Genomic DNA, 63,557 nt, shown 5'->3' with positions numbered 1-63,557 from the left:
ATAATGTTGAAATGTTTAAAACTAGCATTGTGTGATGACCATCGTCTGCACATCAAAGTTTAGAGTACTTGCACACTGATTTCAGACCTATAAAGAGCATCTTTGTGCTTCCTCCTACTCATCTCATTCTTCAGTTGCTCTCGCATTACATCATCAATCCCATTATGAAGTTAAAAGTTTCGAATTTAGTTCAAATCAAAATGAAGAACTTTTTGAAGATAACGCTCTGAAGATCGGCTGCTAAAAACAAAAATCATCACTAGAGATATGATATTATGAGATATGAAAATGTTAAGATTAAAGAAATGCTTTTTTTTTTAAGTTACTATATGTAATTATAACTCACAGCCGCCAGAGGGAGCTGTTATCATATCAACTAAACTGGAAAATCACACTAACCACCTTTTTGTGAGCTAGGCCTAGAAACATGAATGCATTTAACAATATATAACAAGTGTGAATTACATTTCTTTTTAGTGCAACATTTATTTATTACTTTTTAATGCAAGGTAAATAGCAATTTTTAACAAGTTAAATGCAACTATTTTGTTCATGAAAATACATCTCGTTTGTGAAGTGAATGGTGTCAAACCATTTTGATTATAATAATCTTTAATTGTGAAAAACAAGAGAGGAATAAAAAGCACCATTTTTAAAACGCATAGGTCCGGTTTCACAGACAAGGCTTAGATTAAGCCAGGATTAGGCCTTAGTTCAATTAAGACATTTAAGTTGATCTTATAAACGTGCCTTAGAAAAACATAACTGATGTGCATCATGAGACAAAACAATGGTACTGATATATTTTAAGATATATCAGTGCAAGTTGCTTTGTTAAAACAGCTCAAACATCCATTTTAGGCTGAGACTAGGCTATAAACTGAACTAAACTTTTACTGACATTTAATAATAATAATAAAAAAAACTTTAACATGATGGTTCATGTGGAGCCGTGCACGTTTCCTGTTTAAAACTCACTATACGCATTTGAAAAAATTTACTAAAATCCCAGTGTGAAAGGGCTTCGAATAATGGCAAGCGCATTATCCATCAAACAGTGATGACATATTCGTCCCTTTCATACGCGCTCTCTCTGCAAAATAAGGGCATATAAAAGGATTTCGATTTTCGGCATGCCATTTAGCTGCTTTGAAAGGGAAGATCAGTGGGACGCCATGACTGCTAATTAACATTTCCTCCTGTAGATGCGGGAGAGATGGGATGTGTCTCGTCCCACTCGACACTGACAGTCATCGTATAGTAAAGGTGACGGAGAGCTCGTCGGGAAATCTCTGCTTGGCTTGCCCTCATTTAAGAGGGTTTATTAAAAATGACATAACGTCTGCATTCGTGATGAAGCTTACGGCTTGTCTTTTGTGCTTCCTGTGGAACGTTATTTTGTAACGTGCTAAATGCATAAGTGTGATGTAATGTTATACGGCTGAAAAGCCCACCTCACTAAAGTCATGCACAGAGGACGCCCGTCACCAACACTGTTAATGTGTGCACCTGTTCGGTCATTATTCCAAACCAATGCCATATTAATTACAGCTGAGATTTCACTATACGTCTCTTATGAGATCTGTGCATCCACTAAAAGTGCTGGAGATGTAGTATGGAAGGATATGGCATGAGAGAGAGAGAAAGTGGTGTCTGCTAGCGCTCTCCTTCAGGACGCCTGCCAGCTCACACAGTCAACTGTTGAAGGATCAAAGCTGCAGAAAATCAGCAGTGTCAAGATACACACACATGTGACATCAAACCAGAGCATGGAGAGCAGCAGAGACCTTCAGAAAGGTGATCTTCACACAATATAGCTTTCTGAACAAACACCTGCACGTACAAAGTGAACGCTGATGACTGTAATTTGCAGAGATCATCTTAATTATGTTCCATTTCAATTATGTGTCTAAGTAACATGTACACAGTCAAATTAGATCAATGCACCTTTATTGGTTTTAGTGATTTAAATGAGTTTTAATAGAGACATGATGTTTTTTGTTCTTTTATATGTTCAAAAATATGCATTGCGAACACAGAATACCTTTCTGTCCTTATATAATGAAGAAAAAAGCCTCATTAAAAGGAATTAAATTGATAATACAAATTTACGATATATTAGAACCTATAATAATCTCATATTATTATTGTTTTGAAAAACAATCTGCTGCACTGCTTATAATACGACCGATAAAGTCATTAAACAAAAAAAACAAAACAGGAAATTATGTCATAGTGAAGACCCCTGCATGTTAAATTTGATCTTAGATGGAATAAGTATATTTAACAAAATATGTAATATAGTAAGCATATTCGACAAATTCTTTTACGTTCCTAAAGGGAAATTTGACTAGGCATCTCTGATTGAGTTTATAAACTGGAAGGAAGCCTGGCTGTTAGAGGTATTGCATTCCCAATAAGACTAAAGATGTTCATTTTAAGATCTTACATAAAATATATCATGTGAATGATACGGTGGCAAAATGTATGGATGTTGACAGTTCTTGCTCATTTTGTGGGAATAAGGATGAAACACTGATCCATTTATTTTTCCAACGTGAAAAAACCTTTGGAATAGTTTCTCTCTTCATATAGGGAAGCACTTTTTATTCATAAGAAATGTTATTTAACTCACAGCCTACGTCTTCACATTTTTTAATTGAAATTGACACATTTCTCAAATCTCTTAGGTTGATTAAAAACAAGAAAAGTGACATTCTTGAAATATTATGATTTTTCTGGGGAATGGCACTGATGCATAATGCATGTGTTTAAATGTTATCTTTCTTTTTTTCTTTCTTTCTCTTATTTTAGCCTATTTGTAAAACCTTACATGAAGATTTGATGTAATTTTCATAAAAATAAAAAATAAAAATAAAAAATAAAAAAGGCTCTTAAAATATATATCAGATGAATTGACCTTTTTATGACAAGGCTAGGTTAGTTCAGATCCTAAAATGTCATGGTGCGACTCTTCAAAAACAAAATTATATTAAAATTACAATCTACATTGAAAAAATATATTTAAAAACTTTTTTGTAAAGTAATAATTGTTACACAACATGACGTTTGGTCATTAATTGAACTTCATGAAAGCGACATAAAAGCTTATTAAAGCCAAAACCAGCATGAATAAAAAGAGTTTATGTTTTGTGAAAATCTTTCCTTTTCTTTCTCAAACTCATTGATCCTGTCCTTTTTGGATAAACTACATGGCCAGTCCTGACCGCATGAGGTCTTTCATAAAGCAACAAAATATCCCGAGGGAATGCTAATGGAATTTCTATCATAATTTGGAACCAAATCTTAAATGGGATAAAACAAGAATCCTCAAAGAATCAAATATGATCCTACTGGATAAATTGAAATTCCTAGTGTTCCATTTAATTTTTCAGAATGTCACTATGCAGTGGGAATGTGGTTTGATCCCATTAGCTTCCAAATGATGACAGACGTCAATAGCGTTCCTTCAGGGCTCTTGATAAGGGTTAGTGGTGTGTATCTCTGGAAGGAAGGTGTTGACTGCTAAACTCTGTTGCTCCTGCAGGGGGAAACAGGTCGAAGCACGATTTGTCTCACCGTGTTTTCTGTCCACCGACCGGTGATCTGGCAAGGTGATATATGCCACAGGTGGCTGGAGGGAGGCTGGACGCCAAATGATCAATAGGACACCTACATTCGGACGGGTGGTGCTCTTGATAGTCACCTCTTCCCCCCAGCGTGAGACCCCGAGAGATGATATGCAGATCATTGCCTGTAAATAAGAGATAGTAAAGCTTCAGACACGCGCACGCGCACACAACAAGACGCGCGTTCGTTTCCCCCGCGCTCTTAATTTAGTAAACTTGGCAGTCGTTTTTAATCTCCCGGCAAATTGAAGCGGTAGGGGATCGTGGCAAGTGTTGGATGCATGTTATTAATTCCTCGCTATTTCTGTCTAGCGCAATTAGTCACTGTTTGCCGCTGAAAATGTCCCATTAATTATCCACGGCCTGTATGTGGAGCTGCTCGTGGCTACAGCGACTGTCTGCAGATTTAGGGAGAGGTCCGCGTTCACACACACTCACCTCTGGAAATGAATGACGGGTCTGAAACGTCTCTTTAATTGCTTTTAAAACGCGTAATCTTTGCCTCGGTTTGAAAGAACGGCGTGAGCCTTCTCGGTTTGTCTTCTGTTGTCATCACAGATTGTCTACGGGCACCCGAGGGCGCGAGAGTCGAGGCGCACTGCTGTTCCAATACACAATAAAACCCTTTTATAGTAGGCCTACACATGACGTCAGATTAAACGTGTGCAGAGACCAGGACTGTCACATGGGCTGTAGATTATCTATATTGTTTACAAGCACCTAGTTGGAAACTTAATTTGTGACATTTATCCTCAAAAATGGTGAAGAGTTTTGATTCATCATGGTTTTACTGATTAAACAACACAATTACCATTTTAAAACAATTATATTGTGGATCATGGCTTTTACTTCAACTAAATTAATTTTTTTAAAGCAATTTAATTAGATAAATTAAAAGAAGTTTCTTTGGTCAACTTGTGTTAAATTGTATCTTTTTCCTAGGCAATAATGTTGGAAATTTTCAACCTTATCTCTTGAGGAAATTGTTGGGGCTTTCGTATGAATTTGTATGATATAATTCATATGTTGTTGTTTTGTTTTTTATTTTTTAAAGTATAACCCCTAAACCTGAGTGGGGCGTAAGCAGATTGTATGAAAACGTAGAAATGAGATTGTACAAATTCATATGAATTGGCGAAACGTAAAATAGTTATGAATTGCCATATAGGGAGTTTTCTTGGAATAGTCTTTGGAAAAGACTGCGGTAAACAAAACTTCACTTTAAAGGTACACTGTGTAAGTTTTGGCCATCTAGCGGTTAAAAAACAAAACTTAATGCATTTTGCAGAAGAACATTGTTTTGGTTGTGCTTTGGTTCTTTCTCACAAACTCCAGCGCAGCGCTACGTTAACCTTAGTGAAATGCCCCTTCAGAACAGATAATGCTTTACAACTCTGTTAGAGAGCTACATATGGCAATTAATCTGTTCAATAAAATGCCTTACTCACCTTTTGAGAAAACAGCATCTCCGCATAGCTTTACCACATTTCAAATCCCTCAGTTCTCGCCATCTCTGAAAAGCCAAGCTAATGTTGATTCTTGTTTTATTACGAGCTCTGTTGCGTTCTCTTTTTGCCAGCAGATTTCCTCTGTTCTGTGTGTTTTTTTTGTAACGGGTGATTCCCCAAAGCACCCAGAGCAATTTTTCTCTATTTACAGATATGACGAGAGACTCGTATGCAGTCTTTTCCCAACGAAAAACATCCCAACAGGTCTAAAATATAAACTGTAACGATGAGGCAAGGACGAAGCAGAGAGAGAATCCACATGCAAGCACTACTTTAATGAAACAAACAGGTAATCCAGGGCAAACAACAGAACTCAGGACAGGAACAAGAAACAGCTACAGCAAACAAGCTACAGCGACCGACAAACAACAACTGAAGCACAGAGGTTTAAATACAAAGGCAAACAAGCTAAACAAGATAACAAGGGGGCGTGGCTAATAAGAAACACCTGGGGATACTAATCAACATAACGGGGAACTGCTAACATGGTACAAGACGGGAACACAGACATGAATCATGACAAAACACTAATAATAGGCTAATCATAGTGAATCAGTGCCAGACAAAAACGTTTCTGAAGAAAGAATGATGATGTATTGACTTAAATTATGAACAAAAAAGTTACACAATGTACCTTTAAAAATGAGCCAGTGAAGTATTACACGGAGTAAAGAGTGTGACAAACCCTATTCTCCTCCATACATATTTGTGACCCTGGACCACAAAACCAGTCACATGGGTCAATTTTTTGAAATTGAGATGTATGCATCATCTGAAAGCTGAGTAAATAAGCTTTGTATTGATGTATGGTGTGTTAGGATATGACAATATTTGTCTGAGATACAACTATGTGAACATCTGGAATCTGAGGGTGCAAAAAAATCAAAACATTGAGAAGTTGTGCATTTATGTTCGCGATTGTGCTGCATTCACTCACAAAAATAAATGTTTTATATATTTACAGTAGGAAATTTACAAAATGTCTTCATGGAACATGATCTTTACTTAATATCCTATTGATTTTTGGCATAAAAGAAAAATCGATAATTTTAACCCATATAATTGGCTATTGCCACAAATATACCAGTGCGACTTGTGACTGGTTTTGTGATTCAGGGTCACAATTATTAAATATAATTCAAATGTAATACACCTAACTGCGGAATGCTGTGAAAAATATAATTTTTATTAAACAGCCCCTGATGTCTTTAATAATATATTGACCAAGCCCGTTCTCCTTTTTTATAACGCAACAATATCATTTCAAAGTAGGACGAATTGCTTCTACTAACCCACATCGCACATTTCCATCTATTTATACGGTTTCTTGTCTTCATGGCCAATGATAAAACAAGAGTAGTGTATTTATAGGGCTAGGGCTAATACACAAACACATCACAGGCACTGAGCCCCTCTTCTTCCCCCTCTCTAATTTGCAGCTCTATGGCAGCAGTGGCACTCTCAGCTCCACAAGAGGACAAATGACTTTAATTACAGAGTAATTGCAGAGCGTTGTGTTAATTAAATCTTGATCAGTTTAAGTAACTGGATTGCTCCCACATGGAGCCCATGCTGTGATGTGCTGTCTCACTCTCCCTCGTGCACATCTTCAGTCTCACACACACACCCTCCTCACACCTGGCACTATCCGCTACGCTAAAACCTATTCTTTCTTGAACCACTTCATTTAGCTCCATCCTTTGGTTGAAATTTGTCATAACTCAATTAGCTGATGCATTAGGTAACAATAACTGTTTTGTGCAGCATTTATTAATCCAGGTTAATGTTCATTCTATACCGTTCAAAAGTTTGGGATCGTAAGATTTTTCAATGCTTTTGAAAAAAGTCTCTTATGCTCACCAACACTGCATTTATTTGATTCAAAACAGTAATATTGTGAAATATTATTACAATTTCAGTCACTCCAGTCTTCAGTGTCACACGATCCTTCAGAAATCATGCTAATATGCTGGTGCTCAGGTAATTTTTTTGTATTATTATAACTGCTGAAAACATATGTTGCTAAAATTGTTTGGCGACGTTGCAAAAGAAAAGCATTCATTTTAAAAAGAAATCTTTAGTAACATCATGAAAGTCTTTACTGTCACTTTTGATCATGTGCAAAAAAAAAAACTGCACTGACCTTAAATGGTATATTGTACATTTATTGTTTGTACATAATACAGTCTTCAAATGTAGTAGTATATGTATAAATTAACAGTAACCTAGATGCCGTAAAAGTATTGTTCACTGTAAATTCATACCTAAAGCATTAACTTACAATAATTGTACCTTTTTGTAAAGTGTTGCCTACCAAATTTGACTTTTTAGTTAAAAGAACAACAACTCTAAATTGAATGTGTTCTTAAAAATGTTTCTTGCTTTATACCAAAACTCTCTCAGTTACATTTTCTTAACCCACCCCCTTTATTAAGGTTTATTAAGGGTTTGTTTGGCTGCAGGTAATTTGCGAAAATGCCATAACAAACATGATAGAAGCAGAATCAAGAGAGTGGCATCTACTGCAATTTTAGATACATGCATTATCTGTAGGTTCCTGTTGCTTTGGCCAAATTGAATCCTCTTATTTTAATTGGCCGCCATTAGGTGTTCTGCTCAAGGCAATTCCAAGCAGCCCTTGCTTTTGTTGTGCCTCATACTCCTGGCCCCGCTAAAGAACATTAATCACAATTGTCCTAATCTTTGGGATTTTAATTGGAGTGCTTTGTAAACCACAAGGAGGTAAACAGAAGACAAAGGTGGCCTAAATAGTCGGTTGATGTGCACAAGAATTGCCTTTTTGTTTTGTGTTGGCTTTTAAGAAACCGAGATCCCAATGAACTGTATATCATTACATGCTTGTCTCAGAGATTGTAAAAAGCTTGTCTGATAGAGCTGTATAATAATAAAATATAGGGTGCACTTGTAATACATAGTGCATGAGAGACATTGCATTTACCACTGCAATTAATCTGTTGCAGACCGAATCCTTTCATTGCTGTGCATATTTGTGTAGCTAACACAGAGGATCATGGGATTTTTCTCTACAGATTTTAAAGGGCTTTATTGAAAATCCACTTGTTTGCTAGGCTCTTGGGTTTAGATTAAAACAGACTGTCAGTGTACAGTAAGTAAGCAGATAGGTAAGCAACAGGCTGGAGCCGAAACATATTGCAATGAGTGGCGGATTTATCTGCGATTTAGGAACTCTAATCCAGTTTTCACTGATGCATTGAGCGATTGAATTCATGTGCAGATGTCGATATGTGTGATGTTGCTCTTAACATCCTGTGATTTTCTGGTGTCTTCTCTTCACTGGCTGTAGTCAGCAGACATTTCACACACACAAAAAGGGGTATGTATAGTAAATACCTGGCATTTGTAAAGTGTTTTGAGGTAATCAAATAAAGATAAATTCTCATCAAATGTTTTTTTTCTTTTTTTCTGACTAAGTCTAAAAAATTATTCATACTTGCATTGAAATGATAAAACAAACCCCTGAACTTTCAGAACGGCAGATTTACCAGTTACAGATTGATGAAGAATTAAGACGCACCAAGAATTACCCAGATTAACCTGTCAAAGAAAAAAAAATTAAGCCTTCTCCTTTAACATTTCAACCCAGATGAATAATTCTCACATTCTTTGCATTTAAATTGAATGAATGCTGCACTCAAACAGACTCTTAGTGTAGAAATACACCTAGCACTGCAGATAGTAGCCTATGTGGTTACTTTCTGTTTATGTAGCATCAACGCTCGTCCTCGTAAATCACCTTTATTTGTGATCACCTTTATTTTATTATCAAAAATTGAGTGTAAACTGTATAGAGTGTAACAGTCATGTTCCATTCATTTTCTCCATAAGGAAACTTGTACACCCCTTAAAGACAGCCGTACTGTGATCTATGGGGTTTTTAATCGACGGTATAGCCGCCAACCCAAATTATTTCAACTTATTTTTTTAAATAATCGTTTAACAGCAGAATTCTTGGTGAAAAACTACATTACCCATCATGCTATACAGATAATTTCACCAATCAGAGTCGAGAAAAGCAAAACAGGCCAAAGGAGCTCTTTAACTCCGCCTACTCCCATAAACATAATGGAGTCTTATGTATATGTGTGCGTGTATATATGCGTATATATATATATATATATATATATATATATATATATATATACATATATACAGTGAGGAAAATAAGTATTTGAACACCCTGCTATTTTGCAAGTTCTCCCACTTAGAAATCATGGAGGGGTCTGAAATTGTCATCGTAGGTGCATGTCCACTGTGAGAGACATAATCTAAAAAAAAAATCCAGAAATCACAATGTATGATTTTTTAACTATTTATTTGTATGATACAGCTGCAAATAAGTATTTGAACACCTGAGAAAATCAATGTTAATATTTGGTACAGTAGCCTTTGTTTGCAATTACAGAGGTCAAACGTTTCCTGTAGTTTTTCACCAGGTTTGCACACAGGCCCAGACCCAGCCTCGACCCATCTTCAATGCTCTAACTGAGGGAAGGAGGTTGTTCCCCAAAATCTCACAATACATGGCCCCGGTCATCCTCTCCTTAATACAGTGCAGTCGCCCTGTCCCATGTGCAGAAAAACACCCCCAAAGCATGATGCTACCACCCCCATGCTTCACAGTAGGGATGGTGTTCTTGGGATGGTACTCATCATTCTTCTTCCTCCAAACACGTTTAGTGGAATTATGACCAAAAAGTTCTATTTTGGTCTCATCTGACCACATGGCTTTCTCCCATGACTCCTCTGGATCATCCAAATGGTCATTGGCAAACTTAAGACGGGCCTTGACATGTGCTGGTTTAAGCAGGGGAACCTTCCGTGCCATGCATGATTTCAAACCATGACGTCTTAGTGTATTACCAACAGTAACCTTGGAAACGGTGGTCCCAGCTCTTTTCAGGTCATTGACCAGCTCCTCCGTGTAGTTCTGGGCTGATTTCTCACCTTTCTTAGGATCATTGAGACCCCACGAGGTGAGATCTTGCATGGAGCCCCAGTCCGAGGGAGATTGACAGTCATGTTTAGCTTCTTCCATTTTCTAATGATTGCTCCAACAGTGGACCTTTTTTCACCAAGCTGCTTGGCAATTTCCCCGTAGCCCTTTCCAGCCTTGTGGAGGTGTACAATTTTGTTTCTAGTGTCTTTGGACAGCTCTTTGGTCAGTAGTTAGTAGTTGGATTCTTACTGATTGTATGGGGTGGACAGGTGTCTTTATGCAGCTAACGACCTCAAACAGGTGCATCTAATTTAGGATAATAAATGGAGTGGAGGTGGACATTTTAAAGGCAGACTAACAGGTCTTTGAGGGATCAGAATTCTAGCTGATAGACAGGTGTTCAAATACTTTTTTGCAGCTGTATCATACAAATAAATAGTTAAAAAATCATACATTGTGATTTCTGGATTTTTTTTTTAGATTATGTCTCTCACAGTGGACATGCACCTACGATGACAATTTCAGACCCCTCCATGATTTCCAAGTGGGAGAACTTGCAAAATAGCAGGGTGTTCAAATACTTATTTTTCTCACTGTATATATATATATATATATATACATATATACATATATATATACATATATATACATATATATACATATATATATATATATATGCATATTTTGCAGTAAACTTGAAATATATTGTTTATATATATAATCAACATTATGTAAATGAGTTTTAGTGTTATGTAGTGTCTTGTACCATTGTACTTTTGTGCGATTTTCCAAAACTTTTTTGTAATGTTATGATTCACCTAGCTGGTTGGTTTGGCTAATGGTTTATAACACTTTAACAAAGACTTTTTTTAAATCCCTATGGGAAAAATGAATGGAAAAAACACTACTCTGTTTCCTAAGTGTTATGTTTTATATTGGTATTAAATTTAAAGTAAAATAGCTGGGTTATGTATTATTTAGGAACTATAATTATGATATAGGATTATAATACAGTATTTGCATCATTTTCATAACATATTGTCCTATAGAAGCGATTTTACATTTTTCTAAAGAGCAATTAATATATTTTGCTTTGGGGAAAGAGGTTTGTGGATGTGTGTTATAAAAAGGAAGACAGACAGCGTGTGTGTGTGTGTGTCAGGTAGGTGGTTGAAACAGTGATTAGACAGTAGGGACAGTAGTAAAGGGTGGAGGGGAGCGTGGAGGATTATGAACTCGGAGGTGCTGACACATCTCTACCTCTCAGAGCTCTCAATTTAGTCAAGGATCAGACTCAGTTTAGATAGTGGAGGATTAATGATCAGTCTAGCATGACATTTTTATGAGGGTAACCCTTCCACTCTTCAGGCACAGAAGGGTCTCGTATTACATCCACATCTCGCAACTGCCACCAGAAAGAATTTTACTAAAACTACAAGACAAATAATTTCAGCACTGAAGCCTGATTGAATGAGTCACACTCAGGAAAATAAACGAAACACAATAATTAAAGGTCGTTAAAAGTGTGCACAAGGATTTTAGTAAGGGCAAATGTCTTTTCATTTGACACAAATAAATTAAAATAAGGCTGAGGAATGAATGTTTATGATCCTAGTCTAATTTAAAGTCCCCCTGTAGTTAAAATCAAGCTTTTAATGATGTTTATATGTCTATGTGGTGATATTTAATATGCTTTAAGACAAACCATGTGCATATTCACAAGTCAACACCATTGCTAAGTAATTTCTCCTAAAACTGCTGTGAAAAAAGATGGTTTGAAATTGCTGGTGTTTCTGATGTCACAAACTACCTTGTAACCAATCACGTCACGAGGTGGGCGGGCTTTAGCATATCATTAACAAGAGAAGCTATGTTATCCTGGTATATTTTTCAGTTGATATGAAAAATCGGGTATATTTAACAATATAGCGGGTGAATTATGTATATGATGTATATTACGATGTTATGATATATGCCTTTTGTCCATTGACGTTCTTAATTGTTCAAAGCATTTGATGCTGATGCAGCTGTCTGACTCTTAGATACGAACTTGAACATGGTTTGTGTAACATTAGCAACACATTATTAGCCGTTTGATAACGTAGTCAAGAAAAAGACTAATCATATTAATTACCGTTATGTGTCCGACGCTGTAGAAAGTGATACATAAAAGCATTACCATTCTGACGCATCGCCTTGAATATGAGCCTGTATAATTCATTCTACTTCTGAATCAGTTTCTGGTACAAACATTTATGGCTGAATTAAACCAGTATTTCCACTTGGCATTGTGCAGCGTTTACTACAGTAAAGTTCACGAGTGGATCAGATAATAATCTGAGCTCCTGTGACTGAGTGGAGGCGGGGCTAATTTGCATATTCATGTGTCCGCATATCCTAAATGAAGCAAGGGTGTAGAGTTACATTCATGTAGAAGATTGTTTCTGCCACAGAATAAAAAATACAAGCCTAATTGTGACTTTTTTTCTCACAATTGCGAGTTTACATCTCGCAATTCTGACTTTTTTCTCAGAATTACATGATATAAACTCGCAATTGAGAGTTATAAAGTCATAATGTCATGAAGAAAAAAAGTCAAAATCGTGAGATGTAAACTTGCAATTGTGAGATAAAAAGTCATTCTGGCGATCAAAGATGAGCTTTAAGGGTTAAAATGATTGACAGGGGGACATTAAAGTTGTTTTGTCCAAGGTAATTATTCAAATGTTTAGAAAAATATTTTCAAGGTTCCATATACTGTATGCTTAATGATCTATATCAAGTTACATAACAGTGCTATCTATATGCCGTCTACCTTGACCCTAAAAAATTATAATAACATATATTTACAAGCTGTAGTTACTGTTATTAAACTATGATAAAATAATATGTGATTTCCTTTAAAAAGTTTCCAGGAATATTTGTGTCACTTTAATTTATTATTTTGATAATATTAATGGGAAATACCATGTTTTATTGTAGTAACAGTTAAAGTAACACTTTTAAGGTAAGTATGTTTATAGTAAAGAAATCATTATAGTAGGCATGAGTTTACACATCACCGGATTATAATGGGATTAAAGCCTGAAAGGATGGCCCCGCATCTAGAATGGCACAAAATATAGTTAATGTTAGGGGGAATAAAAAAGAAAAGAAAAGAAATAAACAAAACATGTTAGTTAAAATCAACACTACAGTTAGTAAATCAAAAATGTAGCAACTCCGTATTAGCTATTGTCATCAAAGAGAGATTAAAAAGTGTCTGAAAGCTTATTACAGTGTTTATTCGAGATCCCGTATTTATTTGTTTAGATTTTGCAGTAGTCACAAGAACTGCAGCAACTTCGGTAATTTGCCGGAAACTACGGTTACTATGGTAATTTTTTACAAGCGCTAATACAAACCCCTCCCAACCAGGAAGTGAAATCCAGCACTATCATCGAGTCCAAACGGGAAAAAAGTCAAAAGATCAACAGTGCAGATGTAAATGCAGATGCAGTCCATTGTGCTTCTAAGAAGACTAAAAACGCACAATGACGCGATGTTTATAAGCTTCAGTTCGGTTTGTTAAGAGCAACATTTGCAAAGCTCTCTACATAAGGCTGCCACCACCGGGATAGATAAGAGGGCAACTTAAACGATAACTTTGTTATTTTAACACCTTACCTCGATAATAACGCTTCCGTTTATTGCCGTACAGCATATATGTTTATATATATTTATAAACATGTAACGTTATTTATCGATGTATTTTGAGTACGCTCCGGATTGCAAACTAGATGCGCGAGACGAATGCTTCTCCATACACGTTCAATAAACGTGTAAGTTAACATACAGGAAGTTTCTTATAATAAACCCTATCTTGAAAGCTCAGAAGACGTCTGAATGTCGTCGGACAGGTGGACATGGACCCTGACAGGAGCGACAGTGGTGTGTGTTTTATCGGTGTATGTGGCCTCGGCTCCGCGCGCTGTGCCCGGTGGAGACTCAGGTAGGACTGCAGTCAGTCACATGTGTTTGTGTTTATATCACATGCAGCCTATCACAGAACAGCAGATTGTAATATCACATAGTACGCCGTATGACACGACGCTTTTTGAAGTGTGAATCGCATGAGATTATTGTTCATCTTTCTAGAACCCTGTCTCAATCCATCGCCTAGCAGTGGAACCCAAAAATTATTTGGACACTCAAGTCTTATATGTATGACACACTATCACATTATATCCTGCATGGACCCAGGAAAAGACTTTTGTCCTCTGTAATGGACTATATTTTAGTGAATTTCTCTGACACCATACATGTCACAGTCTGGATGTCCCGTAAAGAGCACATTCAGGGCTTTTCAGAGATACCAAATGTTTGGAGGTTTCAACATGACAACAACTTCTCCTTTTTTTAGCAAGGACAATTTAGAAATTTTAGAATTTAGCACTCTTATGGAAATATGATAATATTCTGTAATTTTCATTTAAATCTGACAAATTTTCAGATTTTTCGTGAATGTTATGTGTTTTCTAATCAAAATATGACTTTCTGTTACAGAACAGTGCATTGATTTCATACACGTCCTCTGCAGACACACCAGGACTTAAAAAGCATGTTTATCAGGCATTCTGGGAGACACAACAAGTGAATAGGGAAAGAAATTATATATTCCTATGAAATATTAGATAAATATTGCCAATTATTACTCCCATTATTACACTTCTGTTTTCAGTACATGTTGCCCCAAGAACACATTAATGTGCAAATCAGATACAGTGTATAGATACATTGTATTGAATGTGACTACCCATTTATGGCCATTTTACCCATATTTCATAAAGCAAAATGGTATATCAATTAATTCCGTAATATCTTTCATAGCATAGTTGAGAATCATCTTTTTACACCAGTGTTTGTTATTTTGTTAGGTTTTAAATGACAAAATGACATAAAAAGTATTGGACACTTTCTGGTTGCGATTGAAAATGGCTCAGAAAAGTTGTTTTTGAGATTGCGTTTACAGATGCCACTTTTGTTTTAGCCTATTATATTTTGGCATTATTCACTGCAGACATTATCATCTGTGTGAACAAATGGGAAGGTTATTTACTGCTGGGTCAGACTAGAGGAGTGTGTCTGTGTTCCTCTCAAAGCTGTCAAGAGAACAGAAATACTAATCCCTGACTGACGTCAGACCATTAATCACGAGAGAGAGAGAGAAATACTGTACATGATGATATTAACGCACTGCAGAATTGGTGAAAACATGCAGCGCTCTGCTTTCATGTAATACGTCTCATATATAATGAAATCTTTTAATGGGTTAGTAAAAAATAGTCAGCAGTGGACCATTTAGATGCTTTTGTTTAATTTTCTTTATGTTAGCCCTCTTACCATAAATCCCAGAAAGAACAGTTATTTAATGTTTTTTATTTGTTATGAGGTCTTATTAATGTAAAGTTACTCTGGAATGTGTAACACTTTGTGCAAAATGAAGTAAAAATGTCACTGGGATACAACTATCCCGATATCATAATGAAGAAAATGCTTAATTAAAGTGCATTCGTGTAGTTCTTGAAAAGGGTTTCTAATAAGGTTAATAATATTTCTATATAATATATAATATTTATATAATATTAAAGGTTCTACTATTAAGTGGTTTAATATTTTAATATTAATTCTTCTGCTTCATTGCTTCTTAACATGTAAAAAAAACTTTTGTCCCAAAATCCTGTGATATTACAAACAAAGTCATGCATAAAATGATGCATTTTTAATCATATCTTTATTATTATAAATATTATACAAATAATATTTAATAATATGTAATATCACAGGATCACAGCATAAAAAACAAGACAAATAAAAATATATATATATCAGACAGGGTTCGTACAAGGTGCTTAAAGTGCTTGAAGTACTTGAATTTGACTTTTTGAAATTTAAGTGCTGGAAAACCCTTGAAAACGGCAATATGTTTGAAGAGGTACTTGAAAAGTGCTTGAATTATTGAAATACTATATATATATATATATATATATATGTATATATTGTGTATATATATATTGTATATATATATTGTGTATATATATATATATATATATATATATATATATATATATATATATATATATATATATGAATATATATGAAATTAGTGTTTAATTAAAAAAAAAAAAAAAAAAAGTACAATCTTTTCACGTAAAATTCACGCTGCAGCCCGTCTGAGATATAGACCTATTTTTCATGAAATTAAGTTTATGATAAGTATATAATACAACTTTCATTCTTCAGGTCAATCATACATTCATGGAAATAAAAAACAGTTTGAATAAGAAAGGCGATATCTTTGTCATAGGATCCTTTCAATGGTTAAGGGGATTTCCCATGCCTGACAGCGCTGGTTAATGGATTGATCTCGATGAAGTGAAACATCAGATACCATATACAGTGAGGAAAATAAGTATTTGAACACCCTGCTATTTTGCAAGTTCTCCCACTTAGAAATCATGGAGGGGTCTGAAATTGTCATCGTAGGTGTATGTCCACTGTGAGAGACATAATCTAAAAAAAAAAATCCAGAAATCACAATGTATGATTTTTTAACTATTTATTTGTATGATACAGCTGCAAATAAGTATTTGAACACCTGAGAAAATCAATGTTAATATTTGGTACAGTAGCCTTTGTTTGCAATTACAGAGGTCAAACGTTTCCTGTAGTTTTTCACCAGGTTTGCACACACTGCAGGAGGGATTTTGGCCCACTCCTCCACACAGATCTTCTCTAGATCAGTCAGGTTTCTGGGCTGTCGCTGAGAAACACGGAGTTTGAGCTCCCTCCAAAGATTCTCTATTGGGTTTAGGTCTGGAGACTGGCTAGGCCACGCCAGAACCTTGATATGCTTCTTACAGAGCCACTCCTTGGTTATCCTGGCTGTGTGCTTCGGGTCATTGTCATGTTGGAAGACCCAGCCTCGACCCATTTTCAATGCTCTAACTGAGGGAAGGAGGTTGTTCCCCAAAATCTCGCAATACATGGCCCCGGTCATCCTCTCCTTAATACAGTGCAGTCGCCCTGTCCCATGTGCAGAAAAACACCCCCAAAGCATGATGCTACCACCCCCATGCTTCACAGTAGGGATGGTGTTCTTGGGATGGTACTCATCATTCTTCTTCCTCCAAACACGTTTAGTGGAATTATGACCAAAAAGTTCTATTTTGGTCTCCTCTGACCACATGACTTTCTCCCATGACTCCTCTGGATCATCCAAATGGTCATTGGCAAACTTAAGACGGGCCTTGACATGTGCTGGTTTAAGCAGGGGAACCTTCCGTCCCATGCATGATTTCAAACCATGACGTCTTAGTGGATTACCAACAGTAACCTTGGAAACGGTGGTCCCAGCTCTTTTCAGGTCATTGACCAGCTCCTCCCGTGTAGTTCTGGGCTGATTTCTCACCTTTCTTAGGATCATTGAGACCCCACGAGGTGAGATCTTGCATGGAGCCCCAGTCCGAGGGAGATTGACAGTCATGTTTAGCTTCTTCCATTTTCTAATGATTGCTCCAACAGTGGACCTTTTTTCACCAAGCTGCTTGGCAATTTCCCCGTAGCCCTTTCCAGCCTTGTGGAGGTGTACAATTTTGTCTCTAGTGTCTTTGGACAGCTCTTTGGTCTTGGCCATGTTAGTAGTTGGATTCTTACTGATTGTATGGGGTGGACAGGTGTCTTTATGCAGCTAACGACCTCAAACAGGTGCATCTAATTTAGGATAATAAATGGAGTGGAGGTGGACATTTTAAAGGCAGACTAACAGGTCTTTGAGGGTCAGAATTCTAGCTGATAGACAGGTGTTCAAATACTTATTTGCAGCTGTATCATACAAATAAATAGTTAAAAAATCATATATTGTGATTTCTGGATTTTTTTTAAGATTATGTCTCTCACAGTGGACATGCACCTATGATGACAATTTCAGACCCCTCCATGATTTCCAAGTGGGAGAACTTGCAAAATAGCAGGGTGTTCAAATACTTATTTTCCTCACTGTATATATATATATATTGTGTATATATATTGTATGTATATATATATATATATATATGAATATATATGAAATTAGTGTTTAATTTTTTTGAAAAAATAAATAAATAAAAAGTACAATCTTTTCACGTAAAATTCACGCTGCAGCCCGTCTGAGATATAGAGCTATTTTGCATGAAATTAAGTTTATGATAAGTATATAATACAACTTTCATTCTTCAGGTCAATCATACATTCATGGAAATAAAAAACAGTTTGAATAAGAAAGGCGATATCTTTGTCATAGGATCCTTTCAATGGTTAAGGGGATTTCCCATGCCTGACAGCGCTGGTTAATGGATTGATCTCGATGAAGTGAAACATCAGATACCATATATATGTAATTTGAGTTAAAAAACAACAACAAATAAAATTAAAGCTGCAAGCAGCGATGAAAAGGGCCCTTGCACCCCTGCCGCCGCCACCCGCCACCCATTTGAAGAGGATCAGATCAAAACTGTAGGAGGAGTTCGTTAAAGTACAACATCAGGAAATGGCAAAAACTGTACAAAATCTGAGAGGAAGTTCAAAATAGCTGACTTCCTGTTGTGTTTAGGGCTGTGCTCCAAGAGACTTTTTTGTAGGTATTGGGTCATTACATGTATGTACCAAATTTCATACCTGTACGTGAAACGTAGAGCCGGGGCAAAATGTAGGGGCAATAATTAAGCCATTTTGCCCCACCTAATTTTGAAAACCACATCACACGTAAATTTTCACCACTTCTGAAGCGTGTGCAAAGTTTCATGATTTTTCGAGCATGTTTTGTATTTGCCACACTTCCTGCTACCAGCAGGTGGCGCTATTGCTATAACCAAATATGAGCATGGTCATGTGTTCAGGACAGGACTCTTATCAAACTTGTGAAGTTTGGGGCAGATTGGAAATTGTATGCCTAAGTTACTGCAGGCTGTCTGTGGTTGCCTAGCAACATCGGAACTGCAAGCAACATTAATATTGAACTTATCTGATCATGCATCACCAAAAGGCCGAAATTGGGTGAACATTTGTCAGGCCGCCGAGGGCACACCCTTCGACGAAAACTCAAGATCTTCGCAATTTAACGTCGCAAAGGCCTTAAGATTACACTCACCAAATTTGGAGAGGATCAGATCAAAACTGTAGGAGGAGTTCGTTAAAGTACAACATCAGGAAATTACGAAAAATGCACAAAATCTAGGAGGAAGTTCAAAATAGCTGACTTCCTGTTGTGTTTAGGGCTATGCTCCAAGATACTTTTTTGTAGGTATTGGGTCATTACATGTATGTACCAAATTTCATATCTGTACGTGAAACCTAGAGCCGGGGCAAAATGTGGGGGCAATAATTTACCGAATTTTTTGAAAACCATATCACACGTAAATTTTCACCACTTCTGAAGCGTGTGCAAAGTTTCATGAATTTTCGAGCATGTTAAGGCCCTCTAAAAAGCGATTCACTTTGGAGAAGTCAGCTATTTTGAACTTCCTCCTAGATTTTGTGCATTTTTCGTAATTTCCTGATGTTGTACTTTAACGAACTCCTCCTACAGTTTTGATCTGATCCTCTTCAAATTTGGTGAGTGTAATCTTAAGGCCTTTGCGACGTTAAATTGCGAAGATCTTGAGTTTTCGTCGAAGGGTGTGCCCTCGGCGGCCTGACAAATGTTCACCCAATTTCGGCCTTCTGGTGATATATGCATGATCAGATAAGTTCAATATTAATGTTGCTTGCAGTTCCGATGTTGCTAGGCAACCACAGACAGCCTGCAGTAACTTAGGCATACAATTTCCAATCTGCCCCAAACTTCACATGTTTGATAAGAGTCCTGTCCTGAACACATGACCATGCTCATATTTGGTTATAGCAATAGCGCCACCTGCTGGTAGCAGGAAGTGTGGCAAATACAAAACGTGCTCGAAAAATCATGAAACTTTGCACACGCTTCAGAAGTGGTGAAAATTTACGTGTGATGTGGTTTTCAAAATTGGGTGGGGCAAAATGGCTTAATTATTGCCCCTACATTTTGCCCCGGCTCTACGTTTCACGTACAGGCATGAAATTTGGTACATACATGTAATGACCCAATACCTACAAAAAAGTCTCTTGGAGCACAGCCCTAAACACAACAGGAAGTCAGCTATTTTGAACTTCCTCTCAGATTTTGTACAGTTTTTGCCATTTCCTGATGTTGTACTTTAACGAACTCCTCCTACAGTTTTGATCTGATCCTCTTCAAATTTGGTGAGTGTAATCTTAAGGCCTTTACTAAAGGCGGTGGCAGGGGGCGAGGGCCCTTTTCATGGCTGCTTGCAGCTTTAATTTTTGTATTATTTTTATTTAAATGTATAAAACATTTTCAAAACCATATGAAGCCAGCAAGAATACAAATTACATTTGTAAGAACTTGGCGTGTGTTTTAAACTAGATTTGTGTTTTATTTATACACTCTTTTTTTTTTTTGCCATTGACCCATGAATGCACTCTTGCACAATGCTTTTTAAAAAGTTGTCCTATAGACAGCCAGATTCACTAATTGGATACAAAAATAAATGTTTTTCTTCTGGGGGGGGGGAGAGAGCAAACGACAAGCTTCTTTACAGCATGTGCACGGGCAGGGTGGCTTTTGGAGGCTTTCGGGGGGGGGGGGCAAGAAGCTGTTTGGGGCTTACGGAGAGAGAAAAAACAGCCAACCCCTTAAGCGTGGCGTTTAGGGACATTGCAGGATGCTGGTGTGATAGCGCCAGCTGAATGCTCGGCAGAAATTCTCCAGGTCTCCGTCTCGCAGTCCTAATCCCTTTACGTGTGCTGCGCCCCGGAGAGGCTGAGCGGGCGCCCCGCGGGACCGCTGTTGTCTAGGAATGCGAGTGTGGAAATGATGGGGATTATGGGGGGGGAAAGGCTGCTGTGGGTGCCTATCACAGAGACACGTCGCTCCTTCCGCCGCTGTCCTGCGCTCAACTGCATCTGTACCCCCTTTCTCTGTTTAGCCCTCCCTCCATGGGACTGGGCTCTCTTTTGGGGTCTAGACACAGCACTGCACTGCCATGAATGAAATTGTGATGCATAACATGAGAAATTTTGATTACAGGGAGATCCACATGCTTTGAAATGCGGTAGACCTGGCCTCACCGCGCGTGTATTTATTTCTATTCTAAATGAGACTGTGAAAGCAGAGGAAATTCAGCCGCTGAAGTGTGAGGGGTCTGCACCTACAGATAGAGGACTTCCAACATGACAACGAAAACAGACGACCGCTAGTGATACGTAGGAAGTGCCAGCTAACAATTTCAAAATTTTGTGATGCACTGAACATTTCACATTGCATCAGAGAGCACAGATTATAGGATTTTACAGTGTTTAGACAAGTATTGCGTCAGACAGCATTGCTTAGATTTATACAACAGGGCAAAAACATTTGGGATTAGTTGGCGAAAGGACTTTTTGCCCATTAATCTCTGAACTGAAGTTTAAAAACAGGTTTTTTTTTTGGTTTGTAGATTTCTAGATTTTGGTTTTGAAGTCTTGAAACTGCTACCCTTTCCACTCCTAAACCTCTCTGTATCGATACTGTAATGAGCAGGGTTTCCACAGCCATGGAAAACCTACAAACATCTCAGCCTATGAATTTTAAAATGTTAATTTCTAAGTCATTTCTAAGTCCCCTTCTAAGTCATGGATACACAGTACTTACAGAGTCTGTAAGATTTTTTAATATTTTTGAAAGAAGTCGCTTATACTCACCAAGACTGCGTTTATTTCAGGACTCTTTGATAAATAGAAAGTTCAAAAGAACAGCATTTATTAGAAATAGAAATGTCTTTATTGTCACTTTTTTAATTTAATGCACCCTCTGTGAATAAAAGTATAAATTTCTTTAAAAAAAAGTTTAGTGGCAGTGTAAATGTAAATACATTTATTTAAATATAATTAATTAATTAATAATATATTTGAAATAAATATAAATGTAAAATGGTTTTGAATTTGATTCTCAATTGGTGGGTCGTAATCCAGAGTTCAATGGCCAGTTAGTCTGTCTGTTAAAGGGGTCATGGCATGGATTTTTAAAAATCATTTTAATATGTTCCTTGAAGTTCACTATCACTAATAATGTTGATAAAGTTTTTTTGCAAAAAAAAAAAAAAAAAAAAAAAAAAAAAAAAATATATATATATATATATATATATATATATATGTATATATGTGTGTGTGTGTGTGTCAAAACCTTTTTTTCAACCCTTGTTCTGAAACAAGTATGAGCCTCTGTCTGAAATGATCAGTTTTTAAGGGGCGGCTCCTTTAATGCTTGTTAGTAAACGGCCGCTGTTATGATTGGCTAACGTCATTGCATATGAAACCTTATCAACGCCCACTCGCTATTGCACGCGATTAAGTGTTCTGAAAACATTATATAAAACCGTAATTTACAGACAAAGCATTATGAAATATACGGTTTTCGGTGTAGCCGCTGTCAGGTCTAACACAGCTGACTGCTTCATCTGTCAAGAAAAGTTTCTCTGTAAACTTTCTATCACACTGTGCCTCGTTTGCAAAACAATCTGCAGTCAAATTCTCAGAGCAAACATCCTTTGACGCGATCCATGACGGCATTGAAAATAAACCATCCACTTGTTCCTGACACTGGGATCCTTTATGGGTTCTTGTGATGGGTCAGTCATGAACGATTGATTCAGTTTGAAAGAATCTTTAATATGACTAAGGGAAAACGAGTTGTCTCAGAGAGTGATTCGTTCATTTTGTGTTGACCGTGCATGCGCAACATCCCATAGGTTCTGTACTGGAAAGAGGAATGATTAGTTCACCTCTAAAGTCTTCGGGTCTGAGTCGTTCGTTCTTTTGTCACGTGACTTGAAATCCGTATTGTATACTGAAATTAGTTTATAATTCCCAATCTTCCCTACAATCAAGCGTGGTGTTAGTTTTTCTTTTTTTACTCTTACAGTATAGTGATAGCCAGGAAATCCAGACCCAAATCCGGAAGATTAAAGGTCTGGCATTGAGTAATGAAAATCGCCCAACTCGAGGGGCGGCACCTAGCATGTATTTGAAAACACTGCACGCAATTGGATAACACTACGACCAATCACAACAATACACAGGGTGACATATCCAGAGCCCCATACGCTTAGCTACCAGCGGAGCTAACTAGTAGATTAGACTCTTTACGTATTCGGTCGGCAAAACAGCAAAAACGTCCTTCTTGCAAAGGAACGATTTGAGCACCGTCTTCTGTTCCTCTTTTAGATAAAAAGCCAAGTCTAACTCGTTCATTGTAGCGGCCAAAGCCGTTTCAAACAACTGGTGTTCATCCATAGCCATCTTGCAATGTTTACTAATGACTTCGACGTCACAGCGCTGTCGTCATCTCGCCTCTGGCCCGCCTATATCAGATAACCCGATGTGATTGGTGCAGCTCAGATACAAGGGCATATTTAATGAGCATCATTACTCAATGCCAGAGTAACTTGCTAAGCAAATTCAAATTGTGCTCTTGCGAGAACTCTGGATTTCCAGGGTAGTAAAGTGATGCAGTTCTGGCCCCAAATTTCTAACAATTGATTAATTTCCCTAACCTTTCGATTTTCCTTTCCATAATTCATGATGAACGAAGGACTCAGACCCAAAGACTCGGGAGGTGAACTAATAATTTCTGCACAGACTACATAGCTTCAGCCTATGGGGCTGTGACATTTCAATTATATTCTGCTGAAATTCTGCTGAGATTTGTTCATTTTGCTGAATGAGACTCAAAGATCCGAGAATGAAAATGTATTTGCCCGTGTGACGTCACAGATCCCACAATATCGAAACAAGCTGATACTTGCAGGATGTTTTAATGGTACAAACACCTCTTATATGTCAAAAGATCAAGGCAAATTTTTGAAGGGTCTTAATAGAGACATTTGTAGGCTACTCTAATAAATATAATCTGTAAAATCTATTAATTCAGGTAACATACATCCAGAAATACACTGAACAATCTGTCTGGTAATCAACGCCTGGAAAGGTCCTGGAAACTGATTGGTCAAAAAGTGTGGGAACCCTGAATGAGTCATAGGTTTATAATATGTTGATGGTTTATAGGATATGTGTGAATAATGGTTGTGAGTGGAAACACAGAAGCTCTTAAAAACACCACAGTCACTCGTAGAGTTTTAAAGGGAGCTTTTTGTATGCGTGTGGCTCTGCACAGAGGGACTCACAGGCGTTTACGTCCGACGGATGGGGCTCTGCACATGCATCTCGAGTCACAGAATATGGGAAGAGTGAATAGATTTGCCTGTGTATGTGTGCGTCTGTCTGCTCGGGGATCAGGGGAGCCGTGTGCGATGGAAGAGAATGAGCGTGTCGCTTAGGAAATGTCACACTGGGAAGATTTTGCAGGTTTTGATCCGGGCAAATTAATGCAAAACCCAGTGCAAGTATTTGATTTGGGAAAACTTTCAGGAGCGGACTTGTCTCTTAATAATAATTATTGGGTTTACATTAATTTCCCTCTCTGTTTTTCTACCACAGGAGAGCTGATCACTGCTGCTTGTGAACTGGGGGTAAGCATTAGCTGCATTGTTTAATCAATCCACTCATTAACTCTTATAAGCATTAAGGAAGTTTAATTAAGTATGGGGGGAGAAGAAAGATGATTAATTTACTTTTCAGGCCACAGGTTTTTTTATCCTCTCTTCTTTTCTATGCACTTCTTTTTTTGACTAAGTTAGGACTAGAGAATGCTATAATTTGCAACCCTGTTCTTCAAATCCAATTAGACTGAATGGTTAGGCGATGGCTTTTGTAAGCTTCGCCTTATGTACGGTATAAGGCTTATTATACTCAACCCCTCTCCTTTTTGTGCATGCGTGTGTGCGCGTGTGTAAGCCGCAAAGAATGAACTAAATCGGGTTAACAGTTATAATAAGTTTTATTATTTAATAAAGTTTATTACGCCGTCGCGATCCTTTTAGGGAGTCAGTGGCGGTGTCACTATGCCAGTAATCCCTCCCTCTGTCCGTGTGGCCTGCCTGTCTGCGGCTCTCCCCAGGGTCGGAGGGCTCTCTCCGGGCCACAGGCCGCCGGCCCTCCCTTCCTGCTCCCTGGAGCCGTGGATCTTTTCTCCTTTACACTCCTCGTAGCAGGACTGCCCCCTACCGTGCATTTCGCCTTTTTCCACCATGCCACCCGCGCTTCCAGACCCGACGTTGCTTTCCACGCCGTCGGCCTCTTGTGGCACCAGTGCAGGCATTTCTGCCACACACCTCACACGTCACTTGCGCAGTCACGCACACCTTGCTGGCACTTCCAAGCGTGCCCTTCTCGCCCCTGCCATCTGTTTGCCATACTGTCTCTCTCTTTCTTTTGTCCTGTCTTTGTGCCCCCTTCCAAGCCTCTCTGTTCTTCTCTGCCTTGACCTCTCTTTCTTGTCTTCAAGCTGTCCGTTCTTTCCTCATATTGAATTAGCATCTTTACTTTATTTTCAGGCATTTGGCAGTGTTGGGGAAGCTACTTTACAATCGATTCTACTCATAATTTAAAGTCACTCAACTAAAGTCAGTTGACAAGCTAAGTAGCTAACAATATCATATTATATGCAAGGATTTTCAGTTCAATTAATTATACAAACGAATCAATTCACAAAAATTAATTTGATTACTCCATGCTTAATACGAGAGAGTAGGTTCTGCACGACTACCCATTTTTAGTAGTCGACCAATAGTTGATGTCATCCAGGGGTTCCATCTGTAACTCTACGGACCCCCAAATATAACAATCCCCTTGTAAGGGACCCAGTTCCTTAAAATTATGAGATATAAATATGGAATTGTAAGAAATAAAGTATATTTGAGTTAACAACTCGTAATTCTCAGCTTTTTTTTGAGTTGTGTGAATTTGTGTTTATAAAACAACAATTTATTTATTGCAATTTTAAATTTGTCTTGCATTGAACATCTCGCAAATCTGACTGAGATTTTTTAGGGTTAGGGTTAGAGAGTTTACATCTTACACTTCTGACTTTTTTCTCTTTTTATATCTGCCTGTTTTATGGATGAGTGTCTGTCTGGATCACAAAATGTTTTTGTACATTTCATTTCGTATTCATATTAAGTTCAGTGAATATTAAATATTATGAATATTTCGTTCGGGAAATGTTTTTTGTGCTCCAGACAGAACCTTTCACCCACAAATTAAGCAGGTCCCAATTGAATTCCCAGATTGGACATCAGAAGAACCCTGGAGTTTTTTTTATGTTACATTTTTATGTTACTTTTTTCTATATCTTTAAGTTTTGTAGACCCCCTAGAACCTTCCTGCAGCCCCCTTGGGGTCCACCACCCCTGTACTAGTCATTAAATCCATGTTTGTGAACACAAGGTACACTGGGTTTGAATTTTTATTTATGTGTCAATAATATATAGTTGTTACTTTTAAGTTTAAGTTACTTTTAGTTAGTTACTCCCCAACACTTATCACAGTCCCACAAATCTGACTGACAACGACTTCAGCCTTACGAAATTGTTTAGAGGGATCAGTTGAACGGGGCCCTCTTCCCTGCTTTGATCTTGAACTCACACTAGCTTTTAGACACCCACTTGTCCACCGAATTTTCAATCCATCCCTCAAACAACCTCTTCTCAGAGACGTTTCCTTGCTTTTTGCTCTAGTGTGCAGTGTTTCTCAGCCTGCTGTGCCTGTGTGTGTTATCAGGCCAGTAGGAGTGAGACAGCCTTTAATAGCTCTAGTCCTTATCGCTCCTTAGGGGACTTAGTGCCTAATTGCTGGGAAGGCAAGGAGACAGGAGATCAGGCTTTAAGGGAGGGGGAGGACAGTGTGACGCTGTAACCCGCAAAAGTAAGGTCTGCCTTTGAAAGCTGAACTGTATGCTGGTGGTGTGTGTGTGTGTGTGTGGGGGGGGGGGGATTCTTTAAATTGTGTTGCTGTTATCAGAATGTTCTGTGAGTGAGTTTACAGTTGTGTTTTCCCCCACAGGTGGCCCATCCTCCAGGATACCCTCTCTTCACCATGTTGTCTTCTCTGCTGCTCTCACTGCTGCCTCTCAGTTCTCCGGCTCACAGTGTCAATGTCCTGTGTGCTGTCTTTGGGGCCGGGGCTAGTGGAGCCCTCTGCTTCACTGTCTGCAGGTAGGCCACTCTCATGGCCCTGTTTACACCTGGTATTAAGATGAGTTGGTCGATTGGATCACAAGTAGACAAGGGAGACATTTCCGTTTACAACTGGTGTTTTAATCCGTCTCTTTTGTTCACTTTCAACCACTTCTGTCCTGGTTTCTTCGAGGAAGAGGGTGTATGGGTGGGTAAATGTATGTGTTTTTTTCAGATCTTTAAATCTAATGGACAAAATAAACTGGCACAATTTACATATGGAGACGACGGAAAAACATACAGAGAACAGCAGCTTTCGTTTCTGCTCTGACAGCCGCTAGACCACACCGAACGCTATGAGTGTGTGTTAGAAATCAGGAATGGTGAGAGAACATTGAGCTTTGTCCGTTTTTCGTCTTCAAACCAAACTTGGGTCTTCAGCCGACAAAGTTTAAATCCTGTCTGGCTAGCGTGCTTCCCATAATGTTTACGCATTAGATCAGTAGGCGGAGAGTAGATGGCCTTTTGTGGCTGTTCGAACACATTCGACCACATGAGCATTAACACTATGAAAGCACTATGAAATCCAGTTGAATGCCTTTTCAACTACGTCTGGAAGTGGCCGAAAGTGGACAAGCTCAAAACGTTTTACACCCCGTTTACACCTGTATTTAGCGTCGTCCACTTGTGATCCGATCGACCAAAACGCATCTTAATACCAGGTGTAAACAGGGCCTCAGACCATCAGACCAAAGAAATACATCAATAGCTACCATGAATGAGGAGCGGGACTCTCTTCTGTTAATATTCTACTACACATACTCAAAGAGCACGTGATGCTCAGGGTTTTTAGCAGTTTCAGAGGGAATGCATTTCACCTATAATATGCATTGTAAATTGTAAAGCATTCCAGGTTGACTTTATTTTGCATATTCATATAATATGTAAGTTGAATATTATATTGCAAGGCTTCAGACTGCGCCTAAAACGGTCGCACTTGTGACCAAAAATATTAATATGCGAGTGATATTTTTACTGAGATTGCCACTAGCGACAATATAAATGTACATTTATTTTCTATATAAAAATTAGCATGCAATGCCTTTTTACCATTATTTTGAGATCAAGTTAAAATGCCCCGACATTAACTGCCATCCTAGACTTGGAGTTCAGTCAGCAGAAAAATGGGTCTAAACAGGCAGTAGCTGCTGCATGAATTTTAATATCTGACTTTTGCAAACGCATGCCCTCACTCAGCTGGGTTTGCGAGCCAAGCTGCCCAGAGATTTGGCTGCGGTTACATGTCCAATGCAACCTCTGCTTTTAAGCCTCAAAGGATTTAGATCCAATTTTGGATTACAACAACCAAAAAAGTCATTTCCTTTGGCCCCCACAACCCCGCAACCCATCTTCCTCCTGTGGCTGATGGCAGTGGGGATTTGGTTGCATATGCACACACAAACACTCTTAGCTCTTAAGTTTCAGTATATAATCTATGTTTTCAATTGAAAACATAAGCGTAATAGGTTTTGATGGTTATCTGTCCGGGCTTAGGCTGAGGTTTGGACTCATGCATGTCTGTTGGGCTCAGAGCAATAGCTGGCAGGCTTGAGATGCCAGGACTAGGAGGAGGGAGTGTTTTAGGGGTTTCAGAGCTTCCGGCACAGTCTGGGACTCCCTTCTGGGTTGGCATTGGGGTCCTTAGGTGCTTCGCCCGTGCCCAGTGGTAATGCTGAGGTGGCGTGCCACTCCCAGTAGGAACACTACCGGACAGGCCTGTCCCCAGGCTGCTACCCTGGCACCCAACACCACTCTGAGACTCACCATTCTGTGCCCTATACTTTATCTGACATATTTAGATTTGAGGAATTTCAGAGCATAAAGGCTTGAATGCCTGTTTTGTTGTTGCTTGTTACATTCTTGCGTAATATTCTTTCCTGACTTTATTGTGCAGTGTGTGGGTCAATGACATTATGCAATTTTTTTGTCTGGATTTATTAATTTATATATATATAAAAAAAAGTAGGCTATAAAAGTAAAATATGTCAGGGTGATAAATTGAAAAAAAAAAGAAGTTTTTAAGAAACCTTTAAGTAGTTGACAATCTTTTAACTATTTTTATTTTGTTTATTTTATTTTCATTTTATTGGTTTGTGGTGCACTCAACATGATAGATAGATAGATAGATAGATAGATAGATAGATAGATAGATCGCGAATGCCGATATATCGGCCAATGTTTAAATTTCTTTAGTTTAGTTATCGGCATTGGCCGATAAGTTTCTCTGTTGGCCATTGTGTTGGGAGCAGTACTTTAATTTTGATTATATATATTGGCTTTATATTGGCCACCCTGCTCTCTAAGATCTTGGTATCATCATCAGCCATCAAAAAATCTATATCAATCTACCACTAATAGAGCTGCGCAATTAATCGTTAAAAGATTGCGATCTCGATTCAAACATCTACGCAATCTCATCCCTAAATGACAACGATTTCCCTGTATCTATGAAACCTTTGACAAGGAGAGCAGTTGTCATGTATAAGTATGAAACGGCTTTACAAACAGTCTTTTCAACCACACAGTATTGTTATTTCTGTGTTACAAATATTCATATTATCACAGAAGTACTAGGATATAAACACTGATGTCTGCGGTAGCCGTCAAAATAGAGCAAATCCACTTTTGAAAGTAAAACTTAAGACTTAAAAGTAAGACTTTTAAACAAATGTATTTGTCATTGAATCATTCATTCAAGAGATTCGTTCAAAAACGCTGATTCATCTATTGATGAAACAAGTGAAGATTGAGTGAGTCATTGAATCATTCATTTTGTCAGAACCTCTAGTAAATTACGTTTTTTGTTTAGTTTTCTGTTCAGAATCATGGGAGAATCGTGATCTCAGTTTGAAACAAAAAAAATCCTGATTCTTAATTTATCCAGAATCGTGCAGCTCTACTACTAAGAAAACATTTTGATTGCTTAGCCTTTTACTGTACGTTCATGATGTTGATTACGTAATAGAAGAGGCCGTGTGGCCGCAGAAGGTGACTTCACCCATCCTCCTCAGTCCCGGGTCCACCACACCTGTGAGGGTACACACCAGCCAAGAGCAGACGGGTCCAGCTCAGCTGACTGGGCTCCAGTGCCCACCTGTCCTGGTGCTTTTGTGTCCATATAAGGCACTTTACCATATGGTCATGACAGTGCTTTCCTCACTGGACCCTCGACTCGCTCGTAGTCACCCCATGGCTCTCTATGGTGAGCTGTGTTTATTAGCAAGATGGTGGCTTTGTGAGAGCAGTACCTGTGTTAGAATGTGACAGCATATGCAAATATGAGCATTTAAAGGGTTAGTAACCAAAATTAAAATTCTGTTGTTATTTACTCACCCTCATGTTGTTCCAAACCGGTTTGACTTTCTTTTTTTGTGGAACATACAAAACGATATTTTGAAGAATGTTGCTAACCAAGGTTTAGTCACATTTTTTAACAACAAAAAAAAATGTTTATGTTCCACTGAAGAAAAAAAGTCATAGATGTTCGTAACGACGTGAAGGTGAGTAAATGATGACAGTATTTTAATGTTCTGATGTTCAATATTTTGTTCTCTGCCATATTGATACTTACACAATGTGGATTTCATAACTTAAGCTCAATATGTTTGTCTGTGTATTTGTTTCTGTTTAAGACTAAGAAAAAAACGCTGTCATTTCCCACGTCCCTTGGCTGCCCCCTCCAGCATACCTCTGTTGTCAGGTAAATCACCGACCCAGAAACAAGAGCTCCTGGCAGCTTAAGCATATGCTTTATTAGCCAGTCTAATCTCTAAAACGCTCTGGTTTGCAGCCATTCGTTTTTTGGTAAATATATTTCCTCTTTAGCTGTGACACCCACCCTTTGTTTTTCTTGCCAAGAACCTTGATATCTTTAAATATGAAGGAAAACCCTTACAACTTAAACCCTATTGACAGCTGCTGTCGAGTACCACTGACAATAATATGAACTTGTCAGTTAGTTTGAAATAACAAACAAGCATTCAGTAATGCACTTATAGTAGAAGTCTATGGCCCTGTTTAGTGGCAGTTGTACAACGGCAGAATAAGCATTAAAAATAACAAAATGTAAATTTTTTTGCCATTTTTTGCCACAACTTTATAGGTCAATTATTTTTTTAATTAAAGAAAAAATTACTGAATAATTCACAAATGTATTATCAAAATCAATGTCCATATATTTCGGCTTTTAAACTGTTATGATCACCCCAAAGACCCATTAAAACTGCATTGCCATAAACTTGTTTTTATATAAACTGCTTTTTTTATATAGATGCTTTTGATTGAGCTTAAGCTGTATTTAACCTGGAATGCTTCTTTAAACATCTCCATGCACTACAGGCCTCATATTCTACAACTCAGCATGACCAATGGCACCATTTAAAGACGTGCAGTAATATTTCCTTAACAGATGTTTAATGAAGACGCCTAAACCCTCATTACCCCATTCAGAATGGGGGAAATAGGGCCATTTCACTGTGCTATGCCATCACTTTAATTTCCCCTTGCCTGGAGGCCCAAGATTGTGTCTGTTGCATCGGAAGTCAATATTGCTGTAATATTACATTTCCTAAACTGTCTCCACAGGCGGTTTTTAATGGGAGTCATGCAAGGAGAGGATCAGCCTTTCCCGAAATGCATGTGTTCCATAGGGCCACATAATACTACAGTTGATTAATGAATTGATTAAAATAATAATACCAGTAATAGTACAACAATGCACATTTGCTGAATGATATGCACAATTTATTTTCGGCTATTATGTCCACATAAAATGCAGTGGGGGATTAAGATGGAATTGGGTGGAATTGTTGTGCCATTGGCTGTATTTTTGGAGGTGGATTGGAGTTATTAGTTTTTAACATGCACTGTCCTGTGGAGAGGGCCGCCTGAGCCCAGCAGAACCCTGTATATACGTAAAATACATGCACACAGTAATTCTATTGGAGATTGTATGGCAGTCATATTTTGCACAGCTTCCATCTAGGATTCAATTCATGGTCACTCCATAATTGCACCATCAAGAACTGCTAATAAATATTACACCTTATGCTCTAAACACGTCTAGAAAGAATCACACACTATGCACAGTATCCTCACCGCATTTCTCAATAATAATAAGACCTTCGCATTATCATAAACATAAGGCTGTCTAGATAAGCATAGCTCAGCTGGGACATACTTTTGTCACGTAAGATAACTGACGTAAGATACAAAATAAATATCAGAAATTTTACCCAAAAGTGTAATCACTCTGGTACTATCAAAACGTTTGAGCAAAGTTGTCTCAACCAATGGCATGAGTTTGGGGCAGAAATATATATATATATAGCTGAACATACTGTATGTACAATGTAAAATTGTAAAAAATAAATAAGCCCTGAAATGATCTGATTCTATTGATGTCCAGATTCACACTGAAACTGATGATTGATAAAAGTATGATTGATAAAATTGGCCAGTACTAATAGGGTGCAACAATGCCTGCCTACTTTTTCAGCGAAGGTATTTTTCCCATTCATTTTTCCCATAGGGATTTTAAAAAGTCTCCGTTAAGGTATAAGCCATGAACCAAACCAAACAGCTGCAAGGTGAATCACAACATTACAAACTTTGATTTGAAGCCAAAAAATTTAATTGAAAATCAGACAAAAAGACAACAGTACAACACTGTGTACTTAACGGCTTTAACGAGGGAAAGGTCTACAATCCCAATCCCCAAAAATGATGGAGAAATATAAAACTACATGCATCCGTCATTCGCAGTGCTTCATGGGAGTGGGCTGGCACTGAAGAGTTCTTTTGAGATTAGAGATTTCTCTTCAAAATCATAGATAATGTATTTTTTCCACCAGAATTCCCGCTGTTAAACAAAACCTTTTAAAAAAACAAATTGAAATAATGCAGGCTAGTGGCTTCAACAAAAGCAAATACTACAATTAGCAACCTCGTAGCTCACAGTGGGTCTGTCTGTAAAAGTTTGTAAGTTAACTTTCAAAATCAATTCCCCTTTGGAGAAAGCGAATGGAATTTTTACTTCTGGAACCAGACTGTTGCACTCTATAGTCACAAATGCATTATTCATTCCTAATAATTCAAAGGGTGTGTTCACACTTGGCATGTTTGGTTCGATTAAAACGAACTCTGGTGCGGTTCTGTTTGTGCGGTTCATTTGAACAAGTGTGAACGCTGCCATCCGAACCCTGGTGCATCAAACAAGCGGACTAAGACCGTGGAAAAGATGGGTCTCGGTCCGCTTCCAAACGAACTCTGGTGCGGTTTGACTGAAATATGAACTCAACACAGACCAAAGTCATCTAAACTAACCAAAACACCCTAAAAAGGACAGAATGTTGAAGTTTACTTGTTTTTTTTCTCGTCATAAGAGCTACGTTCCCCATTACAGTTCGGGACAGGCATCAGAAACGCTGTCTCCTTGCAGCAAAATAACCAAGACCCTAAGAGTGCTTTCACACCAGCATTTTTTGTGCGCACACGGTTTCACCTGACGTCAGAGTTCGGTTCGTTTGGATGATGTGAACGCTGTTTGCCGAACTCGGGTGCGCACTTGCAAACCGTACTTGAGTCTGCATAAAAAGGGTAGTCTGGGGTATGGTTCATGTGAACTCCAGTATGGTTCTTTGCTGATATGAATCGCACTAAATCACGGAAGGGAACCGAACCAAACTTGTCTGCTATTGTCGTTTGATTCGATAAAACAGTTTGTGTGTGTGCGTGACTGGCGCACATTGCAAGCAGAGAAAATGTATATCTAATTTTGAGGATGCAAACGCACTGTGGTTCAGACGTAAACAATATAATGTGAACACAATCCAGAAAGCACAGGGGGAGCAATCGAACTCGGGTTCGGATCAGGCAATCGAACCAAGTGTGAAAGCACACTAATAGTATTCATAATAATTATACCAATTTTTAATAATGCTCATACTATCATTATAATGATTATATTTTTAATAATGCTAATACAATTTTAATGCTTTGTGAAGTTTTAATGAAATAATTTGCATGATGTACTGATTAATTAATAAAACTGATCACAGTTAATTGCATAATTAATATTTGCTAAATAGTAAGTAACATTAATTAACAGCATTTATTTGCTATAGGGTTAGGGTTATTATTATTATTTTTATTTATAAAATGTTCTATGCAATAATGCAGTCAAGCATGTTTGCATAGGCCCCGTTTACACCTATCAGGTGTTAAGATGCGTTTTGGTCAATCGGATCACAAGTAGACGAGGGAGACACATACCCGTTTACAACTGGTGTTTTAATCCGTTTCTTTTGTCCACTTTTAACCACTTCTGTCCTGATTTCTTCAAGGTCTATGGGCAGGTAAATGTGTGTTTTTTCAGATTTTTTGATCGAACTGACAAAATAAGCTTGCGCAATTTACATATAAACACGAATGGAGATGATGGAAAAACATACGGAGAGCAGCAGATTTCATTTCTTGCGGTCTTTTGTGGACAAGCTTAAAACGTTTTAGACCCCGTTTACACCTGTATTCAGCGCCGTCCACTTGTGATCAACCAAAACGCATCTTAATACCAGGTGTAAACAGGACTACAGGGACACTAACACAGCAGCATCCTACACAGCAGACATGATAGCAGCAAACAAGCCTGTGATGCTGCACGCAAGTGTCTCTCTCTCACCTAATCACTGACGAGAGAGAGCGGGAGACCCAGGTGGTCCTACATGTTTTGGAATGAAAGACGTGTCACATGCCTTCCTTCAAACAGACAGACACTCCTAAAGAGGTCCGTGTCAAGCCCCCTCCGAGGAATAAAGACAGGAGGAGGAGGACATCAAGCGACTGTCAAAGACGGGAGGATGTGATATTTGGTACCGAGGACCCCTACCTCCAGATAGCACCCCTGCTATAACCCTTCCTCTGACGTGTGCTGAGGGTTAATTGTCTCTCAGCGGGAGCAGAATCAAGGGTGCGGGGGGTCCGCACCTTCACTGAGCCCCGTCTTCCTCGCCCCCCTCCTTAGCGTGCGCGAGCAGTAAAGAGGGCTAGAGAGAAGCCGATATCACCAAGAATCCCCCCGCCTGCTTCTGACAAGCTATTAGTCCAACCGCGCGCACACACGCACGGCCTCGTCTCGTACGAGACAGGAAAAGAAAAGCGAGGAAAGGCAAGTAGTGTGCAAAAAAAGCAGGAGAAGAGAAAAGAGAAGTAGTCAGCAAGCGCGAGTTCCACACACACCATCCTTCCTCCTTTCTTCCATCCGTATCCTTCTCTCCGCTCCCCTTTTTCCTGACTTACTTTGCTTTCCCTGCGAAAGCTCCATTGTTCCCCTTCCCCTAAGTCTCATCAGCCTCTTTTGTGGCCGACTATCACAGCGGCAGGCAGAGGCGCGCTGGAAACGTCTAAATGGTATCATGGCTCGTGATTAAGCGCGCGAGCTTCGGCGGTGCCGGCGCTGCTTATGAGTCAGGTCTGATAAGGCGAGGGCCCTGCTCTCTACTCAATTTCAGATACCGTTAATGGAATCTGTCTTGTGCGATTGTAATGTGAGAGCGCCTAATTTGCCATGGAGCTTGAAGCTGTCAGCGGCGAGGGATTGCGGGGTCAGGAGGGAGCTGGCAGCCGCTTGGCCCGCGGCGTGTATCTGTGCCGCTGAATAGAGCAGCTCTCCGCCTGTCACTTAGCTGATAGGCTGATGAGGACTCTAAGCCACTCGGCACAATGAGGAGAGGGCCATACTGCCTCGCTTCCCCCCACCACCACCCCCCTTTAATTGTCAAGCCCGCTAAAATTTTTCCAAGCCAGTGTGTTGGAGACCGGGCTGAGTTTTTTTTTCTCCCTCTGCCGCTCTCTCTCTTTTACGTCTTCCCAACTTTTTTTATTCTTTTCCTTCATTTCTGTGTTCTCTGGTCTCAAACAGACGAGGCTGACCCCACTCGCTCATCCTTTCATCCATCGTTTCTTTTTACCTCGCCTGGCCTTTTGTCCCATCTCATTCTTCTCAGCTGGAGTCCAAGTCTAAGTCAAGTCTCAAGGCTTTTTTCACAAGTCGAAGTCAAGTCCTAATTTTATATGCATTGCAGGTGAATCTGCAATTATATTATGGTAACCAGGAATTGTTTAACATCCAGCTAAACCACGCCACTGGTATACATCAGATTTCTGCGCCTATACAATTTGAAGCATACAGTCTAGCATGCTTTATATGGTGAATTTCTACATAAAAGCAATTTTGTGACACTTTTTGTGGATTTTTTTTCTTCTGATAAACAATAACAAGCAACATTTTATTTTAGTGTCATTGTTAGACGTGACGTGCATACTATAGTAATAAAAGCAAATTATGCATAATTACAAGAAACTAAACCTACAGTAAGTAATATTACACAGTACTTATAAGTAAAGTCAAGCCAATTAAAATGTATGTGCTTTTCACAATACATATAATTTCAAAGCAGCTTTACGATGATGTTAATGTTTGTAATATTTTAATAGCTTAGATTAGAGCTGGGCGATAGCATAATTTACATTTTGTATACTAGTATAGTTTACAACTCAAAATGTTATTAATGAGAGTAAAAAAAAAAACCCTCCTTCCCTTAATGTCTTTAAAGTCACCAACTGTACACAAATAAATGTTGATAAACCTATAATAACGATTTATAGGCTATTGTAGAGTTTTTGGGACAGATTTTGCAGTTAATTTCATACATGCGTCATTCGCCCATGTGTGTCACTTCATATCCGTACACTGAGAAAAATACTCTGGCTGTGGGTAGCATGAAGATGAAAGTTTGTCTCACAAACGAGAAACAATTACCATGGATCATTCATAGCGACAAGCATCTGCAGAATGTGCAGAAGAAACCAATATGTTTTGGTCCATCCACTCTTGATATATGATATACTCTGAGCCTGATAGACCAGTACTTCAGACCACAAACATTCAGAGGAGCACAACCACAACAATGTTCTTCCTCAAGATGCTATTTTATTTAACGGCTAAAGTTGCATAGTGCAGCTTTAAAGGTGCACTCATTGTGTTTTTGTTTATGCTTAGCTGGTCCCTAATTGTCCCAGTAGTACCAGTGGATTTGGACTCTGTACTGACACCTATTGGTCTGGATGTATCCACATTTTGCAGAAGAATAGAATACCACAATGATTCTACTTTACTTTTATTTAGACATTAATAATTGAATACCGCAATAATTCTGCTGTACTTTCATTTGGACATTAGGTTTCTTAAAGATCACTGACTAATTTTGCAATTATTTCTCATCTTTCTACTTATAATAGCCCTTTGTTTTGCTCTATTGTCAGCGCAGACTTATCTGACATAGTTCTTTGCTGTGGCTTGACTTTGATTAACCTTTAAAATTTTGTATCTTGTAAGGGATACGTTACATCCATCCATTGATCTGCCATTTTTCTGGTGAAATTATTTGTGAAACATAAGTAACTCAATCGATGCAACATCCCACAGCATGACACCATCACTATTAAATATGTTTATTTAAATTTTTTCCTTTACTTACCAGTTTATTTTGCAGCATAAAAGTGAGTGCACCCGCACTATGGTTTACGTTATGTCAGAGAACATTGTAAAACCATTCCTGTTTTTCTCGGGTGAGAGTCCTTCACTGTTGCCTCTGTGCTCAGGGTGGCGGGACCTGGTCCAGGGGCCGTCCTGGCTGGTGGAGTGTTTGCAGTGTCCAGGCTGGTATGGCAGTGGTCGGTCGTGGCTGAAGTCTTTTCTCTTAACAACTTGTTTGTGGGCGTCCTCTTCTCCCTCTCAGCCTGTTTCCACTGTGCAAAGAGCGTTCAGCAGAAGAAGAAGGTACGACAGTCTAGGGATGCACTGAAATTTAAATTCTGGGCCAAAACCGAACATTCAGGATGCACTTGGCTGAAAAACGAAACCGAAAATAAATAATAAATGAATAATCTATGAATTAATCAAACTAATTTAATAATCAACACTCAAATGGCTAACTGAGTTGTACAAACATTTAAATTGCTGTTTTTATATCAACTTTTTACATAACAGAATAGTTTCTACTCCAGTTTGTTGGTGAAATATAAACATTTAAACAACAATAAACTGTAATAACTTGTTTTCATGACAGCTTTATTCAAACATGCATTAAATAATGAAGACATCACTAACAGGTTAAGTTAAGTTAAAATATAATGAATATGTAATACAATGCATTTATTTAGCAAAATGCTCTTCTGTTGAGTTATTTTTTCTAGCTAACTAATGAGTTTATGGATATTGAATAGCTTTATTGAGGTAAATGTAACGTAAAGTTAAGTTTAATTGACGTCTTTCCCCGGTTTAAACACTGAATGAGCGATTATGTGAGACAGGATTCATTTAGGTAACATACCTTCTGGTGTTCACCCATGTTTATTTTGTGCTGTAACTAGTAGTAAAGAGGAGTTAAGATGATCGGTTTATGTGCGCTTGATCCATGCTGCGGCTGCCGCTTGAACTGAGGCGCTACAGCTGTATCAGAGAGCACCAAAACGACATTTACTGTTTGAATTTTGTAATAAATTTCACAGGATTTTAAAGTTGAGACTTTGCTTCGTATTAAAAGTAACAAAGCACAAAGCTTTTTGCAATTATTGGATGAGAGGCGTGCTACAAAAATGTTGTGAAGTTTTGTTCATGCATCATCAACAGAAAAACAGCACAAACTAAAAGATTTTAGAAGAAACCATATCATTAAAATCGAGAAATTAATATTGTCGATCCACAGCTAGTGTCTACACAGCTAACTGTTGTAGCTTATCCATGGTTTGTGCACAAAATAAATGCTGAACACAGTCAAAACGTGCCATCAGATTAAATGTCTGTTTCGGTCACTGATTTTAGCCCTTCAAAACCATTTGGATCAAAACCAAAACAAGCTGTTTTTGCCGGGAATATTCGGTAGCCGAAATTACGTTGAATTCCTACTACAGTCCAAACCATTTGATACTCAGTAATGCTGAGCATGCTTGAGTAATGCACAAGGTGCAAGGTGCATTCATCTATTTTTTTTGTTGCTTTTCTCAGTTTGCTCAATGGGGGGCGCTGTTCTGTGGGCTGAGCCTGTGTAATCAGCACACACTGGTCCTGTATGTGGTCATCATAATTCCCTGGGCCCTCCTGCACCTCTACGCTCATAATGTAAGTATTGATAATCACTCAGCGGTACAGGGTTCAACGCCTAATTTGTCAGCTTTTCACAGTAAGGTAAATAAATTAATACTGCAATTTAAAAACCTTTTATATTTGGTGATATCATTCCCTCATGCTAGCCTGGTAATACCAAACTCTGCTACTTCGATTTGCTTCGTAGACAGAGTCTGGCATGGCATAATTGAAAAGCGTTTTCTTTCTCGCGGGGGGCGCTTGTCTGAAGTTTAAAATCATTGGTTACCCGTAAGCCAATCACATAACGTTTGGTTATGGCGTGTGTTATGCGCATGCTCAGCCGCATCTAACTTCCACTGTAAACACATGTATGATGCGAAAACAAAACCATCGAGCGAAATACCGGAGTGAACATGGCTGTGAACGACTTTTGCAGATTTTGTGAAGTAAATCTACGCATCCACGGTACAATCAGCGTCTACGTCACGGCTCTCAGCCCGCCCTCTGTTCGTTGATTGGCCGGCTGTTTTCAGGCCGGAGGAAAACGGAAAGCTCTGACGCTGTCTCAGACTGAGTACAGAAGCGAAATGAAATTGAGCGGAAGTACGAAGTCTGACGTAGTCAGGCTACCCTCATGCCACGTCATGTAATAAATATAACAGGTCTAGAGAGATGTACATTAAGGTATGGTTTTATGCAAAAAAAAAATTAAAGCCATAAAAAAAGGGAAAGAATTACAGTATATAAACAAATTACAATGTATTTTAAATCAATTTATATAACAAAAAAATACTTTTTGGTGTTTAGATTGGTATTAGCGTCTATTTGAATAGTTAAAAACCATGAGATTAGTATTCATAACTGAAGATCTAAAGGCACTGGTACTTACAGTTGAAAGCAGTGCAAAGCCGTAGAGGAAATTGTTCCCAGATGAGTGTGTTGTCCAAGTGTTATGTCCATGCTGTTTTGTATGCAAATTTGAACATTTGGCATTTGAAAGAGTCTATCCATTACAAGTGACATGTATTTCCCACAGGGTTTGTCCTTTATTGGTCTGGTGTCTTTGGGGATGTGTTTCCTGGCTGGCTTTGTGCCCTACATCTACCTGCCCATTTCCTCCTACCTCAACAGAGCTCGCTGGAGCTGGGGAGACCAGACGTCTCTCCACGGCCTCCTCACACACCTGCTCCGAGCTGAATATGGCACCTTCAGTCTGGTACACACACATTCATTAGTCTTTTATAATTTAAAAAAGATTAAATACAGTATATGTACTTGGATATGAGGTTTTCATGCTGTGTTTATTTTCTGAATCTAATGCGCCACATGTGGATTTCTTTGGCTTCAGGCAAAAACAGATGAAAATTTGAGCCTCCAAAATATGTTACGGTGAGTGTAACAAAATTGATTTGATTATGAATGATTTTTATTTTAATTTCCAGAAGGAAATATGAGTTTGAGAATTATGTAGTGACCAAAAAACAAAACATATCTCAGTATAAAAATAAATGCAACAACAGCAACACAAAAGTTGTGATTCACTATGCAAATACTACAAGGATACAGTTGTTACCATTTAGGGGCCATTTACACAACACCATTTTCAACTAAAAACGGTCAACTTTTTATGCATTTAGGCCGTTCATTTAAACGACAACGGCATTTTGGGGGCCTGAAAACATTAACTTTTGAAAACGTGAATTTGTGAAAACGATGAAGTCAAGCGCATGCGTATTACGTGTTTAGTCTATAGACGCGGAGTGCTTCTTGCAACATAACATCGCCAACTACTGGCCTGGAATGAATAATATAGTGTTTTTAATAGTTTTCGCAGATCCGTGCGAACGGGGATCATTTTGACAACGTTGCCGTCTGTACGCGAAAAACGCATTGTTATCATGTAAATGTTGCAGGATTGTGACAAAAATCATAACTGTTGATTATATCCCTTGATATTGTAACTGCAATTATTAATTGTAATTTTTAGGACTATAATTTTATATTAAAATACTAATTTTGTGCAAGGCAACAGCTCACCATATTCTGTAGCACTTTATTTTACAGTCTTGTTCCCCAAGATACTATGACTTTATTATAGTAATTACAATAACTGGGTATTAACTAGGTTCTAACCCTGAATCTACCCCTAAGCCTAACTTCAGATCATATGGTTACCATATTTAACTTTTTTTTTTGAGCAAGTACACAATAAAATTAAGTATGTGCATGTACTGTAAAATAAATTTCAACCCCCTATTCTTTATTTAACTACACAGTTTATGGAACTAAACAATCTGAACTTATTTTATACATCAGTAATGTTGGAATGTAATGTTGTAATCAATACATTTCACAATTAGTTCATCTTGACTGTTGATTAATTGTGCAATCAAAATTAGATTTTCAAATATAATATCTTAAATCTTAATTTATACAATTTATAGACATATTTACCTTACCTTTTCAGGATCAACCAAGAAAAATTTTGTTCTGTGTTATATTAAGTGTTAGCTTTAATAAAGACTAATGACTCTGTTAATACCCCTTCCATAGCCTTCCCTCTAAAACAGCAAAGCTGAACCTGCTAGGAATAACAAATCTGTTGTGTTGCACTGGCTTTGAAATGATCAGTGATGTTCACAGCGCTTCTGATGACGCTAGTGTAAGACATCATGCGAGGCTCGGGTCGTCTCCTCGGCCCACCCTCATCAAACGTTTGGGTGTCCCCAGAGAGACAGCTTAGCTTATGTCCCGCTAGTACCAATCAGCCGTTTCCCATCACCCCCCACAGCTGCCACATAGCATGATGGACAGGTGAGAATGAGAGAGGGGAACACAACAAGCATGTCACAGCATAAACCTGCCATAAGGAGCTCAAACACTCTCTCTCTCTCACACACGCACGCTTTCACACGACGCTTAAATAAGCTGTCAGAGAGAGATGGGTATTAAGGCACAGGCACTATCTCTTTCAGCGGGGAAATTGGCCATTGACTGGGTTTGGGATACAGATAGAAGGGAAGGCTGTCACAAAACTGCACTTAATGTTGAAAAACACTTTCAGACACTCTCACTCACTCACAGCACTTTGAGTTTGAGTCTCTGTCCATCACAAAGACATAGTGGGTGTATTGATAAGTGTGTCTCTTGTGTCTCAGGGCTCAGTGGAATCACTGTGTGAATGATCTGTCTTCCCCAGTACTAGCGCTGACAGTTCTAGGCATTTTGCTGTCTTCCAGGAGCAGGTAAGACATAACTGAATGAGATCTGACCATCAGTTTAATGCTTAATGCCATTGAAGTGAAGAAAAGCCACACAATCTGATTCTGAAGTTCATGTGGAGAGACTGCTGTAAAGGTAAACACTATGGCAGTGTGTTGCTTTCAAAACGTCGCTTTGGTTTTTTGAGCGGTCCAACATTTCCGCTTCTGGCTCAACCAATGGCAGAACTACCAATTTGTCGGAAACCTGTTTGAATTTATCTTTTTTGCAACTCCATGTGGTGCTGCTAGTGGTACAGATGTTTAACAAGAAGTTTGGGGTTGGTTCAATTTTTAAATGTTTTCGAAACAAATGTCTTATGCTCATGAAAGCTGCATTTATTTGACCAATAATGCAGTAAAAACAGTAATATTGTGAAGTATTACTACAATTTAAAATAATTGTATTATATTTTAATAGTTTTTTTTAAAGATTTATTTATTTTTTGCCATTTTTGCCTTTATTTAGATTATAGATGACAGGAATAGAAAGTTCAAAAGAACAGTATTTATTTTTAAGTATTATTAAGTACATACCATTATAAATGTCTTCACTGTACTTTTTGATCAATGTAATGCATCCTTGCTGAATAAAAGTATTAATTCCTTAAAAAAAAACACAACAACAAAAAAACAAAAACCGTACTGACCCCAAAATTTTGAAAGTGTATATTGTACAGTGGCTAATTCTGGTCCAGTAATCAGATTGGAGAAGTGGTGTTGAAAGTTTTAGTGTTTGTAAAGGTAATTATTGCTGTAAAATACAATTATAATTTTGTACAATTATATTGTTACATACAAATAAATTATTAAATTATTATTCTGACATTAATTTAGTTTTACTATTTTGACTAGATTTAGTTCTTTCATTAAAGGGATAGTTCACCCAAAAATGAAAATTCTGTCATTAATTACCCACCCTCATGTCGTTTCAAACTTTTTTTCATCCTTTTTGTGCCTTTTGTTCATCTTCGGGACACAAATGAAGATCTTTTCGATGAAATCTGAGAGATTTCTGTCCCTCCATTGGCAGGTACATAAAAAGTTAATAAAAAGATTGTAAAACTAATCCATATGTATTGAGCGGTTTAGTCCAAATTTTCTGAAGAGACTCAGTAACTTTATATGATGAACAGATTGAATTTTAGGCCTTTATTCACATATTATTCATCTACTCGTACATCAGATATGGTAGCGACAAAGTGGTAGTTGCGTAGCTGTCAATGGAGGGACAGAAATCTCTCAGATTTCATTTAAAACATCTTCATTTGTGTTTCAAAAATGAGCAAAAGTCTTCCGGGTTTGAAACGACATGAGGGTGAGTAATTAATGACATTTTTTTTCATTTTTGGGTGAACTATCCCTTTAAACATGTCGGCATGGCTAAAAGCAACAATTTAGCTAAACATAAATGTTCATTACTAGATATTATCTTCTTGTTTATAGAACTGAATGAAAGCAATATCAATATCACATCCATTCTGATATTCAGTACACAAGCAATTATGTTCATCTGATATTACTTAAAGGGATAGTTCACCCAAAAATGAAAATTCTGTCATCATTTACTCACCCTCATGTTGTTCCAAACCTGTATGAATTTCTCTCTTCTGTTGAACACAAAAGCAGATATTTTGAAGAATGTCAGTAACCAAACATTTGTTGGACCCCATTGACTTCCAAGGTAATTTTTTTCCTACTATGGAAGTCAATGCGGTCCATCAACTGTATGGTTACCCATATTCCTCAAAATAACTTCTTTCATGTTCAGCAGAAGAAACAACTTCAGGGCGAGTACAGTAAATAATGACATCATTTTCATTTTTGGGTGAACTATTGGGTAAACTCACAGGCAACTGACTAATATACATACCAATTTTTTTGCTGTCATACTGTATATAAAATGTAGTTTCAATGTATTCATATAAGTCAATATCTTCATCATAATTTTTTTTTTTACTGTACGTGGCCCCCAGACTGCACTGTGTTTTTGTCTGGTTGATTGTCACCATGGTGAGCATCTACTCTGTGTTCTTTGCCTGGAGAGCAAACCTGAACATTGAGAAGCCTCTTCTACTGGGAGTGGTGAGTTAAAGTTTAAGACACAGTTCTAACAATGATGTCTTCTATAATGTAAGATATTTTACTTCAGTGTATGTACTGCACGTGTGTTTGTAGGTGGAGCGCTTCTGGCTGCAGGCTGATGCTGGGGTGTGTGTTCTGGCTGGTCTGGGTCTGAGCTGGGCTGTGTGTTGGCTGAACGGGCGTCTGAGTCGGGGGACGGTGTGGAACACAGGAGCCTGGATACTCACTGCAGGCCTCATCTCACACATGATCAGCTCAAACCACAGGTGAACCGTTCACACACATGATCAGCTCAAACCAGTTAAATACTTTTGAAATGGAGATCTTTTTTATTTATTGGAAAGGCAAGAGATATTTCTATTATGGCAGCTTCACACATGCTGGCTAGATGGCTAGATACATTTTTTTCATACTGATTTGTTGAACAGCACAACAGTAAGAGATTTAATGTGTGAAAAATCAGCATATTAGAATGATTTCTGAAGGATCATGTGACTGAAGACTGGAGTAATGATGCTGAAAACTCAGCTTTGATCACAGGAATAAATTACATTTTAAAATATATTAAAATACAAGCAGTTTTTTAAAATTGCAATAATATTTTACAATATTACACTTTTTACTGTATTTTTGGTCAAATAAATGCTGCCTTTGTGAGCTTGAGAGACAGTTATGATATTGAATATCATCAAAAGGCTAAAATATCAGTTCAAATATTTTGTATAATTGTGTCATTGACAACGATAGGTTTCCTACATAGAGCTATTTAATGTATAATTTATCGTATCGTCTCTTTTTTAAAAAGGTTTTTGTGATATTGACCACCTGCCATTAGCCCTTATAATATTTATGTCCATTCCATCTATTGAATTCAGCCATGATTTCTCCCCATAATCAGTGCAGAAAATATAAAAGCATAAATATACATTTTTGTAATCGTAGATCTAGAAAATCCAAACAAATGTAGATATCATGTATTATTTGCTGTCTAAATACTGATTATTTTGTAGTGGGCCTATCAATGTGCAGTACTGCATTATTTTGCAACATCTCAGACTCACTGAACCTTTGAACGTTTGAGTTTTTTGTATATTTGTGGTCGATCATCCAGACCATGGCAGTCACTCTCTGAATTCCTCATTTCCTCCATGCTTCAACACACATCAAAGCAAAAGCTCTCTTGCACTCTTCTGCAGCTTTGACTCTATGCTTGATTAGCCGTCCTGGCCACGCTAGTCATGCAGATTAAAGCAGCCGAGTTCTGTGCTTGATTAGACATCCTAGCCACGGCAGTCATGTAGATTAGAGCGGTGAGGTTTGGTACATCGCTGACACAAACTGGCGCTTTGATCAGTGTTGAGACTGACGCTCTTGTCAGCGCTCATCACACCTGTCCAAGACTGATTACAGCCGAGAGATGTTCCACCTCATCACTGCTCACAGAGAAACACAGGAACTGACTTCAGAACAGCTGGAAGAAAGAGAATGTCATGGATCCTTACACTTTTGTGCAAACTCTTCAGAGTAAACATCACTGCTGATGTGGTTGAAGTATTTGTGAATAAATGTGCATGCACTTTTACAAACTCAGCTCACAAACATTTGTATCACTTTCAGCTCGCAAATTTCCTAAAGGTTCTACAACAAACTTTGTTTTACTAAAGACTTTAACAAACAGGCATTATTAGCCAAAATTGGGATTTCGGAGGTTCAATCATTACTAAAATCTGCTGGTGACTCTCGTGCACTTTGACACAACTCCACAATCACACATAAAAGAGCAACAATTACTTATGTAAACCCTTTTGTTTACCATATACACACATTTTCTATGAAGAATAGAAATTTGGTTCTCAAAAGAACAGTATTTAATCATTTTTATTCATGTGCAACAATGTATAAATAAACAAAAGGGGGTTGCTAGGTGGTATTTTTAGGTAGAAATGTTCACCTAAGATATTGATCAAATATATTTAAGATAATATTTTAACAATTTGCTTTAGTTTGCAATAACAATATAAAAGGCAATTGTTTATAAAGCAATATGTAATTTTGTTGTCTTTGCAATATTTCATTAAAATGTGTTATGTAAAGCAATTCATATTTATATAATATGCATACATGAAAATATTTAGATTTATATAATATATTGTAGGAAGAGCCTCTCTTAAGAGGATCATATTTGGGGCAATATCATTTATATTCTATTATAGTTTTTATTCATATTTGAATCTGCTTTTTAAAAATATTATTTTATATATATTCTTTTTTTTGTGTGTGTGTGTGTGTGTTTTTGTCATTTTTATTTTTTAAATATCACTAATTAGCAATAATTAATTTTTATTTATTTCCATTTATTTTAGTTTTACATTTTTGCAACGTTTTTCTTGCAAATATTTGTTTTATTTTATTTAATCTTTTTCAAATAGCAAAAATGTTTTTAATAGTAATTTTATTTTAAATTTTTTATTTTTTATTAATTTAATTTTTTAAATAATAATTTAAGTTTTTAGGTAATGATAATAACTCTGATGCGGGGTCCTTGGCATCAAAGAGTAAAAAAAACAAAACTCTGCTGTATATAGATAATTATACATTACACAAAATGCTGTTGTCACGCAATTTAACCCCTGACTGCCACTCAAGTGTTTTCATGCTACATTTTATACTTGGTATTCTCAAAGTGTTTTTTTCTGTCTGTGTGTGTGTGGACAGAGAGTGTGATCAGAGCGGTAATGACGTCGTGGACAGGTTTGCTCGTGAGGTTGTGATGTCATTTCCGGAGGGCTCGTTGGTTCTGACTCGTGGCGATCTCCCGGGAAACACGCTTCGCTACCTCCACTACTGCCAGGGTCTCCGGCCCGACCTCAGCCTGGTTGACCAGGAGGTCCGTAATCCAGCATGTCTCATTTACTTCAGCCATATATATACTACTCTATCACTGTTTTTCAATTGTAAACTTGTAAAAACTGTCATTATATTACGCAGATGATGACATATAGCTGGTATGTGGCAAAACTCCAGAAGCACTTGCCTGGAGTCACGTTTCCTGGCCGCTGGTGGGATCCGGTCAACATCACAGAGAAGAAAACGTTCAGCATTGAGCAGTTTCTCAAGCACAATATGCAGTAAGATTAACACACATTGGTCTATGTTCACATTCAAAGGCCCTCAATGTATATCCACTGTTTTTCTCATTTAAATTGTAATTTGTGTATATTTTTACTATTGCTGAATGCACTAGAGTTTAGCAAACCAATTACACATCTTCTATTAGCCCTTATACCACACTGGAAGAGCAAAGCAAATGCTCAATCTGTTCTGCCTCCCTCCACCAGACGGCAGTATTTCCTTGGTAAAGCTCCCGGCCTCTGAGAGGGGGGCAATAAACACGACAATCATTTCCCTGGGAAGCAGAACGGAGAGAATAAGGAATAAATACTTGAGAAAAACAAGCAGCAACTGGCTTGTTTAGTTAAGAGAGACAGTTGCCAGGTGTATCCCATGATTCAAGATCTGTAATGGCTCTAACAAAACAGACAGGCTTAGAAGCTTTTACTCAGTTTCCCAGTCTACTTCAATTTTTATAATATTACATGTGATAGTACCTGTTTCTATAGTATCTTTTTCATCTATTTTAATGGTTTTTTTTTTATTTTGTTTCATCTAGGCTGGATTATGCAGAGAATGAAAGTATAGATTTATACTTTTTATTTTACCAATTTATTTTAGTTTTCTTAGAGTGCTATTAAACATGTTGCTCGGTAACAAACAGCAGCCAAACACTCGGTTACACTTTATTTTAAGGTGTCCGTGTTAACGAGTAATATTAATTAACTATGTCTACTTACTATAGGGTTAGGATTAGGTTTTGGTTTAGGGTTAGTTGCATGTAATTATGCATAATTTATAGTTATTTCTATAGTAACTACATATAATGTGTAACGAGGACACTGTAAAATACAGAATTACCAAACACTCTATAGCAGCAATTTTTAATAATAAGTTAAGTGTTAACATTATAACAACAACAAGCAATGTTACTGTTCATTATATACCACATAAATAGATCTTTGGGTTTATGTACCTTTAATAATGAATATATATTGCAACTTCATTTGCGATTTGAATGTACATTAACTGTAGATCAGTAGGTCATTATTTGAATGTACATAAATCAGTAAAGGATTATATCATGTAATAACATGTGTTGTTATAGTTTTACTGATGAACATTATTATGAAGTTTTACCCACTCATTAAAACTCTGCACTCAGAGCGATGCCATGTTGTTATGACTGATGGTCAGTCTTTGCTCTGGGTTTGTCTACAGCAGGCCTGTGTTTGTATGCATCGGTCTAACCGAGGGTGACCCCAGCTGGGAGAGGAGTTTCTCTCGTTGGCCCTGGGGCGTCTGTGAGCAGTTGGTGCCTGTCAAGACCCCTTTTGACCCTGAAAGATGGGCCCAAAAAACACTTGACCTTTACAACTGGAGCCAGCCACATGACAGGTAGCACGTCATTTTTGTTTGTGGTTAACTAGGGAATGACTTTATGACCTTGTAGGCCATAATATGTTCTGTTAATATGTAGATTGAAATGTTTCTAGATGCACTAGAAACACTAGATGCAGTAAAATGCCAACAAATTTGATTCAGTTTCAAACTAATTATGATTAAAGGAGCAGATTATTGATAAATTAAGAGTTCAATTTCTACAGTTCCTTGCACAATACTATGTCATGACCTCAGAACACTTTTACCACAGTGCATGATTTGTAAACTAATACATTTTGACATTTGCATCACATAACCAGCTCCATATATGGCTTTTCTGATGAGTAAACTTGCTCAGTAGCTCACATGATATAGCATTAACCGTTTAGCACCACTCACCGGGCATTTCATTTCCGAACTACCATGATACGTACAACAACCAACATAAACAAGTCAGAGAAAATTTAACAAGCTGTTTAGTGCTAGTCACTGGACATTTCACACTGTTGGGTCGTAAAACATGCCACAAGCGTCGCAATGTCATTTTACCAAAATGTACCCACAGACACTAGGGTGTTTAAAAAAAAAAGTAATCTGCAATGGAGAAAAAAATGATATGGCTTATAGCACCTCTTGCGAACGAGTCACCGCAAAATTTACTTCACGTGTTTCCAGCCTGGCTTGATAATATATACCATGATACTAAATAATTACTTTTTTCATGTACCATAGCATTCATATGATACATAAGGTTGGTACGTCCATGGTGCATGTCCAAAAAACATGGCTATTAGTACTTCTTGATACTTAGAAAGTCCATGCTCCAGTTGTTTTTAACCATATAATATGAGATAGAAACATTATGATAATGGAGAGAATAACTACTATGTAGTTCCCTACATAGGCAAGATGGTCAATTAAACATTTTGTCAAACAGCCAGGTTTGGCTCAGCTATTTTGTAAAATAAATAAATTCTGAGGTTGATCAAAATTCAGCTCCAAAACTTTGAATAAATGTTTCTTAACTCAGTGTCAGCTCAGCTTGTTGCCTTTTTAGGGCAGTATACTGTAGAGAACTGGTATAGCCTGTGGCTAGAATTGCTTAGGTTATGGGTTCGATTCCAAAGGTACACACATACCGATAAAATGAAGCATGTGCCCAATGAATAAATGCATATGTAAATAAACGTTTGAAATGATACTAGTCAATTTACCGTCAGGTTCATCACTAGTCTGAGCATCATTACCAGGTGCGCCCCAGCATTATTCTCATCCCTCATGCATCTCCACTGAAGTGTTTTCTGTCCTCACCGATATTAAAGTGTACTTAAACACTGCTTTGACTCCATGCTGTGCAGACAGTCTTCGTTTCCAGCTTCAAAGTCGTTATTAGTCCGCTGACCCCACCCTAATGACTTTCTAAACTGCGGCGTGTCAATATCTGTGTATAAAGTGAAATTAGTTCTAGTCTCCAGCACTGAGGCTCTCTGCAGCCGGCTGGTATTCAGCAAGTTAATCGGGGTTGAATGGTGTGACATTACTCTCCTCTCACCCACTACAAGCGTGTCCATCCCTGCCTGCCAGCCAAATATTAGCGGGGAAGTCACACGCTAAAATATTCCTTTGAAGGAGAGGCCGCACGTTTATGAGCGATGTAGTGGAAAGGAAGAAATGCAGAAATATATGGGTCGTTCACCAGAGAGACAGAGAGAGAGAGAGCTTCCAAAGACAGGCGAGGTTGAAGATCAGCTGTTGTATGGTTTGAAGATATGCAGAATATGATTCGCTGGATTATTGGCTTGTATTTCAAGTCTGTACTCGACAAGACTGCTTTGATGCCATCTGAATATACATAAAAAGTAATAATGCTTACAAAATGATTTCTTTCTTTGCTCTTCATCAACTTGTTATTTTATGAAAGGATCACATAGAGGAAGCTTTGACATAATATCCAGAAGATTAACTAAGGATGTGTTCACTCGCTTGGTTCAGACCAAAAAAACCCCAACAACATTTAGTTCTGGACCGCTTAGTGTTTACATTGCCATTTTTAACACCAAACCTAAATGCATATGGATATGTTCACAACCTGACTGGTCGGATTTTATTATGTATATTTCTTAACGAACATCCAAAACAATGCTGTGTGCTGGGCTAAATGCACTCGCTGTGTGTGCGTAGCCTACATGTGATGGGATTTTGACCAGCTGAGAACTCGTGAAGAGCTTATAAAATGTGTAAAGGAGTCAAAACAGTGGCAAGAATCCCTCCGGCACACACAAACAAAGATCTGCTGCGTGGAGACGCGGTTCTGACACCTGTACTGAGCATTCTGTCCTTTTTAGGGTCACATCTTGTGACATCATGTTTCATTTTTGGTTCGTTTTTATGTATTTGGTCCATGTTGCATTCATATTTCATTTGAGCCGCATCAGAGTTGGTTTGGAACGGACTGAGACCCATCTTTTCAGCGGTCTCGTCTTTGTCTGCTTGTTTGGTGCACCAGGGTTCGGATGGCAGCGTTCACACTTATTCAAATGAACCACACTAACAGAGCAATCGCACCAGGGTTAGTTTTAAGCTGTGGTAAGTGTGAACACACCCTAAATAGCAAATTAAATGACATTTACATAGATTTTGTTTTATTCCACCCTATCAGCTTCCACCCTGGCTCCTGGGAGAGAGTTGCCAATGAGGAGATGTGGCAGGCCAGGTAATACTGCCCTCATCACTGTCAGCTTCATTGTTCGGTCTTGTGTATTAGTGACAAGATCTTCATATATAGCTACATGTTTATACTTAGGTGCTTTTACTTTTTAGGATGAAGACAGCCTTCTTCTTATTTGACCTGGCTGAGAACATGGAAAGGGAACAGCAGGCCCGTCTCTATGAGCTGTCTTACTATGTGAGTAGGAAATTACATCATACATTTTTGGAATTACAGTGCTTGCAAAACAGCACTATATAAATGTATATTTATGTAATGTCAGTATATTCAACTTTTTCTTCTTAAAGTCAGCATGAAATGAAATCCCCAAATGTCTTATTGTGAACAATTTTCTTTTTTTGACCTTGTAATGTTTACTCAAAATGTCATAACTGGACCTTCCAGTGAAAATGACAGACTTCGCTCTGTATGTAGGACTTCTCCAATTTTTTTTAATTCATTTAAACCCTGCCCCTGCAAGCTTAAGTTCATCTTCGTCTATTTTTGATAGCCCCATATCTCAAAATCCAATCAACAACCGATACATAAAACCAAGCAACAAATGTTTTCTTCTTTAATAATCTGTTTTATATGGATGCTTGTTTCTGCCACTGAATAAAAAATAAAAAAGGTTTATGACTTTTATGACTTTTCCCCCTGCAATTTCAAGTTTATGTCCTGCAATTCTTACTTCTTTTCTCAGAATTGTGAGATATAAAGTCACAATTGTGAGTTATCAAATCAAATTCTGAGGGAAAATATATCACACAATTCTGACTTTATAACTCTCGCAATCGTTTATTTCACACAATTCTGAGAAAAAAGTCAGAGTTTCGAGATGAAAACTCTCAGAATTGTGAGAGGAAAAGTTAGAAATGTGATATAAAATATTCACAATTACCTTTTTATTTATTTTTATTCTGTGGAGGAAACAAGCTTCCATAGATTTATTTGGGTGTACATCACAATTTGAAAGAAAAATCTGTTGCTATTTGCATTTTTTATGACTTTAACAGGTTTTTGTAATTACATTTTAGTTTGGTTTAAAAAAAGAAAAAAAAGAAAACTCTTTTTTTTGTTGTTGTTGATAATTTCAGTTAGGTGTGCATTTAATTTGAATAAGAATTTTAAGTTTGAAGGTTGAAAGTCTCCATTTGGCACACCATCCAAAATTCACCCAATAGAAATGTGCATTTTGAATTTTTTCATGTTTTAATGTCAGAAAACGATGCACACTGAGCATCATTACAGCAGCAAAGCAGCACTAATGCAGCATTATACACAGAATCAAAACCTAAAACCTAAGCTTACCTAAAACCTTTAACACTTTTCTTTTGCTGCTACCTTACAAGCTCTGCTTTTACCTTCAGGAAATGAACATGTATCTCATGTCACGTGAGATTATTTGTAGACTAAATGCAGTTTTTGAAATCATTACAGTTGGTGATAAAATGTTTTCTATAATTAATGTTAACCGTTGATTCAATGTTGTGTTTTAAAAATCTTTTAAGTCTTATGCAAATAACCTTTTAAATCTTATACAAATATATAATATAATATATTAAAATGTTTTTAAAATACAACATTGAGTCAGCAGTTAACATAAATTATAGACGACATTATCTTAAATTAAATTAATTGAAATCTTTGTGGTATTTTTTTATTAACAGCTGTATTGCCAAATAGTGGATGCCCAGGTAGACTACCCAGCGAATTGGGATAAGAACCTGGCTCTTGCCGCAGAACGTCTTCTCCAATCAGGGGGCAGAGGTTACGATCTGGATTCCCTCCTGAGTCGCAGCATCCGCCACTTCAGCCGTTACCTTCAGAGAGAACCCACCGATCCCCAGAGCAAAGCCATCCGCTCCATCATCACACACCTCAGGAAAGAGCGGGACAAACTCAGAGACAGACGGAAGGGTTGACACAGGAAGTGACACAAATTGTCTGAAACAACTCAGAGAGCCTTCAAAACACTGAAAGCACCTACGACACATAGGTGTAGATAGCACAAGAAGGTAAGAGGGAGGGTTATAAATATAAAGAGCCATAAAGAGAAAATACATAGACCATGTTTAATGTGTATTTTACAAACACTGAGATTCATCTCACAGTAACATCAACTCAAAATGCTAAAATGGGCCAATATGTCAGAGTTAAGATCTTTTATATTGTAGGGTATGAGCTACTTATCCATAACCGCATCATTGTAACATTCATTTAGTTTAATTTCATTAACAATATGATTTATTGGTCAGTTTTACAAAAATCATGGATTAATTATATTTCCTCAACATGCTAAAGTCAAACACCCAAGACCTATTGTTTTTCATAGAATATGGCTGTTGTTATTTCATTGTTATAGTTAACCAATTTCTGTCCTACATGAGGAGAATTTCCACAGTGAATGAAAGGGACTCAAACTTCTGAACTGAATCTGAAGTGGAACTCTAATAGAATTTGCTATATTTGTGTGTGTGTGTGTGTGTCTCTTTTGTAATAAAATTTCACACTTTCAATATGTTAATATCCATTGAGTTGATGATCAAAGGTGTGCTGAACCTCAAATCCCACCTCTATCAATCTTTCCCTCTCTTCTCTTTTTGAGTAATTATTCTTTGCCCCCTGCTGTCAGGCATGTCTCTCTCTCACTTTAGGATCACAAAGGTCTGAGATTGAGATTGAGGGAGGGTGGGCACACCATAAGAGATTAAGAATGACCCATTAATCTGGAACAGATTTGAAAATGCAGCATCCTTTTCCCTGTCTCTTTTTTTCTGCTCTGTCTCTACCCCATCATTTTCCAAAACAGTTCTAATTCTCTTTAATGCAGAGGTCTTCAACAGTCCTCTAGGGAGTCCGCCAACTATTATTTGATTCTAAACGATTATTGAACTCTACATTCTGATTGCGTTTTTGTTTACTTTGTAAGATAAACAAAATTTTAATCTGTGTTGTCGGCACTTGATGACCAGTGTAAAAGACGAAACCTTTACAGAAACGATGATATACGTTATTAAGGGGAGGGCAGCGACAATCAGCTGGTTTTGGATTCTTGAAGAATGGTTTCATCCTGAGTTCAGGATGTCAGCTACACCTTATCACAATATATATAACATTTCCCTTTCTCATGTACATTCATCTCTTCTTCCACTGAGCTGCTTTCTCTCAGTCCCTCTCCGTCCCTGTTTTTTGCCTCTCTCTCATCTGAGGGATTGTGTGAACCCATGGAATCGCCGTGACCGTGGATGCAGGCAGGGAGCCACAGCAACACTGGAATGTGGGGTGCCTGAGCAGATAAGAGCTGAGAACCCAGCCAGGGAGAGGGAGCAAAGACAAGCAAGCGAGAAGTAATAAGTACATAGGATGGTGTACATGGCACGATAGGACAGAGTTAGACGGGAAGAGCTAGAAAGAGGCGAATGGACACTGACAAGACAGAAATGAAATCGCAGCACAGGGACTTGGAGACAAAAGAAGGGAAGGTAAGAGAGAGGCCCACGAGTGGTAAACTCTGAGAAGGAGCCAAAGAGAGCAGTGCAGTTACACACACACACACACACACACATACACATAACATGGGAAGCCAGCCTTATTCCTCTTTGCATTTCATTTACATCCCTGGCTGTATCGACCAATCGGATTGGGAGCAAAGCCCGAGGCTTAGGAGGGGAATAAAAAGACAAAAATGCCTTCGCTGCTCTCATCCCTCCCTGATAATACCCCGTCTGTTTCTCCTTTCTCCTCCGCACCCGGAGAGAAGTAGATACTGTCCGAAATGCCATAGCAGAAGCGACACCTCCGCTCCCTATGCTTTGCCGATAGACCTCGCCAGCAGCGGGCCTGAAAAGGGGGCTTTAGCTGCGGGGCCAATCTCCTCTACTTCCTCCTGCTGAGGGAGTGAAAGGAAGGGATGGAGGACAGTGGAGGAGGATGGAGACACAATATGTGGAATTGGCTATAATGCATGCGTCACATTTCAGACTGGAAGAAATGAAACTTGTCCAGTGTGGCAGATCGCTCTCTGTTTAGACATGCTTTTCTTGTGTCTGTAACCGAAGGCCACTGTCTTCCTGCCCAGTCAGTCAATGACTGTGTATGAATTTGTGTATGAAGGTACCTGGGTTGTCCATTTCTGCTCCAGTAGAGCCACCTTCCTGCAGGGTTTAGCTCCAACCTGCTCTAAAACATCTGCCTGGAAGTTTATAAAAATCCTGAAGACATTGATTTGTCAGTTTAGATGTGGCGTTGGAGGAAGGTGGCCTTTCAGGTGCAGGACTGGACATCCCTCTCCTAACGTAACTCGACCAAAGATCTCAGAAACTGTACTGAATCTCTTTCTGCCAGAAGAAAACCCACTGTTAGAGATGCTGTCTGGCCCTTATCTTCTCACTGCGCTCCAATATAACCCTTCTGTTTTTGACCCTACAAACAATCCCCAAAGACCTGTCATCTGCCTCACTATCATCCCTCTTCCTAAAGTCTGCCTTCTCCATATCCTCATATCTTTCTTCATTAAACCTCTGAACAATGGAACGAGATATGAGAGGGATTAGGCTGAGGCAGAGATTGTCTCCATTTCTCTGGATTGATTCTTGAACCTGTGTTTAATCCCTGGCCTTGGACCCACACATAGCTGTGGTTGACTGTCTGGGGTGGGCTTTGGAAGCTGGTTGAGGGGGAAGAGATGAAAACTATGGGCTGCTGTTCTGGGGGTGACACTGAGCAGCTCATGTCTGTGTTGTTCCCGGTGTCTTTGGAAAGCCCTGATAGAAATGAGGCCATGGAGGAGCCATTGAATGAATAGATGAATTGTATCCACCGGCTAGAGTGCTTCTAGACAGTAGGTTGGGTCCCTTTGATGATTTCAGTGTAGGCAATGTGTGTACTGTATGTGAGTGTGTTTGAAAGCCTGTGGATACCTGAACACTTAGGGCCCTATCTTGCACCCAGCGCAATTGACTTTGTACACCGACGCATGTATCATTCCTATTTTGCACCCGCGCAAAGCGCGCTTTTCCCTCCAGAGAAGCACGTCGCTAAACTAGGGCTTGCGCTCCCTGGGCGGTTCAGCACAAAAAAGGAGGCGTGTTCCGGCGCAAACGTTCCTTCATGCTATTTTGCAGGTTTAGAAAACAGTTGCGCCACTAACCAGGAAAAAATAGTTTAAAGTCAGTGGCGCGTTGCGCATGTTATTCATATGCTATTTTAAGGGCGCATGCTTGGCCATAATCAATGTAGCGTGTGCACAACGCGCATACACTTTGATTCTCTCATCTACACAGAAGCAGCAGTTTTCATTTTTGCAAATCATACATTATTACGATAGATAGATAGATAGATAGATAGATAGATAGATAGATAGACAATTTATTATAAAAGCATACATCTAGCTTACACATTTACCCAAATTATCATACGCCTGTTTAACCGAAGCTAATTTGGGTGGGTTTCTCCATTTCAATGTAACTTCTCTCTTTTACGGCCCTGACGAGAGCGTTGCTCTCCTTGGCTGTGAACCGCTCCTGGCGCGCGCCTGGCAAATCCGCCGTTACAATAGCAATCCGCTATGGAAAAAGCACGTCTGCTCTTAAAGGGAATGTGAGATGACGCTCTGATTGGTTTATTTCATGTTACGCCCAAACCACACCTATGAATAATGAAGCTACTTCAGACCAACCCATTTTAGATTTGCGTCGGGCGCAAGAGTCATTTATCCCGCCGGTATAATAGCAACAGCGCCCAAGACCCGCCCACAAAGTTACTTGCGCTTTGCGCTTGACACTTGCGTTTCAGATCGTTAAAATAGGGCCCTTAATCTTATTCTGAACATGTAGACTTTGGTCATTTCCAGGAGTGACAACTGTGTTCAACCAATTTAACTCCCCCCCCCCCCCAGGTGTTGAAATATGTTCAACACCTGAAGGGCCATTGTCCTGCAGAGTTTACTTCCAACCCTGATCAATCTTACCTGCTTGTAATTCTCTAGTAATCCTTAAGACATTGATCAGGTGTGTTTGATTAGAGTTGGAGCTAAAGTCTACAGGACATTAGCCCTCAAGAAACACAGTTGAACAGCTCTGTATAAAATAATACCAAAGAAGACATTATTTAAACATCTTAGTAACAAGACGAGCTGCCAAACGATTTCTTTCTTTCGTCTTTCTTTTCTTTTTTCTTTTTTTGGCTGTACAGATAATTTTCTAAATGTGGAATATCAGATTCGAGTGTGAACTGGTCACGTTCCCAAACTGACCCACATGCGCAAAAGAACAATAACAAAGATGGCACGCAGCACGCTGTCATATTTAAGTAAACACAGAAGTTACTGAAGTAAGTGTTTAAGCGTTCATATATAAGGTGATGTGCCGCTGAAGCCAGTGAATTTGTTGTGTAGGCGATAAGGAAGGAGGGAGGAAGCAGAACATTTTTTTCTTGTGCAGTTTTGCTTGTATAGAGAGCTGTGTAACTTATGAGTGATTTATACTTATGAGTGTAACAGCTCACCGTCCCTCCACTGACTAACTTCACTGCCGTCTTCCATATTCACTGAGTGACTAAACTTCCAGTATGTAAAATCTTTGGAGTGACTCCCATCAGCGCAGAATTGTGATGAATGATGAATTGTGATATGACCGTTCAGACTGAGGTCTCATTGCAAAACTTCAGACCTGTATCTGATATATGACCATGTACGTAAGTGGCCCAAATCAGAATAGAAAAGATCAGATTCCATGTGGCTTATGCTGTTCTTACTGTTAAAAACAGATTCAAGCAAAAAAAAAAAAAAAAAAAAACGGATTTGGGCAACTTTGCAGGCAGTCTGGACCGTAGCTGTAACTTATATCACTCATGCATACAGTTTAAGACCAGCTTATATAATATCTGTCTGCATTCAATCATTTGTACAACTGAGCAACAGGCCACACTGTGACAAGACCACTGTGATCCTTTTGGAATATCAAAAGATACTAAAGATACTATGACCAACAGCCGTTTCATAAAAGATCCTTAGCTTTGCAGCTTAACATAGGAATAGCCTCATTTTCTGATACTTGTATAGGTCTATTTAAATAATGGTGAGGTAAACTCACAAATTAAACACCTTTATGAATGCCTGCAGGCTCTGAAAAAATATGTCTCATTGTACAAAAAAAAAAAAACCCTCAGAAAGGGTGAGATGATATCTTACCTTTCATGTGATGAGTTGCTCTAAGTGAGTGGATGTGTGTTTGTGTGTGTGTGCCCAGAGCAGTGTTTCCAATTAAACGGACCTGTCTTCCTTCTCCCTCCGGTTCTAATTTTGTGCCACATTAAAGGAGTGCGACGCCATTGAGGACACAGAGCCACATTTTCATAATTTGCTGCCTGAATGTGCTTGCATCTGTGGCTGTGAATGCATGCCTGAGGAAGAGGAACAGCCACCATCCACTGAGAAAGAGAAACAATATTCATAGCTGCAATATCAAGTATGTTTTCTCTAATTTACTGGTCGAGGATGCAGACGAGACACAGACAGATGCCTCATTCTATTTCTGACAAACTCCACATGCTTTCTCTACTTCCCAACAAACGCACAAATGGTTTTGGAACGTTCTCTTTGACGTGTTCAGAGTAGAAAATCTCAAGCTGTTGCAGTGCAATATGACAACGATCATGCCTGGTGTAGATATGCTGGTCGAAAGGTAGTATACAACATGAATGCTGTAAGTCTTAAGACACACAATAACTTTTTGTAATGGGCGGACTACAATTTTTCTGAATAACAAGTGGTAGTTTGAATATGAGAAGTGAAAATAACATTTAAAAATTGAGTGATCAGTTTCGGAAGAATTTTAATTTTTGGGTGAACTATTCTTTTATACTCTCCGAATATTAAATCGTGTTTGGATCCAAACAGCTTGTTTTAATAAAATACCAAGTCCAGCTTGTTCATTACAGCCATGTTGATGGTCAATCAATGGATTAACTTAGAAGGTTTCTACATACTGTAGTTTCATTGGTTTACAATTCATATTGCAACAAACATTTAATCAGGGATTGCTTGGTTGACACTTTTTCATCATTTCTTGTGGAAAATATTTGTGAAGGGCTTAAACGGATGAATCACGTTCTGAAAAGTTTACATTTCCACCCTGACAGACAGGAGCTAATCGCAGCATTGGGGGAACATTGGGAAAATGTTTCATAATGGGCAGACACCGGCTAATCTAAAAAGCTCCCCATTTACAAATGGAAATCCCAGGATCCAATTGGGCTAATGAAGAGAGTTGAGCGGGATAATACGATGTGCTGTAATGCTGTGTAAGAGGCCTGTAATGTTGTGTTGGTGGTGAAGCCTCTGTGCTATGAGTTGTGTGACTGACTGGAGAGACTTCCAGAGCCCGAAGGCCTGGCTGCGACTCTCAGCGCCTGCCTCAAGAGACCTCTTCCTAGTCTTCTCACCCTTTTGGAGGAGGAGGGAATTCGGCATGCTGAAGTGGTGCAGAATGGACTCTCCTCTGATCTCTTGCCCCATCCGTTCCTACTGTTCTCCATCTGTTTTTCAGTTTCAGACGTGGGTTTGAACAGAAAATGAACTGAATGAGTCTGTACTGTACATTTTCAGTCTTTCTCCATCTGTTACTCTCGCTTGTTGTCCCGCTTGCACTCGTTTCTCTAGTACTATACTGTGTTGGTACCATGGGATGGTGGGGGGTCATGGGTGTCAAACATGGGTGTCAAACGCATAGTTTAGTCCCAACCCTAAACACACCTGAACCAGCTAATAAAGGTCTTCAGGATTACTAGAAACTTCCAGGCAGGTGTTTTGGAGCTGGTTGGACCGTGGCCCCCCAGGAGTGGAGATTGACTCGTGCATTGCATAGTAATAGCATAGTACTTTTAATCTCTCTGAGGTTTTAATCACTAATCATACTGTAAACTTAAAAAAGTAAGTGTTCGTACTGCCTTAAAATTTTAAGTTTAGTCAACTTGAAATGTGAAGTTGTACTAGTGACACCTTGGATATTTGAGTTGACTTAACTTAAAATTTTAAGGCAGCACAAACACTTACGTTTTTAGGTTGAAACAACATTGTTTTTACAGTGATTGTTTCTATCTACTTAAAGGATACTTCATATATTTTTAAAAGAAAATAGCATTTATTAAAAGAGTTAAGGTGCAGTCACAGTAGCGAAATTTTAACAAATAATTTTGCACGCAAAAAAAAAAGACAGTGTCCATTGTCAATAGTATAGAGAGGAATGAAGCACAGCTCACACAGAAGTCACTTTCAAAACAAGCAGCTTTAACAGCAAATTCGCATGACCAACTTGAACATGAAGTAAAATCTGTGTGGGGAACTTTTTTGCCCTCACGCGAAACTCCCAATCGCACATATTCCTATTGGCATGACAGGAATTTGTCCGCAAAATTTAGAGCAACCGTAAATGACCGCACCTTTACACATCTGTCTACTGCAAAACAAGATGGTAGTAAATATTAGTTACTTGGTTCATCACCAATTTCATCAGCTGTTTTTAATTTATGCTGTCATTTGGTAAAAAATAAATAAAAAAACAAACAAAAAAAACATAAAGAGGACTTTACACTTAGCATTCAGTATTATGGTACTGAATGATTATTATATTAAGTTATATTGGTACTTCAAATAATGCTATTACCATTGTACATGACCAAAATAAACAAGTCAAAACCATAGTATTACTATGGTACCTTGCACAAACAGTGCCCTCTCTTCTAATACCTGTTTCCTTTCTACCCCTTGTTGTCACTCGTTTTCACCAGCGACGGCCCCTCCCCCTCTCTCGTGCAGTCGCTCTCGCAGATGTGCACAAACAAGAAGAGATTAAAGCAAAACGAATCTAAACAGACAAACGGAATTAGACTGACGGGTGTTGGTGGCCTGGGTTGGAGTGATAAACACAGTGATGCTGAGTGTGTGTGTCTGTGTGCATGTGTGTTTGTGCATGTGTGTGCTTTCTAGTGTCTAGAGGATTAACAGTGGTTAGGTGTGTATGCTGGGTTGATTGCTTTTGGGGACTGCAAAGTGTTTGTATAATGCATTCTGTTTTTGTAATTGTTTCTTTTTAATTTCTATGTGACATCAGCCTGAACCCAGTGTTTTCACTGACACGTAAATATGTACAAATTAAAAATATATGCGCACATATGCTGTATACAAACCAAATGCTAACGTATACTTTGGTGGATGATACATAAGTTAATGGATTTTTTTTTGTTAATGTCAATATTTAGGTCCTGGTCACCATTTCTTAGTTTTTCATGATTTTTAATAAACTTCACTAATTCATTTTAAATGGTTAAAAGGATGCATAATGGTAATATACAAAATAAATAAAATGTTTTAAAATAGTTTTAGATTGTCGCACCACAGGACATTTCTAAAAACCATTCATGTCATCAAAATATGAGAGCTAATAAATAAGACACTACTACTACATTTTCACACACAAATCGACAGAAGTCATGCTCGCATGTAGAGTGACTGCTGTGCAAGTCTTCAAAGTGTCTCGTACTTGATTCGGAAGAGTGTGTGTGTGCCCAGTCAGCAGGCATAAGTGTGTCTGAAGGTGAGAGTGTGTCAATGGCCACTAATGGGTTGTTTTGATCACCTGTCTGTGTCTGATTTCAAAGCTGCAGGCTACAATTTCATAGGAGATGGAATGTGTGTGTGTGTGTGTTAGAGAGTGTGTGGAACATTGCTCTGGCAGACACATTTTAGATCAGATGTGTGGATGACCACTTCCAACTTATCGTCTCTTACAGAACCGCCAATTACTTTAAAAGCTTGAACTATTTACAGCTGCAGTGTGTAATTTCTGCACCACTAATGGCACCAAATGGAATTAAAACAAATGACTGTTTCCAAACAGGTTTCCCCATCTTCCAAATGCCATCCCAAACTCAATGCCATTGGTGTTGTTTTTGCATGTGTAGCCAGAAATGTGATAAATTGGGTAAATGTTGAAAAGATTGCATATTTCACAAGTTGCGATGGAACAGAAGTAGCGACCGATAATTTCTTCTGTATTGTGACGGATACATTTGAGTGTAACGGATTATCGAAATGAGAAAAAAAATGTAGGACGGGTCTTGGTTGTATTCATCATCGATTGCAGTCGATTGTAAGTAAGTGCTGGTTTAAGCGGGCAAAATGTTTAGAGAAGTCCGGCATAAATCACCAGAGAAAAGTCTGTCATTTCACTGGAAGATCGAGTTGTTATTATTATTATTTGATTTAAAAATTAAGAGGTAAAATAAAAGAATAACATATTTAAATTGATTCAATTTGATTTGACTTAAAAGGTGCAGTATGCGATTTCTCAAAATCTTTGTTGAACACTGTTGATATTTAAAATCAATCCAAACAAACACACTCCTCCCTTCATTGCTCCGCCCACAAAATGCAGAAACACGCGATGCAAGAGTGGATGTCTCTTTATCATAGCAGAAGCGAAGCAAACTAAAGCTTTGCGAAAAATAAAGCGAAAATGACAAACG

At 38.3% G+C, this 63,557-nt stretch overlaps 1 protein-coding gene across 1 annotated transcript; it reads left to right on the top strand.

Annotated features, from left to right (window-relative positions):
- The first annotated feature begins 13,530 nt into the window (after positions 1-13,530).
- On the top strand, positions 13,531-54,556 carry tmem260 (transmembrane protein 260). Its single transcript, XM_084097100.1, has 16 exons — positions 13,531-14,106; positions 24,705-24,736; positions 27,168-27,319; positions 38,000-38,177; positions 39,405-39,518; positions 40,522-40,701; positions 40,834-40,874; positions 42,644-42,730; positions 44,722-44,830; positions 44,924-45,096; positions 47,546-47,717; positions 47,819-47,958; positions 49,163-49,339; positions 51,984-52,037; positions 52,145-52,229; positions 53,702-54,556. The coding sequence occupies exons 1-16, from the start codon at positions 14,001-14,003 to the stop codon at positions 53,954-53,956; spliced, it is 2,055 nt and encodes a 684-aa protein (XP_083953226.1). The 5' UTR covers positions 13,531-14,000; the 3' UTR covers positions 53,957-54,556.
- The last annotated feature ends 9,001 nt before the right edge of the window (positions 54,557-63,557 follow it).

The sequence above is a fragment of the Abramis brama genome (genome assembly GCF_963993115.1).
Source record: "Abramis brama genome assembly, chromosome: 21".
NCBI lineage: Eukaryota > Metazoa > Chordata > Actinopteri > Cypriniformes > Leuciscidae > Abramis > Abramis brama.
Note: the sequence above shows the minus strand (reverse complement) of the source record. Positions and strands in the feature narration are given on the sequence as shown.

Coding starts and splice junctions, on each gene's coding strand:
- tmem260 (XM_084097100.1), top strand. CDS start 14,001: ATGTCGTCGGACAGGTGGACATGGACCCTGACAGGAGCGACAGTGGTG. Junction 47,718..47,818: donor TCAGCCTGGTTGACCAGGAG/GTCCGTAATCCA, acceptor TATATTACGCAG/ATGATGACATATAGCTGGTA. Junction 52,230..53,701: donor TCTATGAGCTGTCTTACTAT/GTGAGTAGGAAA, acceptor TTTTATTAACAG/CTGTATTGCCAAATAGTGGA.